This window comes from Durio zibethinus, chromosome 28 (assembly GCF_047325235.1).
Source record: "Durio zibethinus cultivar Kanyao isolate XHJ-2024 chromosome 28, ASM4732523v1, whole genome shotgun sequence".
Taxonomy (NCBI): Eukaryota; Viridiplantae; Streptophyta; class Magnoliopsida; order Malvales; family Malvaceae; genus Durio; species Durio zibethinus.
The window spans coordinates 11977745-12049833 of NC_143189.1; the positions used below are offsets into that span (position 1 = coordinate 11977745).

At 29.7% G+C, this 72089-nt stretch overlaps 4 protein-coding genes across 18 annotated transcripts; all 4 read right to left on the minus strand.

Annotated features, from left to right (window-relative positions):
- Positions 1 to 15762: 15762 nt before the first annotated feature.
- On the minus strand, positions 15763 to 22787 carry LOC111280790 (protein STRUBBELIG-RECEPTOR FAMILY 5-like). Its single transcript, XM_022868262.2, has 16 exons — positions 22606 to 22787; positions 22057 to 22189; positions 21850 to 21921; positions 21666 to 21731; positions 21355 to 21426; positions 21199 to 21270; positions 20151 to 20222; positions 19994 to 20059; positions 19806 to 19871; positions 19401 to 19723; positions 18622 to 18893; positions 18229 to 18500; positions 17199 to 17319; positions 16529 to 16665; positions 16283 to 16439; positions 15763 to 16156 (listed from the first exon to the last, which is right to left on the minus strand). The coding sequence occupies exons 1-16, from the start codon at positions 22688 to 22690 to the stop codon at positions 16028 to 16030; spliced, it is 2115 nt and encodes a 704-aa protein (XP_022723997.2). The 5' UTR covers positions 22691 to 22787; the 3' UTR covers positions 15763 to 16027.
- A 748-nt stretch (positions 22788 to 23535) lies between these two features.
- LOC111281148 (uncharacterized) lies at positions 23536 to 28933 on the minus strand. The gene is made up of 6 exons (XM_022868785.2): positions 27970 to 28933; positions 27349 to 27493; positions 26559 to 26819; positions 25738 to 25819; positions 24890 to 25086; positions 23536 to 24485 (listed from the first exon to the last, which is right to left on the minus strand). The coding sequence occupies exons 1-6, from the start codon at positions 28215 to 28217 to the stop codon at positions 24213 to 24215; spliced, it is 1206 nt and encodes a 401-aa protein (XP_022724520.2). The 5' UTR covers positions 28218 to 28933; the 3' UTR covers positions 23536 to 24212.
- A 1858-nt stretch (positions 28934 to 30791) lies between these two features.
- On the minus strand, positions 30792 to 37793 carry LOC111280374 (YTH domain-containing protein ECT4-like). Of its 12 annotated transcripts, none has more exons than XM_089757533.1 (8): positions 37671 to 37793; positions 36504 to 36541; positions 36228 to 36354; positions 35408 to 35487; positions 34816 to 35322; positions 32935 to 33477; positions 32203 to 32415; positions 30792 to 31547 (listed from the first exon to the last, which is right to left on the minus strand). In XM_089757533.1, exons 1-8 carry the CDS (start codon positions 37696 to 37698, stop codon positions 31176 to 31178), a joined length of 1908 nt encoding a protein of 635 aa, XP_089613659.1. In that variant the 5' UTR covers positions 37699 to 37793; the 3' UTR covers positions 30792 to 31175. The 12 variants fall into 12 exon arrangements, with proteins under 12 accessions (XP_089613659.1, XP_022723441.2, XP_022723440.2 ...); XM_022867706.2 differs by having other exon boundaries at positions 36228 to 36402; XM_022867705.2 differs by having other exon boundaries at positions 36228 to 36402; positions 36501 to 36541.
- A 25537-nt stretch (positions 37794 to 63330) lies between these two features.
- On the minus strand, positions 63331 to 69387 carry NIAP (Major facilitator superfamily protein). 4 transcript variants are annotated; one of them, XM_089757300.1, is made up of 6 exons: positions 69084 to 69387; positions 67802 to 68081; positions 66591 to 66828; positions 65307 to 65835; positions 64998 to 65200; positions 63331 to 63634 (listed from the first exon to the last, which is right to left on the minus strand). In XM_089757300.1, the coding sequence occupies exons 2-6, from the start codon at positions 68071 to 68073 to the stop codon at positions 63518 to 63520; spliced, it is 1359 nt and encodes a 452-aa protein (XP_089613426.1). In that variant the 5' UTR covers positions 68074 to 68081; positions 69084 to 69387; the 3' UTR covers positions 63331 to 63517. The 4 variants fall into 4 exon arrangements, with proteins under 4 accessions (XP_089613426.1, XP_022724704.1, XP_022724705.1 ...); XM_022868969.2 differs by having other exon boundaries at positions 63331 to 63654; XM_022868970.2 differs by having other exon boundaries at positions 63331 to 63654; positions 69115 to 69310.
- Between the last annotated feature and the right edge of the window lie 2702 nt (positions 69388 to 72089).

The window sequence follows — 72089 nt, forward strand, 5'->3', positions numbered from 1 at the left end:
TCAGAACAGTTTCTAATCAATACCAACTCCTTCTTTGATTAGGATTCAAGATTATGAATCCTAGTCCAATCCTACCACCCCAAAATTTCGACAATTTTTCATCTTTCAAAAAAAGAAAAGAAAAAAAAATTATAGATAAAATTAAAATAAAATTCAGAACCAGGAAACCAAGAAAATAAATAATAAAATGAAAATAATAAAAATAAAAATAATAAGAATAAATAAAATAAATAAATTGGGCCATTTTGCCCCTATTTAGACCAAGTCTGAACTAAGCCCAATGGGTTTAGGCCCAACCCCTGTTAAACCTAATGGGTTAGGATCCGGGCAAATTAAGGTGTCTACAACTTCCATATGTCATTTTTAAACTTCTGATCTTTTCAGTTCTTGATTGGCTTTGTTTGAGGATTTTGTTTTACACCTTGAGTACCATTTTTTTTTTCCTCTTTTCCTTTTCTTGGCTTCAAACTTCAAGCTTCTCTACAAAAGAAAAAATTCTAAGAAAAGTTAAAAACTAAAATTAACTTATCTTAGTCGATAATAAAATTTCATTAATAGTTCTTGAATTATGATAAAATTCTAATATGATATTAAATTTTAAAAATTTTATTGTGGTACTTTAATTATGAATTTGTTAACTAATATAATACTTAAATGGTTATTTGTTTGTCACATATCATTATTTAAAATTAATCATATTAAATATAAGTATTTTATTAATTTGTAATTCATATCATATTAAAAAAATTTTAAATTCAAAAATCATATAAAATATTTCATTACAATTTAAGATCTATTCATAATATTAACCCTTTCATTATAAAAAGACAAAGCATCACAAAAGTAGAATTCCTGTAGAAACAGGGTCCACACCAAAATAAATCAAGTGATAGCTAAAACCATCGTAGCCATTACCAAAAACAAAACATCAAAGCCTGAAACCACCAAGCATTAGAGATGACATCCGTTCACTCCCATCATAAAAGGAGAATCTCTAAGGCAACTTTAATGGCCATAATATCTGCAACATTCAAATCTTAAAGAAAAATCATTGGATTTCAAAACGTCTCATTAGAAGAAATCCAAGATACCCCTCATCCAACAGGCCACACCAAAAGCAAATGCACAAAGGAAACACCCTAAGATGGATAAGAACCCCTAGCTGAATAAAATCATTAAAATATCTGCTTGCCCACTTCCATCATCTCATCAGTATCTCTAAATGTAAATCGAGTATACAATGTATATGTGTGTGTGCACATATATATATATATATATATCACGTCATTAGAAAGAAAATTATCATATATTGACTGAACAAAAACCTTAGATACTGACGAAATTTTGTGGGTGTATATCTAGGACACACAAACTTATAATATAGATGGTCAAAAGTATTTTTCTTTTTTCTTGGGGGGGGATGTCTTGGCTAGTTTAAATGACCATCTTACAATAATAAATTATATTCTTAATTAAAAATATATATAATATTCCCTCTGCCTTTTTTTTTCATCTTTTTTCTAACATCTAATACTCTTTTAATTTTTTTATATTCTAAATTTATTTTTCATGGTTTTTTTTAGCTTTTAGAATTAAAAACTATAATAACACATTTATAAAAAAAAATAATATTTTTAAAATAAATTAAATACACCTAAAACAGAATTAAAAAGAAAAAAAAAATTGTAAAAGTCAAAGAGGGACAAACAGAAAAACGGAGGAAGTAATAAAATTCTGGCTTACTCATAACCAATACAAATCATAAGATCGTTCATAGGTATTGTCTAACAAATAACACTAGATTCTCCACGAAATTGTTGACCAAAAGCTCTAGTGCCAATTGTCTTTTTAAGTGATGGAGTTATATATATTATTATGTATATATAAAAAATTAATATTAAAGAAAAAAGTATTGAGTAAAGTGTTGAAATATGGAACCTAATTCATGGTCAAGAAAGTTGGCTAGACTAAGCCTAATTCCTTTGACATTTATTAGTGGCAAGACTTTAGGAAGATGAAGGGGCCTGCAAAGTGATACGAAGGGTTGTAACAGCGTATAAATAGGCTACGGTAATTGGTTTAGAGATGTGCTAAGTGCAAGTGAAGAAAGAAAAATTAGTGTACATGTCTCCTTTCATTATAATGAAATTTTATCAAGTACAAGTGAACGATACTTTCATGTTGAGAATGAACCATTATAAATATCATACGTTATTTATGCATTATTTTATTATTATTAATTTTCATCTATTATAAATAATGAATTAAACTAGTAAGCCAACAAACCAAATAACATTTATATTTAAAATGGACTAGACATAAAATGTAGAGATTTTCAGGTTTGATGCCTCTTCTTTACCGTTAAGTCACGCCTCATAGTCAAGTGGGCATTCATTCAATTTATGGTTGGAATTATATTAGAGGTTTTTTGTTGAAATTTTATATTTTCAGTTTCAGAGAGAAATAAAATATCCAAAGATAAAAAGTGATCAATTAATTAACTTAATTTTATATATCAAATATTATTAATTTATTATTTACAAAAAAGTAATAAATATAAAAATTAATTTTTAATTTTTAATTTTTAAAAATATATAATTTAAAGGTGGAATAATAATATTATATTTATTCATTTTAATTATTAAATATAATAATCTTATAAGATATAAGTAATTAGTATTAAGATTGATTGTATTAAACAAATAAAGTTCTTACTTGGCCAAAAAAAAACAAAAAGCAAATAAACATCTTAAGTTTTCTTTGAACAAAATTTTAAAAATTATACAATATAAATTCTTGTTATACATAAAATTAATACTAAAAATTAAATGTTAAAATTGAAAAGTTAAAAATTAAAACCAAACTAACCATGTCAAATCATATCATACCATGCCATTCCAATAGGCAACAGGTAAATATGTCATCTTCATTTTTTCATTTTTCATTTGTTTTATTTTCTATTCAAAGGGTCAATTATTTAAACTAGATTAATATGTACTATGTATAAATATTTTTTATATTTTAGAAAAAATTTAAACTTTTAATATTAGATCCTTATGCTAATTAAGAAATAAATACTAATAATACTCTTTTTGACCTTTTCAAATTATTTAGTAATAATTTTAATAGTGACTCTTCTTGATATTAGTTAAATGTTTGCTTTTTTTTTTTTTTCCATTCATAACTAATGAATAATTTTGACGAATATGATTGCATGAAATATCAAAATATCAATACGAATTAGTAATAATAAATTAATATTTAATATATGAAATATTGAAAATAAATACTAAATATAACTCAACAAAAAATTATTTATAAATTTTTATCATGAATAAAGTTAATTTTATAGTTAACATAGCATAATTTTATATTATTAGTAAATTACTTTTAAATCATTTAATTTTATATTTTAATTTTTATATAATTTAATTCTATTTATTTGATTTTAGAAGTTAACAAATTAAATATAAAGAACCAAAGCATTAAACTCTAATGATCCAAGAGCCAATTTTGAAAAATCCTAAATCGAAATTATCCAAACTCAAATTGTTCCAAACTCGATTGACCGAAACAAAAAAACATTGAACCCAAAATGCCCTGATTTTCTTTGATGCAAACTCAAACTGATCTAACCTAAAATGATTCGATCATTCCTAGACTCGAACACTATCCGATCCAAACTTGAAATGATTTGTACTCGAAATGATCCATACCCAAAATTATCCGATTTTTCCTTAACCTGAGATGATCCAACTTAAAGTAACCAAATTAGAATTCAATCCGACCCATCTGTTTGCCACCTCTAATCACACGAAGGGAATAATAAATTTACTAATAACTTCTAAATCCAATTTTTTGAATAAGGAATACATGCATTTAATATTGAATCAAATAAAATCAAGGCTTGGTTTGTTATGCTATTGAAAATAGCTTCTGTATTCAAAAGCTACTTTTAACCCTACCTCAATATTAAATTTAATAACAATTTTGGGGATCGATAAATGAATTTTGAAACAAATCAAACAAGCAGTCGTCACCAATCTTTTTTGATTATATGTAATTAGCCTGCTAAAAGAACTTATCATTTTAATAAAATTTTTAAAATTAATTAAAATTTTATTAAAAAGATAATTTTTGTATTTGCAAAAATAGTTTGGGTTCGAAAGTATAGTTATGTGTGAGTAAAGATTAATACCTATATAGTACTCATCCAAGGATGATACTAATTAATCTTGTGTTATCTTCTAATTTGGACAACAAGATCTTAATTTTGATATTTAAACATGATTTCTTTAATTCCCTTTATTTTATTATAATTTTAGTTATTTTCATTTCCTTTCATTTTTTTATTATTTTATTTTTATTTGAAATATATATTAGAGCCCTATTATTGAAAACTTTTAAAATATTCCAATACATTGGTAATATTGAAAGAATTTTTCTCACCAAGAGATTTCTTAAAAATCACTACTCGAACTTCCGTAGAATCTCATCCTTGGATATTTGCATTTATTTTTCATGATTAAATAATGCACTTGAGAAGTGAATAATAAAACAAAATATTCATGCATAGGTATGCACACTTTCTTTGTTTATTTACATTTTATTTTATTTTTTCCTTTTAAAAATTCATTTGTAATCATTTAATTTTTTAAAAGAAATTTTTAATTTTTAATTATTATTTTTTTCCTTTTTTTTTTACATTTTTGCATTTTTGCTTCATGACTAAAAAAGAAAGGATTTTTTTGTGTTGAAAATTTTTTATAAGCACTCTAATACAATGGTAGTATTTAGAAAAAAATCTCCTCACATAGAGATTTTATAGGGTTTAAAAAGAAAGGATAGCGGGCCAAAAATATATTTAAAGGTGATCAAATCAATGGATCATTTCTTTTCCAAAGACATCTTTCTTTTTTTCATAACATACCTTTTCACTTTTCAATTCTTTTCCTCTTTTTCTTCTTTTTTCTTTCATTTCTTTTTCTTGCATAAGCTCAAAATTTTGGAACTTAACTTATTTCAAACTTGCCCGTTAACATAAGGCATCATTTCCTAGCACTCATAAGATCAAATGCCATCTTAATGAGATCTTTTTTTTTCTTATTTGAACTTGCGTTCATATTTAAGGGTGATCCTTGGTTAAAGTTCAAAAAGAAAGAAAAATCAACAAGCTCAAAAAAAGTGAAACATATGTTTGAAGGTGATCGGATCAATGATTATTTTACATCATGTGAAGAACTCTTTTTTTTTTTAAGGGGCATTCATCTTTTTTTTTTTCGATCATACTTAATCATCTATTTTTTTCTTCCTTCTTTTTTTTTTTTTTTTTTGCTTTTGCTCTTTCTTGCATATTTCAGCATTTGCTAGAATATGTTCAAAACTTTTAAAACTCAATTTGTTGGACATTTTCCCTTACAACTAAAGGCATTCTTTCTTTATTGTTGAAGCATGACTTCACCAAATAAATCTTTTTTTTTTGTATTTTTCCCTAATGCATAAAGTGATCCTTGATTAAGGTTCATTTAGAAAGAATTCACTAGGCTCAAAGGGGTAGCAAACTGATAATTTCTTATTTGTGAAAGGATAAAAAAAGGGTCATTTGTCATATCAAGCTTGGTCACTTGTGCTGAAGAGTGATTCCTTGAAAAATCAAAATTTTATTTTTCTTACCTTTCATTTTTTATCCTTTTTTTTAGCTTTTTGTTGCTTTTTTTTTTTTACTTTCTCTTTTTGGGATTATTTGAATATCTAAAGTGCATGATATACCAATCAATATTTTTTCTTTTACTTTTTCTTTCATTTTGTTTTCACAATTCATATGACAACCGATCTTTGTTCTATCTTGGTAAGTCAACAAGGTTTATGTGACAATGAGAATCATGTTGAAAGGGCTTGTTTAGGTCTTGATTGTGCACATCATCACCAAATTGGATAGTTGCATAAACTAGGTAATTTTGGGGCAAATGGAAATCATTCTCTTTTGTCAATATGCCCCTAGAGAAAAAGGTGCATTTGTGTATTCATGGCTATGACTTTTTGTTTGAAGCATAGTCTTGACACCTATCAACTCACCAATATCTGAAAAAAAAAAGCATCATATTTGTCTAATTTTCAAAAAATTCAAAAGGTTTTTCTAAATTGGTCATTTCAGTGTTTGTCGCCTTGACAAAAGGTATCACAAAGTTCAAAATTGTGTTCTTGGAGCATTAAGGTTTTTCAAGTGATTTTGGGACATGAAAAGGACATGGGAATATTTTATTCGGGTAGGTTCATAATAACAACCACCAATTTTTTTGAGACTTTTTATTATGAAGAAAAAAAATTTTTTTTAAAAAAACTTGAGATAAAAACAAAAATAAAGCTCTCTCAATTAGCATTCAGATTTAACTTTTATACAAGTCATGAAGTTCATACACATGTCTAATACAGAAGTGAAGAAGGAACTAAAAGGGGCACACTTTTTATTTTGAATCAATCCACCTCTTTGCGACACCAAATAAAGTATCCATCATTTCTTGAGAAAAGCCATAGAATCATTCTCCAATTCCTCATCTGTCCATCACATTAAAATTATTCATATCAATGCTTTAACACCTTTAGTTCACCTCTTTTCCAATATATCAAGGTAAAAAATTTTTAGCAACACGATGATCCTTGTTAGTTTTAAATTCTACTTTTTTAGCTTTAATGAGATCTCTAACTTTGTATTTTAGTGCAAGACAGTTCTCTGTTGAGTGATCTTGATTTCCATTATGATAATTATATTTTGCATTAGGATCATACCATTTTGGGAAAAGGGGTTCAAGGGGTTCTAGATGCATAAGTTTCAAAAGTTGATTCTGGATAAGTTAGGGTAATAATTTTGTGTAAGATATGGGAATAGGGTCAAAAGTGGTTCCTTTTTTGGTATTTCTTGAGGCTCTTAAACCATTACTTGGATTGGATCTTTGTTCTAATCTGATAGGTACAACATAATGGTTGTATGAATAGCTGAATGTCCGAAAAGATGACTGAAAATGGGGTAGACAAGCTAGTTGTTATAGTGGCTGATACAGTTGACAAGGATAAGGGATGGATGTAACATTGTTTATAGAAGGGCAATGGGTTTGATACACTGATGTGGGGTATGGAGTGAAACCTCTGAACTGCTGCCTTACATAGCTCACTACTTGGGCTTAATTCTCCTTTTTTTTTAGGGCTTTGCCTTTCTTTGCTTCGCTTGTCTCTCTTGTATCGAGCTTACCATTCTTAATGGCATTTTCAATAATTTCACCGGATATCACCATATCTGTAAAGCTTTTAGTTACATTGTCTATCAATCTCTTGTAGTATGATGCTTTCAAGGTGTTCACAAATAGGACAGTTATCTTTTTCTCAGCGAGAGGAGGTTGAACTTATGTGGCCATATCTCTCCATCTTTGTGCATACTTTTTAAAGCTTTCGATTACCTTCTTTTCCATGCTCTGTAGAGATAGATGATCTAAAGCTAGATCCATAATATGTCTGTATTACATAAGAAATATCTTTGTGTGTTTTTGTCATGAGTGAATATGAGTCCTGTCTAGTTGAGCATACCATCTAGCTAGAGATCTCGTAAGGCTATCTTGAAATATATGCATCAACAGCTTCTCATCACGAGTATGTGCTGCCATCTTACGATAATACATGATGACATAAGTCATTGGACATTTTGTGCCATCATATTTTTTAAATTTTAAGACCTTGAATTAGGCAAAATGATCATGTTTGGGACCAAACATAGCTCAATTGCATCTGTGGAGCCATAAAAATTTCCTTCTTTTACGATTTTGAGTCTTTCTTCTACTAACTTTATCTTCTGTTAGGCACTAGTATCTTTTACTTTCTCAAGTGTCTTTATCCCTATCTTTTCTCTCTCCTTAGGATCATCCAAATCAAGAACCAAGATTGGCTCGGGTGGTTTTTTCATCATAACAAGATTGGCAAAATTTTGGAATTGTTCTAGAATAGATGTGGATGTCATTCCTGGATAAAGATTGGAATATCTTCTGAGAGTAAAAATTTACACTCTGGTTCCTTGAGAAGGTTGGGTTGGTTGTGGCTCAAACCTTGGAATGTAAACAGGATCCACCATGTTTGGCGATTTCTCTTGAAAGCTAGGATTTTCTTCGACCATTTTTCCTTTATCAAGTTTCTTAAGCATGTTCATTATCTTATCAATATCCCTTTTTATTTCTTCTTAAGCCTTCTCTATTCTCTCAAATCGACTAGCCTGTTCTTGTTTGACGATTTATGTTTGAGCTTCGGTGTTGTATAAATGGCAGGTAGGTTGAGTCAAAATTTTTGGTGGGCAAGTGATTCTTGAACCTTTATTATCATAAATTTTTTTAAAAAATCGAAATGCCATGTGCTGAAATTTTTATTTTTTTATTTTTATTTTTTGAAAAAAATGGTGCACATGATACATGAATGCAAGTGGGAGATATTTGCTTTTAGACAAATTTCAGCACTAAAAATTCTCATTAATTCCATATAACTTTTGTTACATGAGATTTGAGCAATCTATAGGTCTATGGGATCTATGAAGACTTCTTATGAGAAAGATATCCTAAAGCATATATCTTGATACAGAAATCTATAATATGATTAATGTAAAAAAAAAAGAAAAATAAAATTAAGTTAGTGTATGGATGTGGTTTGAGATAAAAAATTTTGAGATTTTGTTTTGTTTTGTTTTATTGTTTTGTTGTTTTGTATTCTTACAGTTTTGGGCTTAGGTACTTTCTATAAAAGGGCTAGCAAGGGTTTACCTAAGGTTGACTTCTTGTAGCTTATTACATGCTTGGTTTGGTTTGACACGTATCTAAAGGTTGCCAAATTATTCCTCACTATCATCCGTGTTAAGCTAGTAAGGTATCCCGATCCTCAACCATTATAGGCTATAAACGAAAAGGGTTCAATTTAAGTGAAAGTGTTTCACTTGCCATTGCGGAGATTATCATCTCACGAGGGCATAGGTATTTTACTTCCTCCTATAAGGGATAGAGCCCGGGTATAAAGCTCAGGCATAAGATGCATCATCTCATTGTGTGTGTGTATATGTTTCTTAATTTATCAATAGTAATATAAAAATAAAGCATAAGAGGCATAGTAAAAGAAACGTGTATAAAATTTTTCTTTTTGTTTTCAAATTTTTTTGCTATTTTTATTGAAAGTAAAAAATTAAAATCTAAGAAATTAAAATTTAAATATCGGTTAGGACTCTTCAAATCATAATTTAAAGATAACACGTAATTAATTTTGGCCTAACACTCGAAAACAAATGGCATCCCTAAGTGGAGTCACCAAGCTGTCATAATGGTTTTGTGTACGTCCGACGAATTTGAAAAAAAAAATAAAAAAAAAGTCGCCACCAATCTTTTTTAGCTAGGTGTGATTGGCCACCTATTAAAATTTATCATTTTAATGAGATTTTAAAATTAATTAAAATTTATTAAAAAGATAATTTTATGGTTTGCGAAACAATCTGGGTTCGGGAGTCGGTTACGCATGGGGAAGGATTAGCACCCCCACAACGCCCGTTTAGAACGATATCGATTAACTATTTGTTATCCATTAATTTTAATAAAAATAGTCTAATTTTCAGTGTTTAAAAATAATTTCCTTGATTTTTCATTTATTGGAAATTATTTTTTAAAATTTTATTTTATTTTTTAGTGCTCAAATTTTATTCGAGAAAAATAAATTAAAACCTTTTTTTATCAAAATAATTCTTAAAATGTTTCAGTACATTAGTAATATTAGAAGAATCTTTTTTTACCTAGAGATTTCTTAGGCATCGCTTCTCAGAATACCTTAGAATCTCATTATTGGAGATTCAAATTTATTTTTCATAAAAACCATGTTGTGCATGCAATGTAAAAAATGCCACTATGTTAATGCACACATTTTATTATTGATTTGGAAATTTTATTAATTTTTATTAATATTTTCATTTTAAAAAGTTGAAGAAATAAGGAATTTTTATTATATTGAAGATTTTCTATAAATATTCCAATACACTGGTAATATTTAAAAAAATCTTCTCACCTTGGGACTTCTTAAAGCATCTCTACTTAGAATATTTTTAGAATCCCATCATCGGATAAAATTTTTTTATTACTCATTTTTATTACTTATTCTTAATTTATTAGTTAATTTTATTTTTTATTAATAAAAAAGAAAAATTTTATTTTATTGAAAATTTTTATAAATACTCCAATATACTGGTAGTATTTAAAAAAAATCTTTTTACCTACAGATTTCATAGGTATCACTACTCGGAGTACATTTGAATCACATCGTCGGATAAAAAAAAATTTTCTTACATTTTAAATTATTATTTCTATTAATTAATTTTTATCAATTATTGTATATTTTTCTTTATTCTTGTTCATTAAAATTTTAATAAGTTTATGTTTAGGAATTATTTTAAATTAATTAAATTAAAACTATTTTATCATCCTCTTGGTATAGGGGGACTATCATCCTTTTAATATAAGATAATTCAATCCTCCCAAAACGGAGAGGATTATTTTTAATCTATAAGATTAAATTTACATGTCTTATTATACCTAAAAACTATATTAATAATTTTAATTTTATAAATTTTGAGGTAAGATAATTTTGACCAATAAATAAATTATTCTATCTTAATCATTGCATATATCGAACATAAGATATGATAATATTATTTAATCTAATCATACTCATAATATTATCTTATCATAGTCTATCATAATCTTGTATACCAAATATGACTTACAAGTTTTGGAATTAACATTAAGTGTATTTAGTTTTTAAGATTTTAAAATTAATTTTTTATAAAATATTTTTATATAATTTACTAACAATGTATAACATTTATATACTGACTATACCTCAAATATAAACTCAAACAAATATCTATGGACCAAAAAGAAAACCGATATTTAGTTGGTCAACTCTGGCGAAGGTACGCCAATTAGCTTGTTATTTTTCCCAAAGATAAACGGTCCTTTACGTTAAGATATTAGATGTCCGCTTGACAATCCTTTTTTTTTTTTTTTTTTTGTCTTTATTTTGATACAACAATCAGTTACGTTCCAAAAACAGAAATTGCTTATGAAATTTCTTCCAAACCTAACCAAGACATAACATACCTTATTGACAAAACCTGTTATTAGCTTTCACAACTTACAAATATTTCACGCATGCTTATGAAGAATAAATATATATATATATATGAAGACAATCATGTCTCATTCCTTAAATACTATCTTGTCCAATCCAGAAATTGAACCTAAAACCTTACCTTTAGATTGGAGTATTTTTAGAGACATTTACTATATTTCATGCTTAGGAAGAGTTGGCCAAAACAAATGCCTAGGAAGAGAAATTAAATAGTCAACGGCCTGGTTTTAAATCAGATCTCCCCCTCCTCTTTACTTGTATTAGGGCTTTGCTCTCCTGATGTAACAAAAAAAAATGTCTAATATTAATTGTATTAGTAAAATTAATGCAGAGTATTGATGAAGGATTCCAGATACTCTCAAACACCAAAAAATATAAATATAAATCAATATTAATGTAGGAAATAGGTTAAACCAATTTATGAGAATGTTTGCTAAGATTATTTATCAACATTCCATGGTTGGATTGACTTTATCTTTAGGATTGTATGCTATAGAGAATAATTAGATAGAAAATTTTGACGTTGAGATGTTTTAGCTCTTAGGCGTGCTTTCTACTGAGTCGTAGACTAAATTTGGGACCCAAATTTAGGCATCAATCGAATTTGTCAAGGAAACTTGTTCATTGGACGTATAAAAAACAAGTCACTTTCTACCAAAATTATTGCATGCGTCAATTACCGACACATCACATCCAATACTTTGATACAAAATGAATTTATTCTTAAGAAAAAATCAATTTAGATACATTCATTAGGGTCTACGATGGTAGGTAAAATTGTATCATAATCACATTAATAGGTGAGGTTAATTCAGTCAATACATATTTTATACCTAATTATAAAAAAAAAAACTTATTAATTAAAATTTTATTGACTGTGTAATTAATTTGGTCAAGAGAATTCACCTTTTCAATAATGTTGAAGTCCAACATACTTTTGATAATTTTTTATGAATTCAGACGTAGATAAATATGTTTGGACTATCAGGAAAGAGAAGTATTGAATAAAACCCAATAATCCCATATCCCTTTAAAAAAAATGTGATAATTTGGTTAATTATGTGGGCAAATTGAGCTCCCAAATAGATTGAATTTTAAAATCGAGAATTTCAATTCCTTGCACAGTTTCAACCATTCAAAATCAAGTTTTGGCTTTATATATATTGTACTTCAAACTCATATGGTTGACAACTTGACATTGTTTATACCTATTTTTTACTTCACATAAATTTTGTCACAAATAAACAAAGACCTAAAACCATGCAGAGGTAAGCAAAAATTGAAATTACAAGCACATGGGAAAGCTCTCAATTTTTTATTTTCCAAAATGGCGTTCTGCTGCTTGTAACTTTTGAGGTATGAACATATATTTGAGATGAAGAAATACCTCAAGCTACCAAGTCAATCTTTCGGATGGTCCGGCCGGCACTGCAGTTTCCTTTTGTTGAAATATTTTGCCCCACAAGAGTACTTGCCAAACTTTGGAGGTTGACTTCAAGACTCAAGCCAACCCAACAATGAAACAAATCCTCTCTCTTGGAAATTAAGATGAGTACAAATGAAACGAAACCGATAAACAGTTCGCACTTCCTAGTCAATTAAAAGTTATTTCTTTGATTAACTTAAAATCCGGTATTACAAACAAGCTCATACTAATTCATTTTGAAGCTTGTGAAATGAATATGCCAACATTGAAGTTGAACATAACCAAGCATTTTTTTTTTTCTAGTACATAACATAGATAACAACGAAACATGCATCTATTTTAATATTAGGGGCTTGATTATTTCCAAGTCAAAATTTGGTGCTCTTAAAAATTTGGAAATAACTTTCTCTATTGAATATGATACATTAATTAGATAGACAAATTCGGTCAAACCAAAATATATAGTAATCAAATTAAGTGCACATGAGTGAAAGCCAGCTTAGATCAACTCCTTCCCGAGTCTCAAAATTTTAAAAATTATGCCAACGTGAAATATTTAACGAATTCAACTCAAAATGATGGGGAGACATAGCATACCGTTTCAACTTAGTTGCTTAAATCTTTTACATCTTATAATTAATCCATGTTTCAAAATAGGGGTGGGCGTCTAAGCAATTCGGACTTGAGATTTCATTTCGAATCTCTATGAATTTGAATTTTTAAATGAACAAGCAAATATTTATGATATAGAAAATATTTATGAATTTAATTATATTTTAACTAATATTGCCATACCGTGACATATATACATATATATATATACAAAAATATATTATAAACCAATTAGTATTGCTAATGAATCTTACCTACGAAGACAATAGAAGGCATTTTAAATTGTTTCCTTGAACAAGTTTCTTTCAATTTGGGTAGACATTATGTTTGACCATTTTGCAGAAAAAGTTTTAATGCCTTAAACTAATGAGAAACTATGGAAATTAAGTGGCACAAGAATCATTGATCCATCTGTTTAACAAACCTATAATAGTAAGTTCAATATGCATAAATATGATGATCGGATTTTTTTTTTTAATTTTTTTTTACATATTTCTTGTTTAATCTTCAAGAAAAAGAAAACAAAAAATATAAAAAAGTTTGTTAAGTTTTTTTAATTTTTGTTATGATTTAAAATCTAATACTCCTTCCCCCCTCCCCCCCCAAAAAAAAAAAAAATCTAAGATTCCCTATCAAAGTTTGCGTGTGTTTGTTGAATGTTTAGTTGTTTTTTATGCTTACAATCAGGTATAGAACAGGTTTATGGAAAGGTCATTGACTCAACAATAACCCTTGGATTATTAAGTTAGTAAGTCACTGTCGATACCTAAATCAGCGGTTGTGGGCTTTTCGGATTGGGCCACCTTTCTTGCAAGATCATACCATTTTGAGTGAGCATGTTGCGACGCCTTTAAATTAGCACGCTGTTGGAGAAGAGAAAGCATGAGTCCAAGAGCATGTTTGAAATGAGAACTTTAGTGTCGTTTCAAGGACAATGGATTCGACTCGCGTTGGTATAATAAAAATTTTAAATTTAAATTTAAATTGAAATAAAATTTAAGTTATTTAAATTTGTTGAATTAAATTAATTTATTAAACAAAAATAAATTCAATGTTTATATTCAATTTCAAATTTAATTATTTATATTTAAATTCAAATTCAATCTCAAATTAATATATATATAAAATAATAATTTTTTAATTAAAATAATTAAAATATATATTAAAATTTAAAATTTTAATTAAATCCACAAATTATTCAAATTAAATAATAAAATATTTAAACTTAATTCACTTGATAAATTAAATTATTCAAACTTAACTCAATAATAACTAAATTCAATTTAAATTTTATATAAATCAAATCCATTAATATTTCATATAAACCCGAAATGAATCCGAGTTAACTGTAAAATAAATGTATCAAGTACGTACGGTCAGACATTATTGTCTATCCAACTAACTTTCATGCCTTTGGAACCTTTTGGGGGTGGGAATAGATCATGGAAAGTGGCACACAGATCCTATCAAATATGAGCCTAGCTTGGATGATCAGCTGATCCGCAACAGTCAATGTTTTCAGAAATAAAAGACAAATGAAGACAATATTAAGGTGTTAACAAATAAAGGCAGTTAAAATGTCACTATTTGATTAGATTCGGCGATTTAAATAAAACACGAAAATTATAAAATATATATAAGTGAATTAGTTTAAATTTTTAAAAAGAGAATGTAAATTAATATAATAAAAATTAAAAAAATATATTTTATGTTTTTTTATATTAACATGATTTATAATATATAATTTTAATATAAAATATGATATAAATAAATAAATTATTAATACTTATATATATAGATATATATGAATTACCATATTTACTATTCGAAGATAAGCTGCAGAGATGGTGACGCTTACTTTCTTTATTTAGGCGCTCGAAGATAAATTTTTATCTTCCCAATACACTTCCTTATGTCTTGCAGGGCCCAATTTAGAGAAACATGTTGGGCTAAGTCCATCACCTTCATGTTAGAACCCATTTATCAAACCCCAAAAAAAATTTGTCAGGGAAGTGTTAAAAAATTATGGAAAGTATGTTTTGTTGAAGCTTTTACCTTTTATATATATATACATATATATATGTCTACTATGACATACGTGAATATTTATTCATATAATTTGTATTATAGTAATAAAGAATAAATAAGGTTTTTTATATATTTATGTGTTATTTTATAATTTATAAATTATTAGAAATTTAATTTTTATTAAATTTGTGTAAGTTATTGACTAATTTGATGTTCATTTTATTTACAATTTTATTATCAATAAAAGCTATGAAAAGATAATATAGATAGAATGAAACTCCAATTTCAATAGATATAATACAAACATATTAAACTCAAGTTTAAATTCTGAAAATCTCAAATAAAAAAAAATCTAAAATAAGAACAAAGACTACCCTAGTTTTGGGTTGGGTTTTTTAACTTTTAATTCCCTTGCTTGAGAACTAAGTTTGGGAAAGAAATTGAATGCTTCATACAGAAATGAATTTCAGTCATATTGTTCTTCTAGTGCAATAAAAAATTTTCAGTCCATTGCATTGGAAGACTATTGCACTGCCTTAATTACTTTCAACAATTTTCTAGTTAATTTCCAAAACTATGCTTCTGAAAATGGAACAGAAATGTCTACTAAAGAAAATAGAGGCCCTAAAGATTCTGTGTTACTAATATTTCTACAAGCAGATGCATATCAGAAAAAAAAAAATGTAGGATGAAAAAGGAAAAATGCTCTTCTTAAGTCACTTAAATCTGATGGAAATTTATACATAAGAATTGAAAGGACCAGTTGAATTAGTAGTCAGAGTCCTCTGTCCGGCGAGAAGTTGAAAGATCATCTCTCATGTTTATGCTAGATTGTTGAACTAATCGTACCAATGCCTGCACCACCTCAGACATCGGAGGCCGAAGCTTAGGGTCCGACTGAACAAAGATACCGAAAGAGAAAAGAGTGTTAGAGCTTTTGAAGATGATAAAATCAATATCAGCAACATTCTAGGATATTTTGTTGATTGCAACATTGTTTTTCAGCTAGTGTAATGCTCTCACCTGTACACAGAGGGCAATAATATCAGCAAATGGAGGGAGTGCTTTGAGAGGATATAGTCCCCTCAAGGCAGGATCAACCATTCTTGTCAGTGCATCAATGTCATGAAGCTGAGGACTGGCCCATTTGACTAAGCATTGTTCTGATTTTGGTCTTTTACTGAAAAGAAAGAAGTAATATGATTAACTCAGACACTAAATTTTCATATGGCTAAATGATGAAGGGTTGAGCGAGTGATTTAGCCTCACCAGTCCAGAGGCATCCGACCAGTCAATAGTTCTAACATAACAACTCCAAAACTGTAAACATCACTTTTTAGTGTATAGGCTGAAGGACTTGTACATTCTGGAGCATTGTATCCCATTCCAAGGTTTTGGCTTGTACGCTGAAAGGAATCGTAACGAAAACTTGACACTTGTTTCTAGGCAAGAAGATACAATATTTTTCCTTTACTATGTTTATGGCTAAATTATTAGTGCAGATCTGCTTCCAGACTTGCCTAAAACAAGAACCTCTAGATTATCTTTATCAACGAAACTGCATTCATTAGCATGCATGACTAATATTTGTACTTCTTTTAGCACCAAAACAAAATATTTTTAGGCTTTCGTATGTCATTTTGTTGCATATTTAGAAAAAATCTAGGTCTACTAGTCAAGAACAACAGATCATCAGATATCGATACTTGTGAGAAAGGGAATGAATTACAACTTAAATTTGCTTAGCATGGCAGATCTTATTATGATCCGGTCATCAGAAGGCATGTTTTGAATGCACCTAGCAAAAACTAAGATTGCTTTCCAGATACATTAAAATTCATCAAAAATCTGAGCAACTCTGCAAATTTTGAGTGAAGGACATATATATTCTCTAACCGAATAGAAAAAAGGAATCCATTAGATTCCAAGAGACACTCACCTGATAAAAGTTTGCCATACCATAGTCAGATAGATGAGGATTGAGTTCAAGATCAAGCAAAATATTGGATGACTTGATGTTCTTATGAACTATAGGTGGAGAACAAATGTCATGGAGATACCTGAACAAAGCAACGTTCACTACTGGATTAAAATTTAATGAAAAGACCAGCAAAACTTCTAAGATACGGTCTCATCACTCACTAGGAAGGTAAAAATTTTGGCAGGACAACGCAAAATCATATAAGGTAAGAATAATGCTGTTAAAATTACAGTAAATATACAGTCAGCTAACTCATGATGCAATTCAGACTCAAAAAAAGGCAAACATAACATATATGGATTGAGCATTCAAGTTAGGTTTGAAAACAGCAAATTGAAGTGTAGAACAATCAGATGTGCTAAAATTTGTTTTATAAAAGTTAAAAGGAATTAGTAAATTCATTGAATTAGCTACATATATGTTGTATGGAATTTGAAATCACTTGTGGTATAACCTCTGCTCAACAAATTGTATAAAAGTGAGAAATGACTTTCACGCCATCAGCTGCAATAACACTTTAACCAGTAAACGATCAAAATCTATCAAAGTTTGTATTTATATCCTTCTAAGTTAGCTCAATTCTTGCTAACCAAAAAAAATCAACTCAATTCTCTTGTTTATACCTTTTAGAGATTGAACATTTTTGTTGTTTGTGGTTTGAGATGACTTGTATTTTGGTTTTAGGGCTGTTAGAGGCTCAACTATAAACTGAAACTGGGACATGCCTATATACCAGCACACATATTTAAGAGTTTAAAATAAGGTCAGAGGAAGAGCAACTGCAACTTGGCTACTAAAATAGAATGAAAATATAGATAATGTTATTAGTTTAATAGGCAAGATATGAATGAATATGAACGTCTACTAAAATAGAAAGTAACATTATAGATTCAAAATTCCTAGGTGATTTGATTGTTGTTCAATACCAAAAAAGAGGGAACAAAAGGAGATATCCACTTATTGAAAGCAAAAGAATGTATTCACTTACTCAACAGCCCTGGCTGCACCTAAAGCAATTCTGACTCTGGTATTCCAAGTTAGGGGTTTGCTGAAATCATCTGACACGTGTAGAAACTCATGAAGTGAGCCATTCCTGAAATAGTCATAAACTAACATGTTATGCCCTTGTTCTGAACAATAGCCAACAAGTTCAGCAATGTTAGGATGGTGAAGCTTTGAGATGTTTGTAACAATTTCTGAAAATCCCTCCAGCCTTTCGCCTTGAAAAAGTGAAGAATCTATCTTTTTCACTGCTAAAACCTGATACAAACATATATACAGGAGAAAATGAGATGGCACCTTAAAATGTATTTATAAAGGAATGCAGAAGAACAAAAGAGAAACAAATATGCTAACAAAGGAGTGTAGCCCACACGTTTACCTTTCCATCTGGATATTTTGCCTTATAAACACGTCCAATGGTACCCTCACCCAAAAGGCGACTCGATGCAAAATTTCCTGTAGCATTCTGTAAATCTGCCAAAGAATACGGTATAACATGAACAGAGGTGCTTCTTCTGCCTTTTAGGCGGTTTGCAAACTCATTTTCACTGAAGGACACACGACCTGAAACTGAATGCTTAAGACCCATTGACGGAGATTTTTGCAAGGACTTTATATCTATTGCAACACCTGAATCAATTGACTTAAAATCTGTCACCATCAGACATCATAGAATCAGTTGAATTGATCACAGGAAAAATATTATTAGTTAGTTATCAAGCAATCAAAAGTTGCTAAAGAGGCCCAAAATTACATGAAGTATCCAGTCAATATCGATCTAAAACATGTGAACCCGATTCACTTCAGAAATCTAGTGGCAGTAAGAAACATTTGCATGAAAGTTTGTCAAACCATTTTTTGTACACCAGAAAATTTATTTGCAATATATTATTAAGAATTACACCTCACATCGTGTAGCAAATGTAACTTGCTCAAACGGACTAATACAAACACAAGCACAACATTGATATATGTTCATAGAAAAATATACTTTCATTGGCACTGTTGACATATATGTAGGAGAAGAATCATACACTGCTACAACTTGAAACATGGAAAAAAGTCTTGCATGCTTATACAAAGATCATGATACAGAGCGGTTAGAAAGGCAACTCTGCTGATGATTGCTACATGCAGAAAACACAAACAAATAGATACCTTTGGGGTCTTTTAAGATGCCAACATATGATTCAGTGAATAACTCTTGTGATTGAAGGGGAGTAAATCCTTTACGCCCACTGATCCTCTCTTCATCAAGAAAATAAGAGGATGGGGGAGGTGACCTTCTCCTTGAGAATACAGCAATAAGAAGAGCGACCACCAGAAGTGCACCTAAACAGGACAAAGCTATAATTGCTGCATTCACAACGGATGATTTCTGCCCACCATGACTTTGCTCCTCTTCTCCATTGGGATGACGGTGGTGTACACCGGGTGGTGGAGGGGGAGCCGGCCCAGTTGACCAAGAATTTCCTCCAGTTCTTCCAAAGGGATGGTTGCAAGTAAGGAAACAACTTCTAGAGCACTACAAGAATAAGCAAGAAAATTTTGTAGGATACTCACCGTAGGTTGTCAATGTCCTTCAACTCATTAGGAATCCATCCAGTAAATTTGTTATTTTCAACATTCCTGCCAAAAAAAAAACAGTGGATTTATATTGTAAGGTCTCCCAAATTTTCATCAACTTCAATTTTGAAAAAGAAGAATTGAAAGCCATCATTTTCAACAAATTTTATATGCTGGTCACGTACAGATCATTTAGGGGAAGGTCGGCAAGGACATTTAGCGTACCGGTGAATTGGTTATTCTGCAGATGTCTGTATAAGTGAAAACAGAGTAAGCAACACTTGAAAGAGTAAAGATAAAAAATAAAAATAAAAAAAGAAGGAGAAAATTTTTTCCACTTACAAAGTGTTTAGACTTGTAAGATTTGCAAAAGAACTCGGCAGCTTGCCAGACAGTTGGTTGAAGGATACATCACTGTAAGTCAGCTCATATGTTAGTACGCAATACAACCAATATGTCTAGAGGCACCTTGTTTCATTTACATTGAAAATATATAATACGAGAGAGAAGCACAAGAGAAAATGGCAATGACTTAATCTTAGGTAGTTTCTAAAAATTTCTTGAAAAGAAAAGAAAGTAAAGGTTTGATTTAGTGTTTCCATTTTCATTTTGTCAATCTTGAATTCTTGATATTATAATGGGATTTAGTTTCTTGTTCAAATAAGACAGTTTATTGATGTCCATATGCCATCCCTATTCTTTCACCTAGTGACTCTTTTTTTGTTCCCTGGTTCATCTACATGGACTGCATTTGATCAGATAGTGCAAATAATACATAAGGCAGAAAGTTACATTTAAAGTATTGTCATATTCATGAATGTCTCAACACATATGTGCTCCCATGTCACCACTCTGCATTTGTCTGAAAATTTTCCCATTTTTAGATTTTTTTTTCTTTACTTTAGAAGAAGGCCCCCAGGTTAGTTGAGGCATCATTATCAGAAACTTGGAAAGTCATTTCAATCTTATGATCCCCTCAAATTTAATTTCAATTTTTTCATAGTAGCTGCATATTTTGTATAAAACGACCTTTCTACAGATATTTAAGGCACATAAAATAAAGGTTTCGTGGTGTGTCATAAAGAAAAAGTCAATCACATCAAACATAACAAAAGTTTAATGTTTCCTGTAAAATCTAGAAGCTACGCATATCAAATTGATTAGAAAACTTTTACTCTAAAAATGGTTGATAGAATAAAGTAAAAAAACTGGATTTGGAAAATTAAAAAACAAGGGGTCCAAATTTATACAATGTAAAAGTGGAGAAGGAAAGAAAGAAAGCATTTTTCAAAGCTACACAAGCCCTTAGCTTTTCCAGTGGAACTATGTAAATATAAAGAGGAATAAAAGAAAAAAAAAAAAAAGGCTTTTTCTTTTCAGAAGTACTTACAATGATTCAAGTTTTTGAACTTTTGTGAACATATCGCTCAACTGTCCCTTGAGTTGATTATGACTAAGATTTCTGCAGCCACCTTCCAAATAATTAGACATGGTAACAACTGGTGAAATTGTAATGAAAATAGGAAAAACCATTTATTTCACTTACATGTCTTGGAGGCTGGTCATCTGAGATATCGAGTAAGGCACATTACCATTAAAATTATTTTCAGAAAGGTCTCTGCAAATTGAGCTCATAAGATATGTGTGATATTATAAAGAATCAAACAAATGAAATTAGGATGGGGATATGGATATATATGCAGCACTATGTCATGAAGATCGAAGTGATCAAAAACAAAATTTCTAAGCAACATAACTTCAAAACAGGAAAACCATTGGCCACAATGTTTCAAACATGAATTGCTAAGCGAAGTACAAAAAGTTTTCATATTCATTAACTCAGTTCAGCTGACTTACACGTGTACAGCATTGGGAGGTAGTTGATATGGAATATCACCATTGAGGTTGTTCTTGCTCAAATCACTGCACTATGGCCAAAAATGCATTGCCTTGAGGCTATGTTCTCCGACAGCGAAAAACAAATAAAAAGAAACAGAAAATATAACATATAATTTCCCTATTTCTAGAAGCAAATTCTCACAAGGTAATGACTGAAGTCAAGCTTGAAAGCTGGTAACCCAATTGTCCACTGAGTCCATAGTCAGGCAAATTTCTGCAAATTTTTAGCCCAAAAAAAAAAGAAAAAAAAGGAGAACGGTTCAGAAATTCTAATTATGTCAAGTTGAACATAGAAAAATGCAAGCTTACTACGGCAGACAGATAATAGGAAAGAAATGGTGAAACCTACACTTCAGTTACAGATGAGCCGGAGCATTTGATCCCTTCCCAAGAATCGCCACAAGGGTCACCACCACTTTCTCTCCAACCACTTAATTGTGATGGAGTATTTAGGCTTTTAAACATCACATTAAGGGCAGTAACTACAAAATAGAATTAACAAGCATCAGGATGATATTGTGTTGTATCAGACATCTGAGTTCTTAAACCAAGAAGGATTGATGCTCGCAGGGGGACAATAAAGCACTGATTGCATCTATGATAACTGAAAATCAGAAAGAGTGCCAATGGAACCTATTTTCAAATTTTCATGAGTTCCAAAGATATATCATTGGCATTCACATTGGCATCTAATTATCTCCATAGCAGAGGCCAAAAGTAAGCAGAAAAAAATATTTGCCAAATATGATATATTTGTTTTATTCCTTAAAATCTAGACAAACGTAAAAACAAATAAAAATAGAGCAAAAATACAAAAGTATCATTAGCAATAGAATGCATATTTAAAATTGCACCATAAATATTCTACAACTTTGAAGTTGAATAATAATATGCATACCATCCGGGGAATCTGTCTTGGAATGGACCAATGAAATCAGGGTACCAAGAGAAAGAACAAAGTATCCAACAAGAAAATGATGCATGTTCTTATGCGAGAAAGAACCCCAAGAAAGGCAGAGGAACGTGGGGTTCTATTCCTTTGAATGATTTGGCTATATCAAACGCAGAAACCCAAGGAGGAGCTGAAGAAACAATAAACATGAATGATAACTTCCTAAAGGGAAAAAAACCATTTTTTTTTTTTTGAATTTCCCCAAAGGGTGGCTAAATTTGGTGAAGACAAGGGTACAGCTAACAAAAGTGAGGAGAAGGGAGAGGGAGGGAAGGGCATTGCTTTTGTAAAGAGCTAGAGCTGAGGAGAAATAAGAGCCTCTCAATGTTTTCCGGATCTTTGTAACACTTTTTTCCCGCCCTCTGTAACTGTCACCTTTAATACTATGACAAATATTTTCAGACTCTGCCCATCAAAATTCCTTGGCCAATATTTAAATTCCCAAAAAAAAAAAAAAAAACAGCATTGTTAACAACAATATCTACTATTTTCTTTCTCCACTCAAACTAAACTTTGAAATTTTTTTAGCTTTCTTGTAACTAAGATCTTAAGATCATATTTAAAATTTACAGAAAGTCTAATAAATGTAACCCAATTATTTGATCAGAACGTTCAAATTGCAGATATTTGAAAAAAAAAAAATGATTAAGATTACATATGTCGATTCGTATATTTATATTTATTTATTTTGTGTGTATCATATATCATAATTCATGTCAATATGTCAAATATAAAACATATATATATTGTTATTTTTACATATAATTTTTGTTAAAATTGTAAATCATATTACTTTCATACTTTTTATATAATGTCATCATATCATGTGAAAATTATTACATCTAGTTTTAGTGAGCATAGACAGATTAAAAATCATTTACAAAAGTACTCGGAGATATTTTTGGTTAGAGATAAAACACATCACCCTTTACAACTATAACAATTTTCTCACATGGAAAGCTATCTTACATTATATAATCCATCCAATAAATGAAAGGAGAAAAAAGGGAAAATAAGAAAAGAAAGAGAATGCAGGGATGTATAGTTGACTCTTCCACAACTGCTGATGCTGCTATCCTTGTAACATGCAATCCCATGATTCAAACACGAGAGCTTGTTAGATTGTCACCTAGAAAATATCCTCTGCCTTTCTCTCAGAAAACTACGGTTAGCTGTCTTATCGTCCCTAACCGTGGCCTAATGTCCGCTATTCGAGGTTCTTTGTGCCGTTGTAGAAATATTGATGGAAGAGGATGCAACCATGTAGCACTCTCCTGCACTTTGGAATTACGCCTATCATTACCCCGAATCATCTATCAATCTACCTCACACAAGTTCTACATCAAATCAGACTGTTTAATTAAGCTGTAATTGTTGCGCTTGCAAAGGTAACGCCATCTGATTGACTATATTTACACAATTACAGAATAAGACGTTCACATCACACAACCTATGCCCTTTTGCGGTGCTACTTCTCGCCATCCCCATAGTTACCTTCATGTCCAAATTCAATAAATCTATGAAGTTGCAGAGTTTTAACGGGGTCAGTTGCCTCAATTTTGCTGGCTTCGGCTTGATGAATCACCACGCTTTCTCAGTTTTGTTAAGATGTATGCCATTGCAACTTTAGCACCTAGGGCCGAGTGACCACGAGACAGGCAGATCACACCCCCAAGAAGAAGCAAACCTTTTGCTACCAATTTTTTTGATGGTCTTCCTGATAATTTTTTCTCTCTGGTTTCAGAATTGACTGGTTCACAAATTGCCATTGATGCAGAGCCCACTGGAGAACTTATGCCGCTTGTTGTATCTAATGCAGGCGGAACCTATATGCAGAAAACAATGTCAGTAAGATAGTGGTTTATAACATCAGGTTGTACAAAGGTACAGCAAGATTGCTAAAGCCTCGGGCACTCTCCTTGGCATATGGCCCTCAGACCGACTTCTTTATTTTAACCTCAGCTTTAAAGATAAGATAGCCTATCTCATTCATTTCTCAATAACACTAATATTCAACTCGCTTGAAGGAAACCAAGATAAAGGGGTATATTCTTCAAGAGGATAAAATAATTGGATTATGTACTTCTAATGTTAAAAAAGTTGTATAAATCTATATTAACCAATTATTAAATAAAAGTGAAGTACCAACAAAGCAAAGATCATAAGTTAATGGTAAACATGACCACATTCCAGAAACAAGATAAACATTGTTGAATATAGTAACACGGACCTTCTGAATCAGTGTGGCTGCAGAAACAACTGAACCGGTTAGAGGATGGTGGATGACAGAATACTTGCGTAGTGCATTATCCATCTTACATACATAACTCCATATGCCCTTTGCAAATGCTAGTTTTGCCATTTCCACATTCAGACCAGCATCTTCTTGGTGAAACATTCGGATCTCAGAGGCATCTCTACCAGGCACTGTACATAATAACATTCACAATCATAAGCAATCAGGTAAGAATGAACAAAACTTGAAGAATACGGGTTACAAGATCCCTTATTCCCTTTTAATCCCCTCTCAAGAAACATTAATATTTTCTATGCCTTAAGCTCTAGTAGAGCCATTTCCAAATTCAGACCAGCATCTTCCTGGTGAAACATTAGGATCTCAGAGGCATCTCTACCAGGTACTGTACATAATAACATTCAGAATCACAACTAATCTCGTAAGAATGAACAAAACTTGAAGAATACAGGTTACAAGATCCCTTATTCCCCTTTATTCCCCTCTTAAGAACCATTAATATTTTCTATGCCTTAAGCTCTAGTAGAACAAAATTTGGCAGGAATTAGGAACCGCATTGTCATTCATGACACAAATCAAAGTCAAAGAGGCCTCATATGGTGACAGGAATCATTATTCTATTCTTCTTTTTCAAAGCAGAGAGGCGAGGGTGAGGAGGAATGCAGCAGGCAGGAGCACATTGTTCAAGTTCTCATTTCAATTTTGAGAAAAACAACTTTCTGACCAATTGTATGGCTGCAATGACAAACTACCAACTCTTTTTTGTTTCTTTATAAAGGTTAAGGACAAGATAGATGAGTTAAAAGAATATATGAGGAACTTGCCCTTCCTGATTTGCCAGCCAGAGCTAAAATACTCCACGCGAACATACTTCTTCTGTCGTGGTGCTGATGGATGTTCACATTCCTAGTCAATTATAACAACAATTACAACAAAAAATCAACCATCATGGTAAGCATAGAAAACAGATCAATACCATAAACAGCAGAAGTATTTGGGGAACATATTCTTTAATTTTTCTTGTGGTATAGTGGAATCTGGATTGAGGAGATAAACCTTGGAATTTGCAGGAGCCCAGTTTAGAACCCCAGTCCTGCCGGGAGCTCCACCCATAAAGGAGGGTGGTTGAACCATCATGGTTATGCTCCAGGTTCCCATTCGAAAATTATAATATGGAAGCATGAAATATGCATATATCTCCCATAGGTTGAATGTTCATTCTAAATCAAGTAGAACTCTGAGAAATATAGGGATAAGGTCCCAATTGACCACCTAGGATGAAGGATCAAATTTACTATTCATCTTTCAACGGCTGCAGTTTTACCCCCGTACTTTCTAATTTGGTTCAAAAATTATCAAAATTTAGAATATTCTTTCATTTCCTCGCATAATGTTCTTTAAATATTAACTTTTGATCATTTTTTTAACCAAATTAAAAAGTAAAATGGTAATATTTTACCCATTCAAAGATAGATGTTAAATATTATCCATCACTCTAAGCCGAAGTAGAGTGGTAAATTTGGACTTTAAAAGAAAAAATACATATAGCATGGGATCCAATTGTAAATGCATGCACAAGCTAAAGCATTATTCAATGCCAGTAAGGATTCAATATGATAAAAGACTAAGTTTTGGTGACAGTCACCTTGATAAAACAGTAGAATGTTCTATCTTTTCCCTCCCACAATCTCCAAGCCAATATATATTCTCTAGGTTTCAAAAGGGGAAACTTTTTTATTGTGCGGCCAATTTCAATTCCATTTGTTACGTCCATCTGCAGCTGCATATGATCAAGCAGTGTCTTGTCCCACTGCTTTCTGTAATCATTGTCCATATAGAAGTCCCTCAGAAGCTCAGGGGAGCAACTCTCAAATATTGTTGTGCTCAGGTATTTCAGTGGTCTATCCTGCAATCAACAACAAGAAACATAACTTTCAGTTTGCTATAATACTTACTTTTCATAGGAGAAAAGTCTGAATATAAGCAGAGATGTCAAAAAATGTGTTGTCAAATTGTAATGAACCCATAAATCAGCACAGATAAATAAATCAAGCAACAAGCCCTATCAATAAACATTAGATTGAATTTTCAATGGTCACAACAGAAAATTGTGAATGGAAAAAAGAAGAAAAAAACCCTTAAAGCAGTAGCAGTTTATGAATAAGTAAAATACAAGAGTTCTCTCAAAACAGAAAATTATAAACTAATGAAAGCCAAAGGGCTGCTTGGGCACAAAGGCTGGGGAGAGTCAAATGCACACAGCTTAGTCCTGCTTTACAAACAGCTGAATTTGTAAATTAAACCCATGCCCAACTAGTCAAAATGAAGTAACCTTAAGTTCATCATGCATATACGATTCAACAAGTGAAAATACTAATTTCAGATAGCTTCACTATATTATTATGATAAACCAAGCAAAGCAAAGTCAACAGAACCTTAGGTCTGCAGCATTTTGCCTTGTAGGATAGAAAGTTGTTTTCTTTATGGATTACATTCTGCCATTTCTCGTCCTCATTGAGTTTCTCATCCAAATTATCAATTAAAAACTTCAAGTCTGAATCAGACACAATCTCTGGGATTCTACATATAGCAAACATAAGTTCTAAATCAGTTAAAAGTCATATGGCCGATTTCAAACATATCAAAGTAACATTGAAAGCCCTCAATATTCACAGTTCAAATAAAAAGAAAAAAAAATCAATATATTTAGCAGTAAAACATGTTCATGTTTCAATATGCAATAGAGAAATTTTTCCCACCATAATTGAAGGCAAATGATAATAACTAACTAAAAAATCCATTTTTACAATAAAAGTTGCAGGTAAGAAGACCAAAAGAAAAAATAGAATTAATTTCATTTCTGAAAATTGAAGAAAAAAATCATACTAGAAAGGTAGAAAACAAATATATGCAAAATCAAAGAGTGATATGAAATAACAAAAACAGCCAATTCAGAAAATAAAACATATACGAAAAAATTGAATTTCAATTAAGAAGACACCAAATTGAAGGAAAATAAAAGAAACCCAGATTATATAAAAGCATAAAAAAATTACCTTGATTGAAAATCTGAAGGAGAAATGGGTAAAGAAGGAGAAGAAAGATTAAGAGTGGATGATGATGATGATGATGACGACGATGATGAAAGGAATTTAAAGTAAACCTTCTTGGAAATATGAAAAATGAGAATAATAAGAAGAGCAAAAAGAGTAGCTCTGAGGTTAAGCCACCACCAAAATTCCATTGAAGACGGAGAAACACTCTCCCATTCACCCCATCCCCATATGTTTATCATTTTGCCCATCTATCCGTCCTCTCCCTTTTCATTTCCTTCCTTGTCTTCCCTCTTTTTTCCTTTCCCCTTTATCTCTCTCAACCAAAATAATTTTGTGCAAATCACTGAATAACATGCCTTAATAAATACTTGCAAGTACCTTATTACAAATAAATATAAATTAATAAATAAAAACTTTAATAAAGTTTATCCTAAAATTTATTCAATTTATCCAAATTTGAACATGTTTTATTGCTATTTGATAAAAATCAACCATTAAAATTAAAAAAATTCAAATTTAAATTAATCCAAATAAAAAATATCTAAATTCGAATTATCAAAAAATATTCAAAACTAAATTAATTTAATACAAAACATTTTCTTGCCAAGCAATTTAATTTAATTTAAAATTCAATTATTTAAATTCTAATCATCCCTATCTGAATATGATGATATAATTCCAAACAACCAAAGTATTAAAATCATAAGATTTAAATTCGAAAATGACTAGATTCATTCAATTGCCATCTCTAATTTGATTTTGATGTAGTAATTAGACAAATTTCATGAAAGGTTGATTTTGATCCGTTTGATTGCCACCTCTAGTTTAATTTTGATTTAAACAACTAAGGCATATTTCATGTATCATTGATTTTATTTTTTGGGATGCTATTATTAAGAAAAACATACAATTGGTTTTAGAAAACGGTAGAACCAATTTCAAATTTTAAATTTAAAACAAAAGCGAAAAGGTTTACATAATTCAACTTATTAATAATTAAAAATTAGTTAAAAATAAAAATACATTACTTAATAATAATATAATAATTAGAAAGAGTAAATAACTAAAACATAATGTTTAATCAAACAGAAAAGTAGCATCATGCATGTCCTACTTCATAAAATTCAAATTTTTTATAATTCAAAATATTATTAATTTCAAATTTGTAGCTAATTTTTTTTATTTGTTTCCTTGTTCGCCAAATTAAAATAAAAAAAATAAACATGAGTGGCATTTTACGATTAGCGTTTAGGGTGAAACAGACAAAGGATTTGATAAAAACAAAAGCATGGGTTAAATTCTAAAAACAAACGAAAAGATTCTAAGTTTGGAGCCAAAAAATTTCAATTGGTTGAGAACATTCAAGAAAGTAATAGCCACAAAACCCAAATTGAAAACCATGGTTGCTGTCACTATCACATGGACAAGACTAGGAAACACAGCAGAACGGATTACCCTTTCTTATCCTATTTTACAACCTTATCATTGTTTGTGTTTGTTTCAAAGCCACAACTTGTGCATAATAGGGATTTTGTTTCCTGACCTTACTCCTTGGAAAAGGAAAGGCCCATTCTCGTGATTCGTCTAGCTAGCTAAATGAAATGAAATGAAAAGACACTGGCATTGTCATTTTGCCAGAATGGTATCCAGAGAAGATATATTTATAGATCAGGAGAAATATTAGACATTGTTCCAAAAAGACAAATAAACATTATATACAATTAATCCAAGCATGACCTGCTGAATATTTTTGCAATGTCCATATTAAAGCAAAGCAGTTAATCCCGTTTCTACCGATAATTAATGTTTGGAATTCAACATAAACAGTTACAGTAAATAAGATCATTGGGAACTCAAACTCCATCAATTGTACCAATATTCATCCAGGAGAACAGCATGATAGTAATTCTCCAATTTCATGCAACCTTTCCTCATGACATATACAATAGAATCTTTGCCCTCATCATGGGCTTTTACTTTCTAGGTACCAACCACAAACATTAAAAAAAAATGGAAAGCCCCGGTAACTTATAAAAACCCCAAGAAAATATCACATGACAAATATTTGTTAACTAGAGACTGTTCATGCCAAGAAAGAAGAGGCTGTCGAGTTTGGAGATTATCAGTCACTGCAAAGTCATAAAGACTATATTATCAAGAACAACAAAAAATAAAAATGCCATCCTTAATCATCTGTTACATTATATATATATATATATATAAAGGATAGGCAAAAGAAATATTTGCATTTCCGACATATTTCATTCTCATGCACCATAACTAAAATTCCAATCAGTCACAACCCTACGGTCACCTTCACAACAATGTTCAAGTAGATGGCCAAAAAATATTTCAAAAGTCTTCTGCATACATGCATGCCTACCTTTATATTTGTTTGTGTGTGTGTGCATGCAGAAATGCCAGTATTGTAAAGACAATTTGTTTAAGTTAGCTAGATAGCAATCTAAAAGGCCAACATCATTATATAATCAATTCAAAGTGAAAATAAAAATCCGAAAGGAAATGCTTGTAATTAACCTGCTCAATATAGTTGCAATACAAGCTAATATCATAATTGTGTGCTCAAACCAATAAACAAAATACATGTCTTGTTGATGTAACCAATCTTAATTTCTATCCAAAAGCATAATGTTTCCAAACGAACATTCCACAACAGAGCTGAGTCAGAACTCTCTCTCTCTATCTCTCTCTCTCTCTCTCCATACACCCCCCCCCCCCGCGGAAGCCAAACAGCACCAAAAAAGAACAACCCCTGATAATAAATGAAGAATGCTAAGAGGGAAGAGAAAGAAAATAGAAGATTGCATAACAGCATTTGCTGCATTCTTTTATTAAACTGCCTGCAAGGAAGGGAACTTTACAAAAGCAAGATACGAGCCAGTATCTTCACTATTCTCACCCAAAATAGCAAAGAAAAAGTACAAGAAAAAGAAAGAAAGAAAGAACGAAAGAAGAGAAAACTAATGACTACAGTTAAAGAAACACTCAGAAGGCAAATATTACATATGAAGCAAATCAGCCCCATAAAACTTGTAAGACCTTGTTCAAATACGGATGCACTCCAACAGAATTTCACCAAATGAGAGAACTTCTCATAAAATAAAATAAAACAAAATAAGGTGAAAAAGAACTTTGTGTCACGTACAGTACAGCAAGGTTGCCCAAAATTCCCAAAATGCTTATTCCTAACTTGCCTGAGCAGAAGAGACAGCTGCCGTGACAGCATCTTCAAGTTTAACCCTTACACCTTTTGAACCATCAGAAGCAGAACTAGTTCTCTCGATAGCAGTGCCTTCTTTATTGCCATCATCCAAGCATACAACGTGAGCAAAGCTCTTGGACATCTGCTTTATGAAGTCATTGGGCAATGTAACAGTATTTCTATGCTCACTTTCTCCAAAAACCCCTACAGACATGGGGCTAGCTTGTTGTCTAGCCTTACGCTCCTGCATGGCTCTCTGCCTGTCCTCATAGAAGTCAAAATCATCCAGGATTGACGTATCAGTTTCATAACTTTTAAAGATGTTCAACATCTCAATTCCTTGCTCCAGCTTCACCTGCAAAATTGATATTCAGCACAGGGAAGCAAAAGAATTGAAGTAAGTGAATTATCTTCAAGTAGTAAAAACTTTTAAATCCTCAATACTAAGTAAGAAGCATGAAGAAAATCAGAAATCCAAAAAAGACATATTATCTAATTAATTAAGGAACAGAGGGCTTAGGATTAGTAGGGCAGCAATAAAATGGTGGGATAATATACTCAATTGCATCTGAGGGAGAGAGATGGGTGTGGGTAAGGAGTAGATTATAAATCAATAACCCTAGAATCAAGACACAACACTCAATGACTAATGGTCTTGTTGGCAAAAAGAAGCGTTGGTACCAGAAGGTCCAGAACTATCAGTATCACGTTAGTCCAGAGGCTCAATAGGAAAAGACACCTAAACAAATTTTTTTTTTTTCCGATTTATTTGTCAGAACCAAGATTTTACCAGCCCGAGAAGGAATAGACAAATTGTTCTAAGAAGTGCAAACTTTGACTTTAGCCAGTGATACCCAGACCACCTACTTCAACAGAGCATTTAATAATGAAGTTTCTCCTGAATCTCATGTAGCTGTCTAACTAAAATGCAGTTCAACAGTTTCTAGATCAGAACACTTCCAAATGAATGAACTCTGTAACTTATAATAGATGGTCATCTGAAATTGTACCTCCTGAGTGTCTCTACTGTTAGTGACTGGCTTATTATCATTATTTTCCAGTACAATGTGACGGAACTGACTGTTTGGAACATCTTTGATGATATGCCATTTGACAGGGAACTGCCCGTTCCATTTATCTTGCTGCCAGTAATCCACACTCTTGTCAAAATCAACAGGTCCAACCATTTCAGCAGCCCCACAGAACTGAGCACTGGCATTCACCTGCAACAATTGTAACATACAAATCAATAAGCTAGTTATCAGCGGAGATGAATGGGCAAAAACAGACATGATGAAAGTGCTAGAAGAATGAACAATGACACAAGAACTACAATTTTCTTTCAATATGAACAGGGCTTCAATATCAAGTTCATGGCAACTACATTTCCTATCACAGTCATGGGTATAAACCAAAAAAATAAAAGCACTCCCTTAACCAGCAACTTAAAGAAACACAAATAAAGCATTGATACTAGAGGCATTAAACTCATTATTTAATTCTAACGCAAGAATACTGCCATACGTTCCACTCATACTAAAGGTCATTACTAGGAACCAAAAGAAACCAAGCATATGATAGAGGCTGCAACCAATGCAACCACAAAATAAATGGGTGACAGGTAAAATGGCTGGATCAAAAGAAAATGACACCTTAGAACTTGGAAAGTTGAATAAAATATATTTAACTGAAATGAATGAGACCAAGTAAATAAAAAAATGGTTTCTCTGAAATATAATTACTGAAAAGAAGAGAAACACTGGGCAAGTATCTTGGTTCTCCTTGGCCTCACGATAAGCAGCATCCAATTTTTTGTTCCCATTAGGTGTGCTCGCCCAGACACCATATTTGATACTCTTGTGAACATTATCTTCACTGTATGACTTGATTATGAAGAACCTAGCATCCTTGTAATCAGTAGCAAAATCTGACCTGTTGTATGACTCATCATGGATCTTAGCTGAAGATTTGTTGTTTTTGTTATCATCAATGGAAGAATTATTTTCAGCTGTGATTTGATTCTTAGGTTTTGAGGCCCTTGGTCCTCGGTTTTGCTCGTTAAGGATATCAAGAGCACCATTACAACCACATAGAGAGATGCCACTGCCTCTTCCACGCCGTCTGTTACTATCAAGAGATAGCCAGCCCCTACTGTTTGCTCCCAAACTGGGAACTGATGCACTTCCAAAACCAGCGCCTTGATTGAGACCACTTTGCAGGTAGCCTCTGTTATAGGGGTTCATACCAGAACCTAATTGATAAAATGACCTTTGCTGCTGAGATGCCTGAAAAATAATACAAAAGATTCAAAACTAAAATGGTATACTAATTTAAATGTAACAAATTCCAACACTAGCTTCGCTAAATATACCATCATTACAACACATTTTATTTCCTGTATAAAAATTCAACAGTGAACAAAATAGAATTATATGGGATTAGATCACCAGGAACATCTGTTATGGAATTGGAAGCCAAGAATGTTTAAGGAGTTACAAAATTAGAGGCATTCTGATTTCCAAACAGTAGGCTACCTATAAAGGTTAGAATCAGTGTTCCCAGGAAACATCTAACACAAATAAGACCTTGGAGGTAATATACGAGAAAATTAAATCATATACATCAGATAAATAATAAAAACTTTCAAGAAATTTCATAGCCATTTAAACACTTCTAGAGCTTAAAGTCACAACTTCAGCTAAACAAACAACTTTAATTGAAAGGAGAAGAAAAGGAAAAAAGTTGAAGAATTCATTCAAGGGAGCATGATGACTTCATTTTCATATTAGATAGCATGCTGCATGTTATCTAAAAAGAAATTGACCAAGGACTTTGATTGAATGTTAAATTTCTTGCTATAAGAACTTTCTAAGTATGACAGGACATGATGGTAGAGGCAGAGAACCAGAGAAAATGTGAATTGAAAAAAAGAATAGCAAGAAAATTTTGCTTGTTTTGGAAGGGGAATGAAAAATAAAACACAAGAAAGAAGTTCAAGGTTCATCTGGCAAAATGATAACCAAGTGCTCCATGTCTTCCTAGATATACTTTGTTAATTCTGGTTGTAAAACAAGATGGGCTATGCGGTTAAACAACAGCAGAAGGATATAATCATTTCATATTTGATATACTTTTTCAGTGATAACTACACAATCAGTCAATTCAGTCTGCGTATACTAATCTAATTCATGAAGCAACATAGCAAACAGCTTTTTAGGAAAGCATAACCATTTGACACTCAATTCAGTCTGTCTATAATAATCTAATTCATGAAGCATAACATAGCAAACAGCTTTTTAGGACAGCATAAACATTTGACACTCTATTTACAAGGAAAATATACTATATATCCAACTAGCACTAAATGAAAATGAATCTGTGATTCTGATATATTCCAGTGTATGAACTTCATATTTGCCATATGATATTTTAGATAAACTGAAGGTAGAGAAAGGAATTAAAAGGTGCTATTCTCTGCCAACTTTGAGAGCACTGAGGAAGCCTAATTCTTAACATATTAACTAGCCAAAATTAGCAGCCAAAAAGGAAAAAACAGAAACAGAAAAAGGATAATAAATGAAATATAATAAGATCTCCAAAAGTCTACTAACAAATATACATACCATTGGAACATTCTGCCCAATTCGCCCAACTGGCTGAGGAGATACTGCTGGAGATAGAGGAGTCAAAGATCTCTGTCTGTCAGAAGGCTTCAACCAATCTGACCAAAGTCCTCCAGACCTCAATCCATCAAAATTTTGCTGTAAATCATTAAATCCAAGGGTACCAGGATTTCCAGGGAAACTGCCTCTACCAAAAGCTCCCAATGGAGTGGGATAACTAGGCCTTTGTCCGAAAAACATGTTATCACCTTGTTGGTCAACATTAACTAACATGGTTTCTGGTTGTGAAACAGGAGTAGGCGAAGTAATATAAGGTATACTTGGAGGAACTAGCTGCTGATAATATGGTGGCCCAGAGAACTGAAATTGCTGGGGGGGATACAACTGTGCATCACCACCTACAGAAGGCAAAGGAGTTGTGACTGGGGAATATGGTCCATATGGCATTTGCGGATTGTAGCCATATCCAGTGTGGAAGACTAGTGATGAATTGTCATTGTAGACACCCTAATTAACATAAAATGTCACATATAAAGACAGAAAACTTAATCATAAAAAGAAAATCTACACAGATGAAAGGAGAGATTCTCACTGAAGACCCAAGTTCTAGTCGTTCAGCATTGACATAAGATTGCAGATATTCATCCCATTCACCAGCGGCATTGTCATAACCTGCTTTCAAATTAGAAAATGTCCCAAGGTTAGTTTCTACTTCAAATATCTAGCGATCACAAAACTTAGAAATGCATTAAATTAGAGAAATCAAAAGGTTTCTCCCACTCATTACACAAATGAAAGGTTGTTCTCCTTGCATAATTATCAAAATATAGAAATTACTCAAAAGTAGCATGCATTATTATCTAGACTATTCAGTAAGAATTCATATAAACAGGATCTACAAAATAAAAATAAATAAAAAACCAGGCATCTTCAAATGTTTTCAACAGTGATGAGTTTCGGCATTCAAATTCAAAAGTCTATACCTTGCTAACATTAAAGCCAAAGGAAGAAGACAAACCAAAATTTCTGGTTTCTCTTTCACATAGAAAACAAATTAGAAGCCAAAATTTAATTCCTTTCAGCAATTAACTAAACTAGACAACCACAAAAGTATATTTGATTTTGGTACTTGCAGATGTAAAACCCACTGCCTTCTTTTTCAATCACATGTATCATACAGTATAAACACTTTCCTATAATCTCCTTGCTTAAACTAGGGTTGCAGGGACCAGAGAGTGATAAAGTCAGGAACTACAATAATAATGGCAACTTAGCATCAAAACAGAAAAGAACTGCTGTTGTACCAGCATCAAATGCAACCAGAAATTAGATTTTCAACTGGAAGTTGTAAATGCTAGGTTCAGCCAGACTAGCCTAGCTTTAAAATAGACCCAAGAAGACAGAATATTAACCTCTGTAGTAGAAAGCCTGTGCCTGAGGGGCATAGATTGTAGGTGAGTGGACATTACGATCTCCACCTGAACCAAAGTATCCAGATTGACCAGCGCCATCCCTTTGATGACCTATTGGGGCAGCATCCTGGGACGAATTAGGAGAAATTGAAGTCTCATTTTTTGTCAAAAGAGGCTGTTAAAGGGAGTAATAAATGAAGGTCATTAGTAAGAATATTTTCGTCAAACTGTCCAACAGGGAAAAAAAATAGAGCAATGTGATTAACTCACAACTACCTGCTCCTTCACGTTTTCTGGATCATCATGTTGCTCTTCTGCATCCATGATCAGTATGCTCAGTGACTAAGTAAAGTCTTAGAAACACAGGGAGTACAAATTATTGACCAACCAAAGCTAAATTCGATGATAGGTAAACTTGAAGCTATGAATATGTGCGCACAAATCCACGCGTGCACACCTATGCACACATTATAAATAGAGAACATGAATATATTTAAAGGCAAAAGGTGTTGCTTTACAAATCAAAAGGCTCAGGTTTAGCATTTATTTGCTTGTATGATGACAAAATCAATGTTAAGGCACAAAGCTCAAAGCCCGTACACAATACAAACGAACTAGTCAGCAGCTCATTATTAAACAGATCCCACACAAGATGAATTAGATCAAGCTTCTTTTATGAAAACAATCAGGCACATATCATCTCATTTTCTTCAGGTCTGACAGAAAAACAAGAAAAAAACAACATTTTGGTTCTTAAAAATACCACAAGATCAAACATATACCACAAAATAGGACATAAAGACCAAGGACCATTGCAATAAAACACAAAATTGTTCAACAAATTTCGGGTAAACGCCTAAGACTTTCTGCAATTTGTTCGTTGATAAATATGGTTCGAAGAAGTTCAATGTGACAACAAAGGCTACATTTTTCTTCTCAACCTCAATTGACCTCTTTTTTTTTTTATTTTTTACTTTGAATTAATTGTACAATTCCCAGTCTTTGTCGCAAAGTATTAACAAATGATCTACCACTGCATAATTTAACCTTTTTTACAGTACCCTTCCATATCAATTATCAGGAAAATTAGAGGAAAAAACATGAATATAACAAAGAATAGCAGACTTTTGCAATAATTCCTTTCAATTAACAAGACCCAGATCACAGATCTTAATAAAAAGATCAAACCCCCTCTCTTCACCTACAAACAAATCAAATCAAACCAACACAGTAGATCAATCAAAGAGCCCTACAATTCAGCCACAGTAAAAAAAAATAAAATAACCCATCAAATTCCAATTAACTTGACATAAAAGAATAAAACCCCATGAAACCAAAAGACCCAGAAAAGAAAAAGAAAATAGAGTTGTACCCACCAGAAAAACAAAAGATCAAAGACCAAAGAGAGAGAAAGAAATAGATTATGTGTGGTAGTTGACGTACCAGGGGTACGATCTGGGGTCGCCGCCATGAATCTTCACTAAAACAAAAAGGAAACAGAGAAACAAAGAAAGAAAGATTGTGTCAAAGAATCTATGCTACAGACTCAGAATCTTTTCTATTTCTGCTTCCATTTATTACAATCTTTATTTATTTATATCTATATTTTCCCCAAAAAAAATAACTGTCTTTGCTTTTCTTTAAATTTAGAACAACGTAAAATCGTAAAAACTAGCCGTCAAAACAAGCAAAGGGACACTTTTTTTTTTTTTTTAAGGCGTTTGATTTGCAGAATTTTAAATTTTGAGAGAAAGTTTCATTTTTGAGAAAGTGAATTTTTGACGATAGGGATTATTGATGGCATGAGTTGCTTTATTCTTATATTTAGTCGAAGAAAAATCAGATTATTTAATTTTTTATTTTTTTATTATAATATTTTTTATTATATAACAAATATAATAATTTTTTAATAAAATAATTAATAATTAATTTAATTTCAAATTAATAATGACAAAAATTATAAATATTAATTATTACATTATAAAATAAAGCAACGTAATAATTGATTATTTAAAAAAAATTACAATGATCAATTATTACATTATAAAATAAAATAATGTAATAATTGATCATTAAATTAAAATTACAATTATCAATTTATATTTTATAAAACAAAGCAACACAATATTTAATTATTTTAAAATAATTATATTTATCAATTATTGTAGTTTAAAACAAATAAATACAATAATTGGTTATTTGTTTAAAATTAAAATTATCAAATATTGTGTTATAAAACTAAGTATTATAGTAATTGATTGTTTTAAAACAATTATATTTATCAATTGTTACGTTTTAAAATAAAAAAAATACAATAATTAATCATTTGATTAAAATTACAATTATTAATTATTACATATAATACAAAGCAATGCAACATTTAATTATTTTAAAAAATCACATTTATCAATTACTACGTTTTGAAACAAAGAAATGCAATAATTGATCATTCGCTTAAAATTACAATTATCAATTATTACGATTTAAAATAAAGAAATGCAATAATTGATCATTTGATTAAAATTACAATTATCAATTACTACATTATAATACAAAGCAACACAACATTTGATTATTTTGAAACAATTGTATTTATCAATTATTATGTTTTAAAATAAAAAAAATGCAATAATTGATAATTTAATTAAAATTAAAATTATCAATTATTGCGTTATAAAACCAAACAATGCAATTATTGATTATTTTAAAATAATTACATTTATCAATTATGCATTTTAAAACAAAAAAAAAACAGTAATTGATCATTTGATTAAAACTAATATTATTAATTATTGCATTATAAAACCAAGCAACACAATGATTAATTGTTTTAAAACAATTACATATATTAATTATTACGATATAAAACAAAGGAATGCAACAATTCATGAATCTTTAAAAAAAAAATTTATAATTATTAATTACTGCATCTCAAAGCATATAAACTCAATAATTAATCTTTTTATAATGCGGTTAATAAACAAAACATTTACCAACTATTCGATTAATCTTTTTATATAGGATAAACTTTGACCTTTAGCTGAACCCTTAACCCCAAAACCTATTTGAGAAACCCCAAGCCATGTTGTTTTCATTGTTGCCGCTATCACCATTGTCACCATTATTGTCATCATTTACCATCTATTGAGGTAAAAATATGAGATTTTAACCATTATTTAACTGTCATTTACCATTTATTGAGGATGCTACTGTAGAAACTAGTAATATTCTTATCATCATCATCATATTCTTTTGATTATTTTAGATAATGAAGATGTTGTTGAATTGTTGATGCAATTAAACTACATATTTATAGTTTTGAAGGGTGGAAGATACAACTGCAGTAACAAATATATAACATGATGAGAAAATAAAGACATTTTTTTTTAATTTTTCCATATTAGAATATAAATAGCCATGTATGTAGGCACATAAATGACATAAGTTTTGAAGGCCCTAATATCCAATTCAGAATATATATACTTTAAAATTTTACATATAATAAACATGCACTAGTTAAATACATTTATAATTAAGATATTTCAGTGCTGGCTATCAAATTTCTTTTAGTACTAATGCATCTACTACCACATTTTGATTAATAAATATTTGGATAATTTTCTTTCAACACCATAATATTCTATTATTTATTTGATTTGACATAAATACTATTTAATTAATTATTCATATAATTTGATAATTATATTTTAATTTTTGATTGGTTGTTTGGTGATTGCTTAGTGAACTTTCATATGCTTAGTTGGTGATTTTTCGAATGCTTACTTGGTGAACGCTTGACGATTAAATGGGATGCTTGGTGAATGCTTGCTTACAATATGTTTGGGGAATGCTTGGTGAACAAAATAATAATTTTGATTTCATTATGTTCAAATTTCGTTGTTTGCTAATGTCATTTCATATTTAAATTCGTATAAATTAGTTGATATTATGAATTTTGAAGAACACGTGTCATCCTCTTTCTAACATAAAGAATGACATTTAGTTGATACATTCTCTTTGAAAAAAAGAAAATTTAAGGGATGTGGTAAGTTGCTTGAAATAACAAGAAAAAAAATACATGTTGACTTAAATGCGAATAGGCAACATATGTTAAGTGGTGTAGCCAAAATGGCTAACCATATTGATATGTCATCCGACAAACAATATCCATTAACTACGAAAGTTGGAAGAAGATTCCAGATGAATCAAATATGCATACATGGGATTCGGTTATGGCAAGTTATAATATCTATATAGAAACTTATTGATTGTTTCTATGTATTATTTATGGAATGCAAGTATGCTCACTGTTGACATATCTTTATTTAATCTTTTAAGAATGCTTTGACATTGTAGATGAGTACAAAAAAGTTGTGTTATAATCTTTTAGATTGAAATTTAGATACTTTAAAAGCATATTCACAAAAAATATATATTTTATCATATGCTGACAGTGCTAAATTGTTGGCTTATCCTACATTAACATATTCATATGTTATCGATAATAAAAAGTTGACGAAATTTGTTTCAGCTCATCTATCAAATGAATTCAACATATGCATAGCAATTTTCTTTGTTTTTATAATACATTATTTAGGGTGAAATCTGTATTATTGTGTTATTGATTTTTTTTTAGAGAATAAAAAAAATCTAAAAAAAAATACGAGCCCAAAAAGTGTATCACAATCGAGCATTAAAAAAAAGGTATATAAATGTGAAATATGAACTTGTAAGTAATTTTTATCAGTTATTATACACATGATTTTGGATTACAATAAAGTTGTCAACTTTTATTTTCATATGATTTCAGGAAACATCCAACTCCAACAATGAAATATTAAGATAGGATGTTTGAAAAAAACTCATATATTAAAATCTGAAACCTATGAGAATGAAGCAACTGAACAAATGGCTGAGAAAATTATAAGTTTATTTCGTATTTATATATTGTTTGCTAGTTCGACATTTATGCATCTTAATATATTGTATTTATGCATGCTGTATTTTATGACAATATTGCTTTGAGATTCACAGTTGGTGAAATTTGCATTGTTGATCGTGAAGATATTATGATCGTAGCTTTTGGTTCAAAAAACATACCTAACCGTGTTAGGGGGTTAGGAGTTTTGTTTCTCTATGAACTTATTTCAAAACTCAAACTAAACCCCACATCTCCTTGACATTAGATTTTATAACCATAATAGAAAGCAATAACAACAACTTAATGAGCAACATCAACAAATTGCTATATTTGAGGCACAGTTGGCATCAATTTGAAATAACATGATTCTAGGTCAATTTTTTATTAACATTCTAGAAATGAGGGAGATCAAGTGTTTGAGCAAACCCTTTTTTCGATAATTATTATTCTTGTGATTTTTTTTGTTATTATAATTGTTTATTAGATTATTGTGTTTCATTTCATATAAAAATGATGAAATTTTGTATACAATAGGTTTTTCAGCCTTAGATAATCTCATTTAAAAAATCTAATATACTTGCACTATCTAATTATGCGTGTCAGCATTTACTAGGTAGATCGATTATTACCATAGATGTCAAGGATGGACTAGCTAATTATCCATTGATATCATAGATTAGGTAAAAATAGATTCATAGATTTTATGAAATGATGGAGATTTCAGCTGCTAAAATTATTGCATACATGATGTTATATAATATTTTCATTTAAATATATATGATGAATATGTTTTCTTATATTATGTATAATCATATGATAACTGAATTTTTTTTCATCATGCAGCCTTCTTTATAGAGATGTGAAAGAGAGACAAATGACTGATACTTATAATTCATTGACCCAAATCATATCAATGATGGTGCTGCCATTGTAAATATTCATGTTGGTTTTTTTGACTCAATCAATGCAAAAGCAATCTCAATACTTTTTGGGGCCTTATAATCTAATATGTGTTAATTATTTTGTTAATTACTTGACTATGTTTGATAATATGAATTTTATAATTATTACTCGCATTACATTCTAACATTTCATATATTACTATGATTTACAGAGGTCATTAGTAGCTACTTGTTATTAAGTATGCAACATTTACGATTTATTTTTTTAACTTAAAAAATGAATGGTCGAAGCCTAAACCCGAGCTTGTTAATATAATAATGAGGTATTCATCTTTGTTATGTGAATTATTATATGATTTTTTTAAAAGTATAATATATGTTTATGAGTTCATTTATGTTGTTTTAGGAGATTAGGTGTTGTTTATAGAAAGAAAAAGATAAATTGGATTACATTTCCAGTAAGTGTCAAATATATTAATTTTTTTATTTGTTTAAAAGCACTTTGACTAATCAATATTTATTTGAAAGTTTCTCATCAACCAGGAATAATATAATGTGGATATTACGTCTTTCATTTCATGAAAAAGACTGTTATTAACAATCTTATGAGAACACTAAATAAGGTTAGCATAAATTTGAACTACTAATGACTGTTTCTATTAACCATAACTATGAAATGCATATTGATTGGTGTTCATATATTATTTATTTTTTCATAGTGGGCTGAAAAAGAATAATTCACGTAAGACATAATTAATAAAATTCAAAATGAATGATGTGACTTCGTATCCACATTTGCACATTGAGCATTGAGGACAACGAGTTAGCAGTGATACAATATATGTATAGAACTTCAAATTCTTTTTACTTCATATGAATATATATTTTTTTCATTAATAGAATTCATTTATACAACTTTGAAGAAATTATTCATATATACATGTATAAATTGTATCATTTACACAAATTCAAAAAATGTTCTATTAATACACAAAATAAAATGGTCATTTTATACAAGATAACATATTATCATTCATATTGGCTCATATCCAATTTCAATATATGTTTGCCGTATCCAACTTCAAGCTATCTAGCATAATATATATACATACAATACAAAACATAAGTAATAAAAAAAAATTGTAACTCAACAATACATCACATATGAATGTTGTAAATATTACATATTAAGCTACATATGTCCAAAATGAGGAAAGTCAAAAGATGGGCAATAGGTATTACATTCATGTAACTATTTTCATATATAATCTTTTGTAAATGCATGTGGAAGTGTATAAAAAAAAAAATCAACTTTGTTAGTATCTTTCATTAAATACTCACCAACAAAAAATATTTCATCAGTCGACAAACTCTCTATTTACATTATTTTATTGAAAAGTGACATTTTCTATAATTACTTTTTACTTCTTTCTTGAAGAAAAGTGAAATGCCTTTATTTTGGTTGCAATCTCATAATATGCATGCCCTATTTTGCCTAGAGCTTCAAGAAAGTTAGATATTTTATCATCACTTTTAGAATACTTCTTACTTGATAACATTCTAGTGGTTGATGGATTTGCCACACAAGCTGAACCTATTTCTTCATCTTTTTCTACTCACTCCCTCTCATATGCATTATAAGGCTTAATCTTTAGAGCATTAAAGTCAATATCCTTACTAGCATTTAATGATTCAATTGCATCAGTTATTATTATAGCTTTTTTATTAGCTGCTCTATCGATTTGAAATATAATAACAAAATCACCAAAGTAAAAGAAATGTTTGTTCTTTAACCTTTTAGCATATAAATGAGTTTACAAAAAAATTAAATTAAATATGTATCAAATATTTTGAATAAAAATAAACATTACCCAAAAATATAGTATCAAATTAAAGTAACTTATAAAACTTACCCTAATCGACTAATAAAAAACTTATTTTTCAATAGTAATACATTTTTTCTAATAATTTTAGCTAAATTCAGTTGTATCTTTCATATCGCAAATAGCATGATATTATCTTTTTAGTAGCTTAACCTTTGAATCGATGTGTGGGTTGGCTTTAAGTTAGGATTAGAGAATTAGTGACTCCAACATTTTTTTAAGATGGCCAAATATCCAACTCTAAATGTTTCATTATCTATTTCTCATCTAGGATCATTTGCTAAACAATGTAGGCATAGGATTAAATATGCATTATTTTCCTTCATCCATGAATGGTTTCCTACTGATGAGTTTTATGTTTTTTTTTTTAAAGTATTTCTTACAGAATGTCCAAAATGGTACCACATTAAAACATTTTATTATCTGAATTATATGGTTAGACATCATAGAACCAAATGCATATCAAATCTAAAACTCATGAAAATGAACATATAATTATTACATGAAGTAAACCAATTGACATGGAAACAAAAAAAAATCATTACAAACAATAGTCAACTAAATCATACACTCATTAATAAAAAATTAAAAAAAATATATTAAGAAAAGGTAAAAAAACAAATTGTGCACTCAACAAGATCATACAAATCCTCAATTAAACCAATAAAACAGAAAAAAAAAAACTATAATATCCTTAACACTAGGATTATAATCAATTGGTGAACATCTCTAATGTCAGATTATCACTAAACTAAGTTCAAACATAACTTGGCTCAATATGCCTAATTGAATCTTCATGTTCATATCCATCTGGTTGGCTACTAATCCTTTCAACAACATCAATTTCAATTGAGTCAATTGTCATCTCAGACCTAATAAAATTATAGAAAAGACAGCAAGCTAAAATAATTATACATTATGTTTTTATTGGATAAAAGGACTTTTCCCTTAAAATTACTTATCTAGCTTTTAATACACTAAAACATCTCTCGATACAATTTCTTGCTTGAGAGTGTTTCAAATTGAAAATTTTCTAAAGTGTCGTTGGTTGGTATCTTGACCTTCAATCATTCAGGTAGTATCTTTGACCTCTATAATGTGTTAAAAAACCTTTTTCATTTATGGATCTGACATCACACAAATAATAATAAACTATTCTAGTGTCACAACATTAATACACATAAATAAAAATGTGTTCCATGCAAAACTTAAATCAAAATATTCAAGCTAATACTTTGTGGGATCCTTAATCCATTTTTTTCATGTAATGGCATCTTTTAAAACTCTACCATCTGTTATAGAACTTTTTTAACTAGGTAAAACATATATAAATTGCATTTTTGGTATGCAAGCACCAAAAACATTGGTAATAATTTTATTTTTCCTAATCTTGTATCTAAGCTTGTCAACTGAGTTTATGTTCATTTTTACGTATGTTCCATTTAAGGCACCTAAACAACTTTTGAACCATTTTCATCTATTTTTTGTTGAATTCTCCAATATCAGTTCAAGTTTTTTAAATGATAGAGAATGAAATCTTAAAACAAAAATCAATATAAGATGAAATTACCTATTAATTGTCTCTCTAGATCTGGCTATTTAATGCTTCATAAATTTTTATATGATGGGCAATAATGTGAATAAAACTAATAGTCAGTTCTTCTATTGATATTTGTCTAGATGTTTATAATCTCCCTTTTGTTTGAAGTAAATAACATAATTTTACAAAAGCTCTTCTATCCATTCTACAATTATCTATACACTGTTATTGCTATAAAAAATCATTACAGTTAAGTTCAATTATCTTATTTGTAGCCTAGTATATATGTTATCAACATAAAATAGTCCACGTCTTTTTCTATGTTTCATTGCAAGTAATGTTATAACAACAATAAATAACAGGTGTAACATAGTCTTTATCTAGTTCAAATGCAAAACAAACACTGTTACCAACTGTATTTTCTTTTTTAAAGACAAACAAGTCATAATTGTTTAGAAGAAATATTTTGGTTAATGTTGAAAGCATGTGTAGAAAGTAAAAATATGTACTTTGTAAATGAAATCTAATACACAAAAAAAACTAATAAGAAAACATATGTGGATCAATGACTAAAACCAAAATAAAGAATATATATGAATGATCTATGTTTTTTAATCAAAATCTAAACAAGATCTAAACAAATAAAATAAGAACACATTTGAATCAAACATATTATGCAAAACAAATAATGATGTAACATATAGTAAATGCACTGTTTATTGATACATAGAAGATAAACTGAACATGATGAAGATAAAATCACGAAGTTTGTAGATTATGTTAGTTGAAACAAAGAAGTCTTTGCTTAGAGATTTGTAATGTTAACTGAAAAAAATGGTCTTTGTTATTCAACGAAGTTAAAGACTCCAACTACAATGTTTTTTATGTCATAAACATTGCAATTGTCTTTCAAAATTGGGCTTTAGCTTGATTAGACATAAAAATGTTCGTAATGTTAGAATCTTGATTTTCAAGAGAAAAAAATTTAAATTTATTATGAACCCTTAAGTATTACGTTTCTATACAAAGAAATGTAGTAAGTAATCCTTGATACTTCGTTTAAGTCAAATATTGCAGTTCCTTTGATGGAAATGCAATAAATAGGCATAATTATTACTTTTTGAAATAATTAAATTAATCAAATACTATATTTAAATACTACATTTAAGTTAAATACTATATTTTAAAACCATTATATTGATCAAATATTGTGTTTATGTTAGAATAAACACAATAATTATTACTACTTAATTAAAAAAAAAAACTTTAAATATTCTAGCAAATAGTAATTGCAATTACTATGTTTGTTTCCAAAAAACACAATATTTGATGTTTGTAACAAAAAAAGCCTTAACATACGTTGATTTCAAAAATGGTAAAATAGAAAAAAAATATTTTTTATTCAGGATAAATATGAGACAAAAGCAACTTTCCTCCCAAAATTTTAAAAAAGTAAAAGAGAAGTGGGTTTTTAATTTCAAGAATTTTGTACTATTGAGAATTTAAGATTACCCCCAGAAATTAGAATTTTGAACAAAACGTAAAAATTTGAATACCTAATAGCAACATCATAAAGGAAAATTTCAAATTCCTCTAACCTAAACTCTCATTTTGCACTTTTTTACAATTGGGAAGGAAGCATTTCATTTTTTTTAGTTTTTTTTCCTTGTTAATATCTATAAATTTGCTTATTGTGTTCATTTAAAATAAAAGTATTACTATAAAAAAATTACATGCGTGAGTTTTGTTAGATAAATTATTTTGGGAGCTTATATTTGATCCTTATAGTGCTCTACAAACTTTAATTTTTTTATTATAAAATATCTCTAAATAAAATTACTTCATTAACTTTTGAAAAATATCCTTTAGCCTTTCATACATAAATTTTTACTTTTTCTCTTCTTCTTCTCTTATTTTTGTATAGTTTCTGTTACAAATCCTAAAATATTAAAATTACTCTTATTATCTTATACATTATGAAAATGGATATCCAAATGGGAAAAAAATCAATAGGGATGAAGGGTGCCAAATAAACAATGAGGTGTGTCATTTAATTCATGATTTCAGTTGAAAATTTTGCTTATTGCTGAAACATATTCTCGAAATATGAATTTAGGATACAAATATGTATATCTAAAAATGATATTGTATTACCTAATATTCATAGCCGATAAGTTCTTTATGTTTCTGAATATGCATATCTAGTATGTAAAAATACTTCCAGATATGCGTATCCAAAAAAATTTTTGCATTATTAGATATGCATATTGGGTAACATAAAGAATATTTCAGATATTTATATCCCATAATGTAACATTACTTTCGTATATATATATATATATATATATCTAGACATATACAAAATTTTCTTGATATGTAGATCTGATAATGTGATTATTTTAATTTTTAACCTTTTTGAATATATAAAGCAATTTGAAAACTGTACTGATATAGTGAAATCAATCACTACACAATTTGGATACCAAATACGATTGCAGTTATTCATTTGCTACTGAAGAGGTAAGATTATATGTTTTTAAGTTAGATTATATAAAGGCATAAAGATTGTGTTTTTCGAGTCGAATATATAGATGCATAAAATGATAAATCAAATATGTTATACAAGTATTTTATCGTAGGGAAACCTTGATTTCATAGGCTAGGCAGGTTGAAAAAAAATAATTTTATAATCATGATTAAAAACTTTGATTTGGGAAATTCAGTGCAAAAAACTAAAAATAAGATTAGCACGCAAACAAAGTGAAAAATATATACAGCAAAAGAATAAGAAAAATATAAAAGAAATTCAGTGTAAAAGAATAAAAAAGAAGAAATGTGGTTACCAATTTAAGTTAAATGGGACTAAATTGGCAAGGAATTATAAGTGAAGTGTGAAAGTACTCTATGGGTTTCATAATCATTTATTAGAAAAATAATTAAAATGACATTCATTTGCTGGTCGATTATCTAAAAAAGAAAAAATGATAATGATTGATATGTCAAACAATATAATCAGACCAAGACAATATCATTGACCCTATAACAACATGATGTGAGGAATATCAACATTATAAAGACTATATTCAATGCATGTAAGAGATAATGATTTATTAAAAAAATTGATAGATCATAAATTTAATAACTCATGAAATGATTGTATGATTGTAAATATATAGAGTGCCATACGAGTGACTAGACAAATGACTGTAAGAAAATTGTTATCCATTTATCCATCAGGTATAGATTTGTTGCATACCTTTCCAAGTATCATGATTATAGATTGCATTATAAAAGCAACAGATATGGGCTCCCATTACTTCAGATCATTGGTGTGACATCCACTTAGATGGTATTTTCTATTGAATTTGTGTACATAAAAGTTTAGCACTATGACAACCACAGTTAGACACAATATATGCCAAAAAGCTTAATGTCTCATAGAACATTTCTTAGTCATTATTACTAACAGAGACTTGGCATTGATAAATGCAATACAGGCTCTGTTCTCCAATGTAAAAAATCTTCTATGCAAATTGCATATCCAAGAAATGTGCATGCAAATTATAAGAATATTTTTTAGTATAAGGAGAAGTAAAAGACATTTATGTCATGGTGGAGCACCTTTGTGTTCTCTTCTACTGATAATGAGTATCATAACATCTAAGTTCTCTAAAAATTAATTAATAGATTTATCCAAGAGCAATCAAGTATACAATGAGTAATGGTTGACAAAGTATAAAAATAGAATTATTATTACTTGGGCAAACAAAATAATGTATTTTGATAATATTATAATAAATAGGTATGATTTTTATTACGTTTTTAATATTATTTTAATTTTCACATTTCATAATAAAACATTCATTATGATATACCTTTCTTAATCATTTAAAGATGAGAGTGCATATGCAAAGTTGAAAAGATACCTTGGATCATCTCAAAAGGATTTTTAATCATCATAAAAAATAATCAACTCCCTTATTGAGCTCCAACATATGAAGATAAAGGTTTCTTTAGAGAAAAGCCTTACTGTTGTCAAATCTAATTATAAGCCAACATTGTTTAAAGAGTTGTGAGGTTTGGTTCTAGGAGCACACTTAATATGATTTTGAGAGAAGTCAAAAGAGCAAATCAGGTAAGATTGACAAATAGGCTTAAGGTTGCGTAATCAGAAGCATAAATGGATTACCTTATACATATGAAATTATAGAGCATATAAAGGTAAGAAGCTCAATTTTTTTATTTGAAGTGCATCTTCATTAGATAAAGTTAGACTTAACAAAAAGCCAAGTTAATATGGTATCATCTGAGTTTATCATTGTATCTAAGGTTAAACGAATCATAAAATATTTCAATAAATATGATGAGGTTGATAAATTAGCCATGAAAAGAAAGTTAAAAAAATTAAATAAACACACCAACTATCGGGATACTATATCACCACCATCCACTGCTAATTCAATGAAAGTGACGATGCAAATGAATAAATTTCATGTTCATCTTTCCTTGGGTAAATGAAAAATGCAATAATTAGATAGTTTACTACTAGAGTTATATCCATACATACAAGGTATTGTGTATACTGAGCTAAATGGACACTGTGGTTTTTGTTGTATTATTCGGTTACTTGAAATGAGTTTAAATAGTTATGCACTAGTGTGATGAGATTTGGTTAATGAACTTAATTAGTATCATAATGAATATGTGACCTTGTATGGATCCATGAAATGTGTTGCTGAATTGTTAGAAACATTATTATGTTTTGATACTTGTACATTATATAATAAGTGGATGACCTTATTTGATATAAGTAATTTGATAGCCTCATAATATAATGTTGTGTTAGTCCATATCAATTCAAAACAGTTCTCGATATATCCCCCACTTATATTTATACCACCTGCATTATTGAAGCAACGAGTCATTTTGATTGAATTTATTGATTATCATTTTATGCAAATACCAATTTATATGTGATAGTTATTATGCTTTATAATTGATAATTACATTTGAATGCATTTAATGAGTCTTTTTTTGTGTGTTAATGAAACCTACCTCACAAATACCTCCAATTGTATATAACTGGTGTAGCACCGATATGACTGTGTTTAATTATGGGAAATACTATATGTACCTTGCATCATATTTCAAGATATTATTTAGCAAAAACTTTTATGTGGTCATTTAAGAAACAATTAATTTAGATTGATGACTTTGATACATTTTTCATTTATGTATATGTTAGTTATGTTATAACTAATAATGTTTTTCTCATTATTGTTTTTTCATTAATGTATGAGTTAGAATAATAGTATGTGTTAAAATAATACTATTTATTAAATCTATTTGTAATACAAAAGCAAGCTCTTAAATTGATGCTTTATATTTAGTAGGTTCTTAAATAGATGTGTTATATTTAGTAGGTTCTTATATGAATTTGTTATATTAAGTAGATTCTTAATGGATGCATTATACTTAACAGGTTCTTAAATCGATTTGCTAAGCTATAAAACAAAGTCTTTAAATAAGTAATCTATTATGCATAAATAATGTTGTATATAATAATTTCTATAAAATAAATAAAGTCAGATGCAAAATAAAATTAAAGTTACAAAATCATTGTATTTAAAGACTTACAAACACCTTAAACAAACTATAAATACGGTCTTACTTCCTCAACCTTTTGAATCACAAATATGCACATTATGGTTGAAAAATGGCTAGTGTAGTTGTTTTTAAAAGTGAAGAGTAATGGGGCATAAATAGTGTTGTTATAATGCTAGGATAGACAACGAGTGAGCACAAATGGAAAAGGTAAAGTGTTGATGTCCTTATAGATGGTGGAGGATATACAAATGTAAAGGCTCTAAACGACTAAAATGATGGTCTATGAGTCAATGTCTGAGACTATGTAACTAGTCTAGATTGATTGGTGCTAGCATCTGATCTACTATACCTTATGCTAGTGGTTATAATTAATGACTTAGACAATATGATATATGTTTAAATAACTATTTTTCTTTACCTGATTTAATCCATTGGGCAGAACTTCTTAAAATATAAATAATGCCATCGAGCATTGCTACAAAACATTAACAAGATAATCGATATTGATAATATATAATTAATATTATATTAACACAATAAATAAATTCATTACAATTTCACAGGTATTCTTAATATCAATCGATTGAGATTGAAATCCAAAATTATGTTCTGAATTTTGAATGTGCCAATGTGAAATGGATACATACCAAGCATTATAGTTCGCTGAACACTTGCTTGGTGTTTGGCATTATCATATTTGACAATTTGCATGTAAGACATACATATCTCATCTCTCTTAATACTGGTTTAAAAAGTTATATGCTAATTGATTTGTGCTAGACGATGAACCTCGATCGACACAAAATAAGGCCAAAGAGGTTGAATGAATGATTTATACAAAATTGAATTATCATAAAACCTTCTTCGGATGGTATGACTCAACGATAACCCCACACTTAATACATAAAAAAAAAAAAAACAATCTTAAATAATAGGTGTTGCTATCATTGTTTCGCATAAGGCTTTTAATATACATAAGTTGCTTACAAGTCATCCAATTACTCCCTCAATCACTACAATATATCGCCAATGTAAGAGGTTTTCTTCATATTGCACAATGTTGCTCTTTTATGTATTACATGTTAGTTATTAGACTCGGTGAAGGAAAATGCTCATAAATCCATACCCACATCAAATACATAAAAAATTAAAGTTTTTTTACTCCATCTCTTAAGGTGTATGCATTTATTCACTTGTTAATTTGCATCAAATTTAAAAATAAATTAGAACAAAATCATATAACTATTCTTATATACATACCTATAGAAGCATTATATAACCAACAATTTGTGTAAAGTCAAATCTGTTTGCTATACTAAACTGCCTATATAAATATGTCAAGCAAGTTTCTCCTCAAGCATAGGTTCTAGTGGTATTAAGGTTGCTCAAAGGGCTAACTAAACTATTAATACTTTATCCTTTATCTTATCAATAGATAATGTACACCCTAGGAGATGAAGTGAAAAAGCCTTATTAGCACACTCTATGTCTCAATCAAAATATACATATGTAATATCCTTAAATGTATCTGCAATCATTACAACCAAACTATTGAACCTTGATATTTTTTAGTTTCATTGGCTACCTAAGTTGGTGACTTTCCAAGTAATCGCAGCAATATCAAGTTTGCCTTCATTAATGGTTACATACTAAAAAGAAACCATGGCTACTATGATAGGTGTGTCAATAATGGCGAACACAATTATCCAATGTAATTGTCATATCACTAAATGGTAAGTGAAATGTTCGTCTTAGGCTTTTACTTTTCAATAAATGCTAACACTATTGTATTGTTAGACAAATAATAGGTGCACTCAATCAATGACTGTAACCGTAATTGAATAATATTGGCCCAAATATGTTGACGAAAAGCATCTAGAGGCTGGTATTATAACTTTGGCCCATATTTGATTAATTTCAATGCAACTCACTCCTATAATGATGATAATAAGAAATAAAAACTAGTTATTAACTTTACAAACATTAAGTAACAAGAATAAATCATAAACATATGATAAGTTTGAATATATCACTTGTTCATTCCATATATTTATAGCAACATGAGTCTTGTAGCTCTAAAGGATAGAAGTATTCGTCAACCTTTTAAGAAAAAGGCTCAATCAGCTTTTCCACATGATTTTCATACAAAATAACATCATTTTTTGGGATCAATAATTGACTCATTTATGAATTTTTCGACCCATCATCTCTTTTCAAAGTCAATCAGACACTTTTGAGTGTTAGTTGCATTCCATCCTCTGTCTTTATACATATAACAAAATATCAAACACTCAACTAATTCATTCGAAATAATTCAACAATTTAACAATTTTGCATATAACAAAATGATTTAGGGTTTATATTTTGGGGTTTAGTATTTGAGGTTTAGGTTTGGGCTTTGAGGTTTTGGGGTTTGTGGTTTGGGGTTTAAGCGTTTAGAATTTGTGATTTGGGGTTTAGGAACTTTGGTTTAAGTTTAGGGTTTATGGATTGGGGTTTATGTTTTGGGGTTTAGGTTTGGGTTTTAAGGTTTTGGGGTTTTGGGTTTAAGGTTTAAGGTTTAGGGGTTTATGATTTGTGATTTGGGGCTTAGGAACTATGGTTCAAGTTTTTCTACTTTAAAGATTTTTTAGTTTCTAAAATTAAAAATCCAGAAACTTTTAAGAGCTCTTAGAAATGCAAATCTAAAACCAATGATTTCAAACACAATTTTAACCAAAACTTAATGAAATCAATAAATTTAACCAAAATTAAATAAAATCAAAGGAAAATTACCTTTAAATTGAAGTTTAGTGACTTGATTGACAACAAAACTTAGTGATTTTTTAGGTTTAAGGTTTAAAAGTTCAAAGAGAATTGATTTAGAAAGAGAAAGAGGTGTAAAGGGTGATAAGGATGTATAGGAGAAATGATATTTAGAGGTTATCGGTGTATTCAATACAAAGTAATTTTTAAGTTTTGTATATGTGATGTATTTAGTAATTGGGTGTAAAGAGAATTTAAAGGGATGCAAATCGAAGCACCCATTATTTTTTTTGTATTTGCAAAGGCAATGACTAATAATATCCTCAAATTTATTTGAAATTGCAATTAAGTTCATATTTATTTTTGGTCGATAATAGATAAAGATTAATATATAGGGATTAAAGTGAAATTTGCTATTATATTATAATACGGTATTGAACTTTGTCATTATACATTTAATTTTTTAGTAAAGATAATAAAATTGTAATATTTCACAAAAGATGTGTTGATGCAAATGATAAATTTTATTATTTTATTTTTAATTTTGTTGATTTTTTGTTAAAATAATAAATTTAATATTTTATAAAATATTTTGTTAATGTAAATGATAAATCTTCACTCATTCGATTATTTTATGACTAAAAATCAGTAAAATGAAAAGTAGTAAAATTTAAAGAAAATTAAATATAATGATAAAATTCAATATTGATCATAATATTATGACAAATTTGACCTTAATCCTTATTTCATATTGTTAAGTTGTATCACTTCTTTTGTATGTTGGTTGACTCTTTAATATGTTGGATGTTAACTTTTAATAAGCTAATACAATTCTTTTATTAGGATATATAAAGTCATAAAACAAAGCAAGCAAAACATAATAATAATAATAGATTGGCTCACAGTCTTACATATTAGATCGTTCAAGAATTTTTTTAATATATTGCATTTGTGAAAAAGAACAATTTCTTAAAATGATCTCTCTTGATTCTTAAACCAAGTATATAAGTTATTTTGCATATTTTTTTATTTCAAATTTGAGGACAACTAATTTTCAACATAATAAAATACTCTTTATCATTTCTAGCTGACAATATGCAATCCACATAGAATGACAAAATCACAAATTCATTTACAATTCTTTTGACATATGTACAAAAATCTTTGTCAATCATAATAAAATCATTTGAAATTATCACTTGTTGAATACTAATCTATCATTGCTTGAAAATTTTTTTAAAACCATAAAATGATCTTAAGCATCTACATACTTTTGTGCTATTGACATCTATCAATGAAACTTATATTTTGTTCCATAAAGATTTTCTTTTCTAGTTCTCTGTTTAAAAAAGCACTTGTCACATCCATTTTATGTAACTCTAAATCTAAAAAGGTTACAATTGCTAAAATTGTGTACTTAGGATAGATCCCATATATTGTTTGACCTTTAGACTCCATCTTTCTTTTTCCATTACTTCATCCACTTTTCTTTTGCCTAGTCTATGATTCTTGTGAAACAAATTCATCAACTTTAGTTATGCTCCCACTTGGATGAAATATTATTGGTTATAAATTAAGAATATGCATTAATTGATTTACAACTTATTAAATCATTTGCTTCCTTAATCTCATAAAGATACATTTCCTAACTCATCTCACCCTTATTTTTTGAAAATCATTTTTCAAAAAAATAGCATTCTAAGATTCAAAATTCAATTACATTCTCCCTCAATTGTTTATTTATGAACACATATTCCTTTGAAATGTTTAAAGTATCTTACAAATATATTTTTTTTGCATTTTGGACCTAACTTGCCATGTTAATGGGCAAATTCAAGAACTTAGGCAATATAATCTCAAGTTTTCAAGTTACTGAGATTGAATTTTCTACCAGTCCACAATTCATAGGTTATGGTTGTAACTGACTTAGAGGATACTCAATTGAATATATACATAGTTGATATCAACATTTCATCGTAAAAGTGATTTGCAAACTCACTTAAACCAATATTAACCTAACCATTTCCAAAGGAGTTTTAGTTATTCTCTTTACAATACCGTCTTATTGTGGAGTTGTTTGAACGATTAACTATATACCAATATCATTTTCATTAAATGATTAACTATCTACCAATACTATTTTTATTAGATAACTGTCTAAACTAATCATATAAGTACTTACATCCATGATCAGTTATCAATTCCTTAACACTTTTATCTAATTAATTTTTCACTAACTACATATACTTACTAAAGCACTTTAAACTTTTAGACTTGTGAAGAATCAAATAAGCAAAACTGAAATGTGTGTTATCATTAATAAATGTGATGAAATATTGACCTCTATTATGTGCCTTTACATACATTAGGGCACAAATATCTGAATGTATCAATTGTAATGAAACTTCAACTTTAGTTTTTTTATTAAACAATTTTTTCGTCAGTTTTCTTGTTAGACAATTTACACATAATGGTTGATTAATCTTATCATATAGGTCTTGTAATCCTTCTTTTGCTAATCTATCCATTCTTTTTTGACCCATATGACTAAATCTAGCATGTCAAACATTCATATTAGTATTGGCATCACAAAACCATTTAATAAACAACCAAATCTATATTAATTTGTTTTTAAAAATAAATCCATATCAATATTATTAAAACTCATAACAAATCTTGGACAAAGAAAAACAATGATAGAAATAAATTTCATCAAATATCAAGAGCAAATAAAACATTATGTAGACTTAGGATTTTTTGACTATACACACTTAACTTGTAGGTGTCAATGCTTTTTACTTCAATCCTTTAATTGTTTCCTATAGAAATTCATTTTACTTATCTTTCATGCTACATGGTTTGTAGCCCTTGAATATTTTTTGTCTCGTTACATTCATATACAAAGTAACTTCCATTACCATAATTAACGCACTTGGCTCTAGCAGTATTCTTCCTAAATTGAGCCTTGAAACCGTTCTTTTTACCATTTTGACCACTTTTTGGTCTTTTAAAAGCCTTTTCCTTGTTCTCACTATATAGTTTACACTTAAAGCCCACAGTTTTCTTTGAACATGTGTATACCATATACATATCAGCATCAGATGCTTCTTATACATTCTTTCTTTAATTAAAGATGACAAGAAGTATTATTAAAAATCCTTATATTCTCATTATGGGTTAAATGCACCTTCATGTGTTTTCAATTCTGTGACAAGGATCAAAATATAGCTTGAACCTCTTGTTCATTTGTCAAAATGCGATCAACCTTCCTTTTAAACAAACTTTGTTGTTAATACACTCCAAATCTCTTTTAATAATGTCATTCTACTTTAATTCACGCATGATAACCTTTTTTATATTGCTTAGTAATATAATACAAGTAGTAGAGTTTTATCTATCTAGGCTTCATAAGTTTTTAGTCCCTTTTATGTTAAGATGTGTTCCTATACTTAGGCTCCATTAAGACAATATTTAGAATTTCAAAATTCTTTTATTCCTCTAACACATTGGATTTTTATACTTTAAATTTCATAATTATCCCCTTTAGTAACCATATACTTAAATGAAAAAAACTATATTTAAAGGATAATTCAATATTGAGAAATCGATACACTAATTAATTCTAAGCATTACACGCTACAATGTCACAAATAAAACAATGACAAACGTTCACATAAAATGAAACTAAAATATCACTATGTTCAGAATCAAATTATATTTTTAATGTGTTTGATTATCACTTATTCTATTTCATTGTATAAAATTTATCATTATAAGAAAACTCATTAATTAATACATTAAAACTCCTACTAGCTGTAAGATTACTGATAATTAGTAACACATATTAATTGTATTCACTTAAATAAGTTTCACAAAGCATATATATATATTGAACACATAAACAAGTCCCATCATTAAACATACACATTGTTTATTGAATTATATTCCTAACCAATATGTATCATTTGCCTAGTGATTAGGATGGAATCCATAAATTTCTATGACAGCTCCACATTCTTATTAGCCATCCATGGCGATCCAAGAATTTTGTGTATGTCACTATGAAAACTTAGGCCAATAAAGAAAGTCGCATTCGTTTTTGCCTTTTTTCTCACAATAACACAAAATTCTTTATCAAAATTGTAATATTATGACGTTTCCTCTCATTACACATCCAAAGATCTTTGAAAAGATTCTTTTATCTACGTGTATGAAGTGTATTTATTCAATATCATGTACACTTTTAGATCCGCTTTACATGCATTTTACTTCATAAGATCAATTCTTAATTTTGTCGCTAACCCTTGATGATATGACACACAATATCATCATCATTTAGATCCATTCTATGCTGCGCTAATTCAATTAGTAACCTTATGGCTTTAAGCAATTACACCTAAGTCCTTATAACAATCAAAATTTTCATAAAACTAGTCATGATTTTCTATAACAGCATATGAGAAAAATTTTCGAATTCATGAATCAACATAAATGAAAAAAAATTAAGACTTATCTCAATCATTCTTGTGTGATATGATAAAGTTAATCAAGGATAAAATGATTTTTTTATAAAAAATTCATTTTAAAAATTAAAGCATATTTTAAAAAAATAAGGGCATTCAAATACTTTAAAAAAGCCATTCAAATGCTTATTTTCTATATTTTAAAAAATATATGGGTTTTCAAATGCCTTGAAGAGTATTCGAATATTCCTTTTATGTTTTAGAAAATAATTGTTAGTTTTTAAAATTTTGCTTAAGGCATTTAGATGCCTTGTTGAGCATCTGAATGCTCAAATTTAGGAAATTGAAAACTCGATCCAAATATTTCAAACAATAATTGCAACTTGCATTTTGAAAGTTTCAAAACATTCACAACAACTTTTTATTACAAAATTACACATTTTTGTGTAATACTTTCATAGATTTTCGGATGCATTTAGGTAAAAACTCAAGAACATGTTAAGAAATTTGGTGTTTAAAGACAAACATCAAAACAATCAAGAATCAAGACAACCTGACTATGATACTAATGAAGGATAATGTAAAAAAATATATGAACAAGATCATATTAATGAAAGACTTACATGATTCATGGAAGCACAATGAAAACATTATTGTGGAATTATTGCGAAAGCAACACCGACTTTATTCACTATTTAGGGACAAGATTATAGATGATTGTAAAAGGTATGGTCTTTCCAAGGTCATTTTTGTCCAAAAATTTTAAAATTTTTGGTAATTTTTGTTAAATTCCCTCTAGTTTGTCTCTACTATGCTTAAAATTTTATTTTTATAGGGTTGCATGAAGAATTCGAACATGCACAATTTATCTTGATTGAAAATACTTGTAAATCATGCAAAACATGTAAAGGTGATACAAGCTATGTAATTCATGCAAAGGTGACAAACACACTCAAAGACTAAGGAAGCTAACCACTCAAGCTATAAGGTATTCAGTCATAAAAGATATGAAATTTAAAAGCCCATGCAAAGGTGACAAGTTTGGAAGTAACCAAGTCCACATCCAATCTAAACCAAGAAACCCACTAGCCATGCATGATATTTGGCCAAGTCAAAGAAGATTGGTGAATAAAGATTCATTTAAATTTAAAAGAGTTTGAGCATAAATGAAACAAGTCAAGCAAAATTGGGAGAAAAGTTCAACTTTGCCTAATCTCTTCTATATCTCTATTCAAAATTCAAATTTAATTGACATGGCATGGACACTTAAGCAATGATGACACAAGTAGACCACTACAAGCTCACCATTCACCCATACAAGCATCCATATTAACAACTTCTCCTAGTTGGCATTTCACTCTTAGTTAAACTAAGAAGCTTTTTGAATTTAAATGTGTTTTAACTACAACCGAACTATTTAGGTTCATCCTCATTCCCATAACCTTATACTATAAATAGGCTTCATGCTCACTTGTAAGGCATCCCATTTTTTCCACTCTTTCTTCTCTTTTATTTTTAGGCCTTAAGCTAAATTCTCTTATTTTTTTAGTCAAATTTGGCTAGGGTGATAGACTAGCCAAAACTCTTTATTTCATGCTTTCTTATTTTTAATACAAATTATTTTCAAGTTCTTTTAAAGTTATTTCTTTTACATTTAATGTAATTTAATGTTCAAGTTTCATTTTCTAGTTCTATGTTTTGTCGTTTACTTGATTAAGCTTTAATCACCTTATAGTTTTCTTACCTTCCATTTCGTTTACATTTTTTTGCAAACCAATTTTCCTTGTTCTTTTTATATTCAACCATACCAAGTGCTAGCAAGTGAGCATTTTGTGTAACATTTCATTCAGCTTTCATAGCAGTATTGTATTTCATTTTATGTTTCTTAAGTTCAACTAGCTTTATTCAGCCCTTGGTAGTTATTTGGTTTCACTGTTGCCATTTACTTACCTATTTTGCCTATAATTCTATTCCATGCAATCTTAAATAGCTTTTTAGTTTTGTTTCAACCAATCTCCAACAACTTTTTAATTAGCTAAATATAAGGTCAAAAAGATTAATTTTGGAACTTGGTTTCTGAGCGCCATTACATATTCCTTAAGGGAACAATATTCACTCATCACTATATTACTTAATAGCAATTTGTGCATTTGCAGGCTTAAAAAGCAACAATCAAGTTTTTTATATGAGTGTTCATTTAGAATTTACCTACTCATCTCTTCAAATGAAATCTTAATATGTATTTAATTAAATATATGATTTAGGTCATCTTTGGATAGTTTAAGTCTTTCAAGTTGACCCATACATGATTTATCCTTAGTCACATCATTTTGAGCATATATCATTCTTTCCTTATTTAGTGATTTATCTATCTTTTTCTGCTAGTGACAAAAGTAAGAGAACCATATATAGGGAGGTAGGAAGGCACAAGGACAAAAAACTCTAGATAAGAAACGTGCCTTAGCCTTGAATAATCTAAGTTCTTAAGTCTAAGAAAGATCCAAAAGTATTGCATAAGTAAAAGGTTCTCAAGCCTAAAATGTCATTTATTATACCCTTAACTCAAGCCTAACATTGCAAACTAAAAAAGACCTATTGATTTTGAGTTAAGTATGTAAATCTATATTAGCAGAAAGGAAATAAGTAAACTTATAAAGTATGCTCTATTTTTGAATTATTATGTGATGGCATTATACATATTCTTTACTTAGGTTGCATGCATAGATTAGAGGTAAATTAAACACACACATGAAAGTTGCAAGAAATTGGAATCTTACTATTGAATAAGTTTTATGTTCTATTTATGTTTATAACTATCCATAAATTATACTATAGTACATGATTGAGAACTTATGAAACTTTGACTTTGAATTCATATATTTTGATTGTAACATGATTAATTTGAGATATGTTACTTGAGGGCAAGTAAAAAGCTAAGTGTGAAGTTGTGATTATCGTAAAAAATATGATTTTTTGAAGGTAACTTTGTTTAAAAATTTTAAAAATTTTGGTACTTTTTATTAAATTTCCTCTAGTTTGTCCCTGTTATGCTTAAACTCTTGTTTCATATAAGAAAATGAGAGAAGTTCTTGGTACGAAATCAAAATCTTTATGTCCTTCTAAGAGTTCTTTAGCTACTAAACCTAATAGCTAAGAATAGTTAAATACATTTTTTTTTCGTTATTTTCAAATAATTTCAAGCTTTTATTTAAGAAAATAAACCTTTAGAGGAGTTATGGTATAAATTTAAGCTTCAATGCCCTTTTAAACAATTCAAAAGAAAATGTTTTAAGCATTGATCTTGGAGGCACAACTTCTGGTTATTATGTTGATTCCAGTTTTGTAATTCATGTATGGATTAATTTATACTAGAATTTTCCTTTCACTACGTCGGGTTGATTTTCGTCAGTTTTTTTTTTTTAGTTTTAATATATTTATTATTATTTTAATATAAAAATAATAAAAAGCTTAATGCATATAAAATATTATAAAAATATTAAAAGTTTTAAAAATTAGATAGAATATTTAATATACAGTGATTATTGTTTTTGTTATTAATTTTCCTTACTATATTAGGAGTACTATGATTTTTTTAATTATAGTATTGTGATTTTTTTAATTATTCAATCAATTTTATGATCTTTTCAATTTACAGTATATTATAAATATTTTTTGAAAACAAAGAAAAATAAGAACAGTATAAAAATTATAATTTTTAATAAAAACATTTTGATTTTTTATGTATTTTATATTTCTTTTTATTATTATTATATAATTTTTTGATTTTAATTTTTTATTATTATAAATAATAAAGAAAAACCTTTATGTTTTGATTTTCTTTCCTTGACAATCAATTTAGCACTTCAATTTGATTATTCTTACTTGAGGACAATTCTATTTGTGTTCATTATTATTATTATTATTATTATTATTATTATTATTATTATTAATGATGATGATGATGATGATAACTAATTCAATGGTGATTATTCATTATTCATTATTCATTATTCATATTTTACATTTTCTCTATTTTTATTAATTTTTATGAAAAATATTTATTTAAAACAATTAAATATAAAATTAAAGGAAAGAAAACGAAAAAAAATCTCAATTATCTTTTTTTTTCTTTTATTTTTTCTTTCCTTCTCTTTTTCTGTAATTTTTTTATGAAAAAAATATTTTTCTAAAAAATAAAGGAAAAACTGATAAGAAGAAAAATAAAAAATTCACATTATTCCTTTTCTTTTCTTTTTTATTTTTTCCCATATTTTTTAATTTTTTAATAGAAATAAAAAATTCGTAAAATAAAAATATAAAAAAAATTATGAGTGACTAATTGAGTGACAAATGCCATTCAACTAACCTTCTAATTAACCTAAAAAATGACTTAAATGTAGTCCACTGATAATCGAATGCAACAATTGCGCATAGTTAAACAAATACCACAGCTGCACATGGCTAAAGAATCAAAGTCACTGATGACAAGTAGTAACTATCAGGTATTCAGGTGCATCGCCGATCAATCAAATCATTAGGCAGGGCAGCAAAGTAGAGAAATTTTTTAATAAATGCTTCCGGAGGTTAAAGTAACATATTCAAGTACATATTAAGGACTGCTTGACAGCAATTATCATGATATTAAGAATTAAGTGATCTTTTGTTTTTTTTCTTGGTATTGATATATGAAATAAGTGAAGGTTTTGTATGTTACAACATCTTCCCTAAGATGCGACCCTAACTTAGATTTTACTTGGTATCGAGGATGGAAATTTGAAAATATGGAGAGTTCGAAGAGGAGAAAAATGAAAAGCATGAAAAAATTTTCTCCCTCGGTGTAGGAAGGATGGGAAACTGACTTGGAAAAAAAAAATGAATCTAGCCTATTCATGAAATAAACAACTCGCACACACTCTTAATGAAAAAATTAATACATTCAAGACTACACTTAAATTTATTGGATTTGCTGTTAAAATATCGGTATTAAACTTGAAACTCCCAACGTATGGCCGGTGACCCAAAGAAACAAAAAGACTTATGCATTGAAGCCAAATTCTTCTTTATTTTCATTTTATAATAAATGAACATGTCATACAGAAGTGGCAAGAACTCACTATTTAAACTGATTGATTTGTTTGTTTTGAACTAGAAATGCTATCACTCAAGTCTCGACCCTTGGTCTCTAATGGGAAAAGCAGTACACATATCCCTGATACAAAAATTACAATCTCAAACAACATAATGGCAACAGTTAGATGACATCCATGCACTAAACCTACTGCCACAAGAGGACACACCATCCCACCAATTCTTCCCACTGAGCTTGCAACTCCAACACCAGTTGATCTGACAAAGGTTGGATATATCTACAGGTTAAATTAAACAAATAAATTGTTACTTCGAGAAAAATGTAACGAAAATGTTCAAAGATCTAAACATGTGATTAACTGAACAATAAGTAAACACTCTTCTTACAAATAATGCATGCATTCAAGTGCTATCAGTAATGTTTATGTTGATGACAGCCAAGTAAGTAGATAGAAGTAGATAAAGAGAGCCTCAAAGATGGAGAGCATGACTATCCAGACGTCAGACAACTCTTGGACTTCTATTTCTTTTTGGCCATTTAATCCTTGGACTTTAAGGATGACCTGCTAGTTATTCTAATTGGGGTTGTTCCCCCCAGAGTGGGATGAGACATTTCTTAAGATAAGTATTCTAGGCGAATAAAAAACAACAAAAAAAAAAAAAAAAGGAAAAGAAAACTATATGCGTGACTTAATCACAGAATGAGCAAAGAATGTAACAAACTGAAATTTTTAATGTATGTTTAATTTATGCAGGAAAGGAGAAAAAAGAAAGAGTCAAATATGAGATTACCTTGAAACTTGAGACTAAATCAATAAATACAAAGGAACAGTACAAGATTATTTGGAGATCTAGGTGAATAGCCATTATGGAGGAGTATTGGAACTGCATAAAATCTCAGCCCAACAGGAACTCGTAAAAATTAAGTTACTTTCTAGTCCCCAAAAAACTTTTTGTTCAACACTCAACTGTTTAGAGAATTCTGTTTTAAAGGGCGATATTTGAGTTTGGAAAGACAATCTTACCACTTTCCACAATATTTTTATGTAATGTTATTTAAAAATGAATTTACCTAGGATTAGGCATCATGTACAAGAAACTGTTGTAACCATGTTAATAGCATTAACAAAGCTGTCAAACCAGTTAGTTACCAGAACTGACTATATTCTACAATGAAAATCAACCAAATAGAGAACTGTAACATGCATGGCACTGGACAATCATATGCATGCCTATAGGGGGAATAATAAAGATGAACTTGTTCTGGTTTATGGAACAAAGGCTCCCCTAGTGAATTTTAGCATCATTCTTTTTTCTAGTTTACTTGGTAAAGAAAAAACTCTAATGGTCAATTGTGCTCGGATTCGGATTCAAAATAATTAAATAATAGTTATACAGGTAGTCTTGAATATTTGCACAGAATAACTTCATTCAGGGGGAAAACCAATGGCAAAAATAAAAACCAACTGAAAAATCTTAAGTATATATGTGTGATCTTATCAAACCAAGAAAATGAAAGTAATCTTGAAATTCTATTGTTTTGATTTTTGTACACGAGCTACAGAAAGACACAACATGAAAATTCCTTTGCTCTTGAAAGGGGAAAAAAATTCGCATTTACCTCTGGAGCATATATATAAACAACTGTGAAGGTTGCCGTGATGCATATTCGAGCACCAAAGAGGAGGCCTGTTGTTAGACCCTGAGACTGATGGAATACCAATGGAAGCAGGAAAATGCAACAGAGGAAGAACATAACTGACATTGAAAACTTACGACCATATTTATCCACAGTGGCAGCAGATAACAGGAGGCCAGGAAACTCTAGAACCCAATCAAAGCTAGATGTCAGTAAGGTGCCTTCCAGGAGTGTCAAATTAAACTTTTATAACTAAATGAAATTATCACTGGGACAAGCAGAGAAAAATACCTGCAAAAGTAGCAATGAAAACATCTTTGTAACTAACATCCTGGGATTTTTCTGATTGCAATTTGTCTGAGCCACATTTATTATGTCCATTATGCAACTCAGTTGTCAGTAATACTAGGCCATAATATGAAAATGCATTTCCAAAGAATACTATCCATAAAAGCGTGGTTGACCTCACTAATTCTGGTGAAAGAAGCTTCAATACTGATGAGATGCCTCCTGCATTAGGATTCATTTCTGTAGGAGTTGTATCTTCACTATCATTTGGTGGAAGCAACAGTGTATCTTCAGTTGGAATACTCTTTCCAGCTAACTCAATTTCATGCTCAGAAACAAGAATTCCAGAAGGCACTTTTGCTCCATTCATTCTAGCTATTTTCTCCAAAACAACAAGCGTCTCAGCTTTCCTACCTTTCAAGCATAGAAATCTTGGTGACTCAGGTGCCAATCCATAGAATAGAAGGAGAAATGATGAAGGGAGAGAAGACAGAGCAAGTAGCCATCTCCAACCTAATCTTGGCATGACAAACTGAAAGAACAAAAAGTATCATGGATGGGGAGGGTGAATCAACATGATTGAACTGTGAATCTGACCAAGGTACTCAAAGAAATGCAGCCTTCTTAATGGTATGACACAATTAGTTGCTAGCTTATTTTACCTAATTCATACATGGTGAAAACAATAATTACAACCAATAGCCATCAAACAATTCAGGATAAACACAGCTTATATTCTAATCCATTCCCTGAAAGTGGAGCAACAACATCATTTAATTTTTTATTGCAAATCATCTGAGTGTTCTGAAATATCTGAAAGCTCAGCAAAATAAAGTGAAAAGGCAAGAGATGATAGAAATAATGACAAAACATAAGAAACACAATGAGAAAATAATAGTGACTGTAGTATATGAGAAAAGGGATAATTTCTAAATGTTTAAGTTTTACATAATGGCCTTCACCATACCAGAACCAGCAAGTTCTCAAAATGTAATAGCCTGTATAATCTCAGACAGAGGCAATGCAAAAATATAAGTGACTACATCTAAGAGAAAAGTGATTAATTCTAAATGTTTAACATCATCGCCTTTACAAAACGAAGACAAGTTTTTTTAATCTGATGACCTGAATAACCAAAGAGATCCCATTATAGATCAAAGTTTGTAAGTAACAAATATGATCAAAGCCTCACCTTCAGCTTCCAAATGCAGAAAATTGAATGGAAAAGAACACAAAATGAAAAAGACGCTTGGGAAATGAAACATGATAAAGACATCATAGACATACCCAAGCAAGTGAGGCTTCAAAAATTGTCCCAACAGTCCAGAATGCTTGGAAAACAACCATCCAAGTGCCTCTGCTTGGGGCAGGAATAAACTCTAGAAACCAGGAGCAGAGAACAGGTCCACCTCCCAAACCAAGACCAACCAAACAACGAAGAATAACCAATGAAATATAATTTGGTGCCAAGGAACTCAGAAAGCCAGCTCCAGCAGTAACTATTGCAGTGACGAGGAATCCTTTCCTGAAGAGCAGAAGTAAACGAATGAAAAGTGATATCATATGGCACAAGAATAGAAATCACAGCAAATATGCAAGAAGGAGCCGCATCAAATTAACTTTTGCTTCCATCAAAAAAGCTTAAAATGAAATTCACTTTTGCATTAAGAGATAAAGGATGCCATAGTGCTAGAGCAAGGCAGAATCAGTCTCTTTCCATGAGTTCATCGGTGGACCAGATATTTGCAGCTTAGGCTTTGAACAGATATATAAAAATTTAACAAGGAATAACAGATAGGAAGTTTTGAGTTCTAAAATTCTCTTCAATTCCTCCATGTTTTACTGCTCAAAAATAAACCATAGCATCTATGTTCTCATGACTAACAAGAAATACTGCCCAAACCAGGAAGATCAGCAAGAAATCCAACTCCATAGCTCCATTCGATCATATTTTATACAAAGGACCACTTATCTATCTGGAGACAATTATTCTAGTGCCTGCTCTAAGGTAACTTCAAATAGAAAAATTAAAAGGCTTTTGGTCTCAAAGATTCATTGTTGGAGGGGTTCCACCAACAAATAGTCTGGAAAGATATTACAAGAAAAAAAGAAAGGGAAGAAGCTTGTCTTTTATACATGATTCCAAAGGCAGACAAGTCAAGCAGTAATTCGGTATAATGGGAAGAAGCTTGTCTTTTATACATGATTCCAAAGGCAGACAAGTCAAGCAGTAATTCGGTATAATAAACACAAAAGCATTCTTCAGTTTCGTGCAAAAAGCAGAAAATTCTAAAAGGAAATAGCACATCATGTGAACTCTAACTTGTCAGTTCCTTCTGGAAAGAAAAGGAATTCATTATATACCAATGACTCATACGTTGCGTTAAATTGGAGGTAAAACAAGGTATTAATATTGGGCATAGTCCATCTAAAGAAAATACAGATCATTAAAGCAGAGATTGAGTGATAAAAAACACAAAAATTACAAAAGTTCCCACCTTCTTCCGTGTTTATCTGAGACTATACCCCAGGAATAGGCTCCAACAAGCATTCCAACAAAAACCACACTGGTTATTAGGCTCTCTTCATGTGAAGAAAGACCCCATAAAGATTGAACTGCTGGGCCTATAAAAGAGAGAAGCATCATTTCCATAGCTTCTGAAACCAAACCCATTCCAGCGTAAGCAAGCACAAGAATTTGGAATTTTCCAAACCCCATGGCCAGAAGGGCTTCATCCACAGTAAAGGTGGGTGTCCCATCTTCTCCCATCAAAAGAACTGAAACAAGGTTACGAAAATTAAACTTTCAGCAAATTTGGGTCAACATATTGCTTAAATGTATATGATTTTATGCTAAATAGCTTAAAAAAAATCTAAATATAAACTTTAAGAATTCTTTGCTACAGCTATGCAATAATAGTAGCAATCCACCAATTGTGAAAGAAGAAAGGTAAGGCTTCATAATAATATAGCATAAGGGCACAAATTGATCACTATCCACAAGTCCACTACAACCTCAAAACTTGCATCCTCGCAATCTTTGAAAGTATTTGTAATAAAAAGTTGATAAATAAATAACAAACAATATTCAACAAATATTTGTAACATTTTATTTCTTGCTACCATTTATCCTCCACAATGAAACTAGGAAGAAAGCGATATTCACTGACACAAATTTCAGTCTTAGCCAAGTAGCTTGCTGGAATCCACCCCCACCCCTACCAATCTTTTATAACTCCTGATTAGATCATCTACAATCTAATATATCCTATTGAAATTCGATCATTTCACACACCCAGACACCCCAGATATTTGTCACAGATCAAGGCAGTAAACAAACACAGATCAACTTTGTTACCGTTAAAAGCTCAATCACAAATAAAGGTTGAAACGTATACATAAGCATGCACCATGTAAAAAATTTACTTGGAATGTATATTCTACTTTTCACATAGTTGTTTTTAGTCGTTCAAAGGTTGGTGAAATGCCCAAAATTCGAATCCCCTCTACCATTGAATTTCCTCATATATATACCAATAAGAAATATTTTTGCAAACAAATCATATATATATATATATATACATACATTAATTACCAGAAACAACAATGCGATATGAAATCAAATGACAAGATCTTCAGATTCATATGGTGAAATAATTCATGGGTGATTAACAACTATAAGGAAAAATCGCAAAAAAAAAGAAAGATCATTGGCGTTGACAAAAGATCATGAATTTAAAAAAGTAAGGAAATGGGTGTTCTTAGAAACGGAAAAGGAACCTGATTCAAGCTTAAGAAATGAAATGCAGACCTTCTTCTTCAAATTTATCTTCGTCTTTGTTTGACTATTTAAAGAATTGGAAGCAACGCATACAATAAAACAAATTTTTTTAATTATGATTATGAAAAGCAAACAAACAGACAAATAAATTTTGTTGACAATAGGATCTTGTTTGGCTTAAGAAGTCTGATTTAGAAGTTAGGTGTTTGGTGTTTTTTTTTTTGAATCCTGTGTTTAGAAAATTTGTGGGGTTTGACTTTTCAAAGGCTTGACTTGGTTCTTTCCCCGACTAGCCCTTCCGTCAATTTGAAATCAAAAGAGAGAAAGGAAGAATTTTGGGAAGTTTTTTTTAGAGCTTGTTTTGTTTTATTACACTTCTACTCTCTAGATTAGATAATAATAATATTAGGTTTGAGGAAAAAAAAAATTTTAAAATTAATTTAAAATTATAATATTTTATTTTGGTTGATTTTTTTATTTGATTCAATTTAAATTTAATCAAATATTTTTATTAAGATCAAATTGTATTTTCAAATCAATTTAAAAATAAAATGATTCAAATAATATTATACATTATTTGAAAAATCAAATTGAATCATATCTTACTCAAATTTTTATCTTTCTTAGATAATATAGGTGGACAATATTTTTTTAGGCAAAATTTGAATGGATATTAAAACAGCATTCTTTAATGAGAATTTATAAGAGAATGTGTACATAATACAACATGAAGGTTTTGACTCTAAAAAGAATGCCGACATGGTGTGCAAGCTTCAAAAGTCTATCTATGGACTTAAGCAAGCATCAAGTAATTGAAATATACATTTTGATGAAGTAATTATAGAATTTAGATTTATTAAAAACGTAGATGAACCTTGTGTATAAAAGAAGACAAGTGGAAATGCAATTGTTTCTATAGTATTATATGTGGATGACATATTGTTTATAGGAAATGATATACCCATGCTACAATCTACCAAGATTTGGTTATAAAACAAGTTTGCCATAAAGGATTTAGGAGAAGTAACACATATGCTGGGCATAAAGATTTATAGAGATAGATTAAAGAGGTTACTTAGTTTTTCACAATTAGTACTAAAAAGGTTTAGTATGGAAGAATCTAAAAAAGGATTCTTATCAGTCTCACATGGCATAAATCTTTCCAATGACATGTGTCTTAGGACACAAATTGAGAAAGATAACATGAATATGGTCTTATATGCTTTAGCAATTGGTATTTGCTTTCGACCAGGATGGCCATGTTGGTATGTGCCTTTCAAGCCGAATTATATTTTGGCTAAGATATTATCATAATATAGTACTTTGCTATTTGATACCTTATAAAGATATTATTTTTTTATTATTGAGCTTGTATACATATATTTCAATATTGATGCTTATATGATAAAGTCATCAGAATATAAATAAAGCTTTACAAAGGAATTACAATAAGATTGTAATTATGAGATCATTAATACATAAAAATTATATGTTTCAAAATTGTTCATAGTTGATGCTTTACCAATAAGAGGGCACTGACAAAAGCTGTTGAGACTAACATATAATTATACTTTTACTTATGAAGCAAGCGACCGATCTCATAAGTTAAAGTTTGAAAAAACTTGAGCTAATATGTGGGTGCTTGTTACAAGAACAAGTTCACTGAACATGACCCGATATGAGAATTTTATATAGTAGTTATATAGTGTCTATAGCTACATTCTCATGTGATACTTTAAATTTACTTTACTTATGATTCTAACCAAGAATGTTTTAGTTGAGTATCGGTAGGTATAACATGAGGCATATAAAGATGTATGAAGTAATCAAGCCAGGATTCATCTCCTTATATGATTAAGAAAGTATCTGAACTAGTCTTAATTGAATTAACATGGTTGAACAAGATTGAGTAAATACTAAACCATACTCAATGTTCAAACTAAAATATTATGTAATGAAAAGATATTAATTATACACTAAGACCATTCATAGATAGGTTGTCAAGCTATATTGACTTTTCTTTAACAATTGGAGGTCATGACAATGAAGCTAGCATTGATTATGATCTATAAACATAAGATTGACTAATTGAAAAATTGGTGATGAAGACAAAAAGTTTGTTTCATTCATTACTCAATACTAAGGATGACAATATTTATGTTTATTGCTAACATGCTAAAGAACCTAATGGGTCATACACAATAGGATAATTGCAAAATTTTAAAATTGAGATAAATTAAGTTGGACTTAATTTGATTTTGGTATGACAAAAAATAGAGGAAATAAAAACAAGAGAAAGAGTTTCACTTATTTGGTACATTTGGCTAACATAGGGTTAATTGTGAAAATTTGCATTTAAACCTAATATGGTTGAATGCTTCCCCTATAAAAAGAAATCAAGCCACTTCCTCTTGTAGGAAAGAAGTAAAAGTAATAAACCAATCATCTAAAGAGAAACTTAAGAAAATACAATAGGTCTTAAAAATACTTACTAGTTATAGTGCAGCTTTGAGTTCACCAAACCTTTGAGAATGTTCTTTCATAAGAATTCATGTGGATCACCATTAGAGGCTAAATACTTAGACAGCTTCTCAACTTGAAATCTATTTGAAAGATCACCAAATTAAACCAAGGGATTTTCGGTATTCAAGATAACACCTTTAGTCGAAATTATGCATGCCTGTATATATATATGTTGTTTGTATAATCTTATTGATTGATCTTAACTTTAAGGAATTACAATTTTTTTTGTTAAATTCTATTGTTTTAACTCTAATACTGATACATAATTCCCTTTAGAATGGGCCTTTTGTTCTCGACCATGTTTAATGGCCCATTTGAGGCCTTATTTTATTTGGATTTTTTTTAGGCTTTATTTTGGTTGTGGGCTCTAACCATTTGGGCCATATTTTGGGTAATTTTTTAATGGCCCACATTGGACTTTATTTAGGCTTTGAAATGGGTCTTTTATTTCTGCTTTTTATTAGACCATTTAGGCTTTCATT

Excerpts from the sequence above, each read along its gene's own strand:
- LOC111280790 (XM_022868262.2), bottom strand. The coding sequence starts at position 22,690 with ATGCATCATTTTCTTGTTGGATACTTTGTTCTTTCTCTTGGTACCCTG. Across the intron at positions 22,190-22,605 it reads CAAGACAGATTCCCCGGATG|TTACTGCCCTTAATGTGATG; the intron begins GTATGCATATTA and ends TCTATTTTGTAG. Across the intron at positions 21,732-21,849 it reads TTGACTTCAGTCATTACCTT|TGATTTGAGCAAGAACAACC; the intron begins GTGAGAATTTGC and ends GCCATAGTGCAG.
- LOC111281148 (XM_022868785.2), bottom strand. The coding sequence starts at position 28,217 with ATGGGCAAAATGATAAACATATGGGGATGGGGTGAATGGGAGAGTGTT. Across the intron at positions 27,494-27,969 it reads CCTTCAGATTTTCAATCAAG|AATCCCAGAGATTGTGTCTG; the intron begins GTAATTTTTTTA and ends TGCTATATGTAG. Across the intron at positions 25,087-25,737 it reads TGGCTGGCAAATCAGGAAGG|TGCCTGGTAGAGATGCCTCT; the intron begins GCAAGTTCCTCA and ends TATTATGTACAG.
- LOC111280374 (XM_022867704.2), bottom strand. The coding sequence starts at position 37,698 with ATGGCGGCGACCCCAGATCGTACCCCTG. Across the intron at positions 35,323-35,407 it reads GACTAGAACTTGGGTCTTCA|GGTGTCTACAATGACAATTC; the intron begins GTGAGAATCTCT and ends TATGTTAATTAG. Across the intron at positions 32,416-32,934 it reads CAGTGTTTCTCTTCTTTTCA|GTGAATGCCAGTGCTCAGTT; the intron begins GTAATTATATTT and ends CAATTGTTGCAG.
- NIAP (XM_022868969.2), bottom strand. The coding sequence starts at position 68,073 with ATGGGAGAAGATGGGACACCCACCTTTACTGTGGATGAAGCCCTTCTG. Across the intron at positions 65,836-66,590 it reads TTGAAGCCTCACTTGCTTGG|TTTGTCATGCCAAGATTAGG; the intron begins GTATGTCTATGA and ends TTGTTCTTTCAG. Across the intron at positions 63,655-64,997 it reads TTTATATATATGCTCCAGAG|ATATATCCAACCTTTGTCAG; the intron begins GTAAATGCGAAT and ends TTTAACCTGTAG.